At 44.6% G+C, this 61,015-nt stretch overlaps 2 protein-coding genes and 1 long non-coding RNA gene across 4 annotated transcripts; 1 reads left to right on the plus strand and 2 right to left on the minus strand.

The window, feature by feature from the left end:
* The first annotated feature begins 4,000 nt into the window (after nucleotides 1–4,000).
* Nucleotides 4,001–12,145, plus strand: C1QTNF8 (C1q and TNF related 8). Its single transcript, XM_072349395.1, has 3 exons — nucleotides 4,001–4,279; nucleotides 10,265–10,502; nucleotides 11,133–12,145. Exons 2-3 carry the CDS (start codon nucleotides 10,274–10,276, stop codon nucleotides 11,678–11,680), a joined length of 777 nt encoding a protein of 258 aa, XP_072205496.1. The 5' UTR covers nucleotides 4,001–4,279; nucleotides 10,265–10,273; the 3' UTR covers nucleotides 11,681–12,145.
* LOC140258757 (uncharacterized) lies at nucleotides 8,640–17,597 on the minus strand. The gene is made up of 4 exons (XR_011905290.1): nucleotides 17,530–17,597; nucleotides 14,150–14,365; nucleotides 11,462–11,554; nucleotides 8,640–9,597 (listed from the first exon to the last, which is right to left on the minus strand). It is a non-coding gene; the product is annotated as an uncharacterized lncRNA (long non-coding RNA).
* An 18,761-nt stretch (nucleotides 17,598–36,358) lies between these two features.
* SSTR5 (somatostatin receptor 5) lies at nucleotides 36,359–44,567 on the minus strand. Of its 2 annotated transcripts, none has more exons than XM_072349163.1 (2): nucleotides 44,306–44,567; nucleotides 36,359–38,370 (listed from the first exon to the last, which is right to left on the minus strand). In XM_072349163.1, exon 2 carries the CDS (start codon nucleotides 38,304–38,306, stop codon nucleotides 37,194–37,196), a length of 1,113 nt encoding a protein of 370 aa, XP_072205264.1. In that variant the 5' UTR covers nucleotides 38,307–38,370; nucleotides 44,306–44,567; the 3' UTR covers nucleotides 36,359–37,193. The 2 variants fall into 2 exon arrangements, with proteins under 2 accessions (XP_072205264.1, XP_072205265.1); XM_072349164.1 differs by lacking the exon at nucleotides 44,306–44,567 and adding an exon at nucleotides 43,949–44,265.
* Nucleotides 44,568–61,015: the final 16,448 nt, after the last annotated feature.

Genomic DNA, 61,015 nt, shown 5'->3' on the forward strand with positions numbered 1-61,015 from the left:
GTCTAAAATGGATATTTGCCCTAAGTCCTGTCTGAGAGGTCATTCGGCCAAACAAAGCTGCTCTTTATGCAACAGGAAGGCAGACACAAGGGAAGATGGATATGTTATTTATGACCACTGCAAAGTTCCATTTCTATTTAACAAAGGCTTAACTCAAAATTGAGATTCAAATCTTTCAGGATTTCCTCACTCAGACTTCAGAACAGGGCCTGAAGCACCTACAAGCCTGACAGCTTGCAGATGAGCTTTAATGATCAATGTCGCAGCTTGGAGCTGCTGTAGTGAATTTTAAGTGCTGCTTGGATATGCAGCAGCTTCCCAACAAGGCCTGGTTCATGGTGACCAGGCCTCGTTAGGCTGCACCTCGTTAGCACTGAGCTTGGACAGTGCATTGCAGACCTGCTTCCAGACTTGCACTATCAGCCTTGCTTAGCATCACTTTCATTTGTTAATTAAAAGGCTGTGAGTGGTGTTTGGCTGAAGTCTGTGTACCAGAACTGAGCAAACTCAAACCAAGGCCAGCAGTGATGTCTGTGGGTTCCTTCCGTGTTGGCTGGCCTGGTTGTCCTCCATTAGCTCTTCATTAGAGACCATCAGCAGTGCTGGTGCTCGGGCAACCTCGTGTAAGGCTAATTAACCAGCATGCCTCCAGCTTCCCATTGGCAAACATTGCCCTGCATGAGCAGGGAAAGCCTCCCATGTCCCCCAGACACCTTATCTAATTGTAATTTCTTCTCATGCACAAAGCTTTCAGTTCTTCTCAGGCTTTGGCTGGAAATATTTTCTCCCTCTTGTGAAATCACTGCTTTCAGGTTATTCAGCAACTCGTTCTTAAGCAGTCCCCAATTATCATCCACACGCTGATGTTTAAATTCCAATTTACTCATAATTATTTTTGGCTTTATGCAATTGGCCGCTTAAAAGCACCACGCAGTCATGCACACATATATATATACTTTATCCTATTAAATCCCATTGTCGGCTGGGGATTACTATTTTAGAGGCTCTGTGAACTCCTTCCTGGCTGACATGGCAGCGCACACGGAGCTGCTCTTCACTTTTTCCACTTGCTGCTGGAGTTCAGCACAGTGGAGGCATTAATCCCAGCCCCACACACAGCCTGCTGCTCCCCCTGTGCAATGCTGAACACGTTTCGGGAGTGCCAGAGGGCTGTTGTGTTCCAGCATCACCCCCCAGGCAGAATGCCGGGAGGAATCTGAGTTTAATATTTAATGTTTCCATAGGAATCAGCTGTGTTTCTGCCATGTGATGCAGACGTTGTCATGGCACAGAGCCCCAGCCTTGGGAGGGAGGAGAGAAAGCAAACAGACGTCCCTCTCACCAAGTTCAGTGCTATGGAAAAATCCATATGAAACATGCCTTCTTATTTAGGGAGCTGGAGACAAGTCAAGAACTTGAGCCATTGTATAGAAAGATTAAAAACAAATATGCCTTCACTTGCAGCACATCAAGCACACCTGCTAGGGCATCTCCAGCACTCAGATGGTACCTGGAACAAAGGTTCTCAGTGCGTGTCCCGAACACGCAAACAAAGTCAAAAGTCAAACAAAGTAATTAGAAAGAAAAATTGATCTGCTATAGGCCAGACCCATTTTGGCATGGCAGTGCTGCAAAGAAAAGCATGGCTTTGCCAGCCAACCCTTTGTGACCCTTCCATTCTCCATGGGTATGTGTATTACCTAGCTGAGTGTGGTTGAATCTCTTACTGCCATGCTTTCTAGCAAGGTGCAGGCAGATGAATCGGTGAGCCTTGACCTTCACACTGACTTTCTTAGTAAATTGCTGCAAAACTGGTTAGTACTTTCTTCTTCGCTCCCTGCATGGACAAAAGCCAAGCTTTATAAATCATGTGTGTAAACAGAAATATCCTCCTTCCTTGAATACGATTACTATTTAGAAAGAGGAGGCTGTTGTTACACGAGGCAGAGAACCTGTTTAATCTGGAGAGACTGGCTCTGATGCCAGACGCCGTTCCCATAACAGTTTATGTCTGTTCCCAAGTTTCAGAGTGAAAATTAAAATATCTCCTATAAACTGGTTTTGTACAGTTTTTGCCCAGCTAAGGTCATTTTCAGAGCTTCTAACACTCTTTCTGTTAGGTGACATCTAGGAGCTATTTTCGTACGCATGCAAATAAGCCATGTGGTGCCTCTACAATGACACAGTATGTAAATGTAGAATATTTGTTTCTGCAGCCCAGATGATCTTGTGGGACCAAGCAAGAAGGAAGCAGTCAGCAACAGCCCCCAGAAGTGGGGCTGCAGGGGTTGCTTCAAGGAGAGCCAACACAGCCAAGTGGAACACCAAGCTCCTTCCAAGGTTAATTTCAAGCTCTGTTTCTTTAAGAAAAATAGGGAAAATCAACCTCTGTGCTACAGTTACCAATTCACCATGAGGAAAAGATATATATATATAAAAGCAAGCTTTTGGTTGGCATATGTGAGACAAAGTTATTTCTTTTCTTAGAGGTGCTTTAAGGTCCCTCCAAAAAAATGAGTAAGAGTTTTCTTTTCCTGGCTGCTTTTGAAAGGCTGCAACCACATGCTCCCCTCTGCGTGACCATTCCCCATTGGCTTGTGCTGGGCACAGCCTGCTCCTGCAGGGAGGGGATGGCAATAGGGATGGAGATGATGGCAACAGGGAGAAGGATGAGGCTGAGGACAGGGATGGAGATGAGGAAGTGAACGAGGACAGGGATGGGATGGAGGTGGGAATGAGTAGGGAGAAGGACAAGAGCAGGAAGTGCTCCAGGAAGCCTGGAGGAGCCCCGAGCTGGAGGTGACTCATGAGAGCTGGACACTGCTTGGGTTCACATTGGGACAGCAGCAAACCTCAGTGTTTCACTGATGAAGCCTTTGAACACAGCACTGGTCTGTAAGTCTTCCCTGTGGTACAGCATCAGCACTCTCTCCCCAGCAACCTTTGGTCCTCCTCACTGTCCCCCTGGTTGCAGATTTGTGAATTAATAGAAAACTAGCGCTGCAGTCTGTTTTAATCACCTGTTAGTTTCCTCTACCACTGCTGATATGAAAACATCCCTGGCTTAAGTCAGCTGTAAACAATTTGCATTCTCCATTACATAACCCAGATCCACCCTACATCTTTAAATGCTATCATTGCCTTTAAAAAGAAAATAAAAATCTGCAATGATGTCCAAAACCCCTTTTCCAGCATGATGTCTGTTTCCCTGCCTCTGACCACAGCTCTGAGCAATTGGGGACAGGCAATGTGCCAAAAAGAAGCATAACCTGGTCAAGGTATGGGATAAAGCCCTCATGGTGAGGGGTCCAAGCATTGTAGTCTGGCCAGGACTGCAGGGGAGAGGTATTTAAAGCACTGAGCTGTGACCTGAAGTGGAGAAGTGTGCTGAGAGAAGACAAAATACACCTTTTCTCTCCCAGTGTTCTCAGAGCGATCAAAGATGCTGCTTTTCTTCTGAAGCTTTACTGCTGGAATGATGGCGGAGCTTGCATTATTTTGTGCACTCACATCTTTTTTTCTGGCTTTAAATAAAGCCACAAATGTGCTCTAGCTTTCCTTCCTTTCTCATTCCTAGGATGCTGGCACTCACTGCATCCCAGCACGGGTGGTTTGGCATCAGGGTTTATCCCCCAGACCTTTAAGGCAGGGAGAGAAACCAGCATCCTTTTGCACTGGGAAGGTGCTGCTGCCGCATATCACCTTCCTGAGGTGGTCCCTAAATCTACCTCTCTGGAAAAGAGCTGCACAGATGCCTGAGCTTTCACTGTGTATTTTTCTTCCTCCTTTCTCCTGCCCAAAATGATGCTGAAATCTCCCAAAGAAAAATTATTTCCATGTGATCCCAGCACTTTCTCCTTTGGCTGGAACACTGAATGTGGTTTTGGGTCTGTGGTTTTGGGTTTGTTTTATTTTTTCCCCTTATTCACAATTTTCTTTTGGTTTTCATTTCCATCATTGTGTGAGGCATCGTGCGAGCAGACAGACAGACTGGCTGAGCGTTGTAGGGAAACCGTAGCAGGACAAAAGCACAGAAACTCAGCACAAGTTGATGCAAGCAAAGAACCAAGGAAAAAAAAAAAAAAATAGCTTTTGCAAACAACCGAGCTGCTGGATTTCATAAGGAGCAGAACGAACTTTCAGTGTTTCATTTGGACTCCAGCTAGGAAGCTGCAGCAGCTGCCGAGGACTGAAGAAACTGACTGAACGGCAGCTTTCATATTATGCATCCTGCTAAGCAACAGCAAGGAAAGTAAGAGACAGGGTTCTGAGTCACAAGGTAAGTTAAATGGGTCTGAATATGTTGGGAGAAAAATACTATTGCTATGGGGAACAAAACGTTCCCACCCTGCAGAAGCAGGTTGTGTGGGTGAGTCATAGCAAGAGGTGGTCTCTGCCCACACTGCCTCCTCTCTTTTGCTCCACCACAGCAGGAGAAAGAAGCACGAGGCCAGGTTACTGCTGCACCGGCTGTAGTTTGTTTCTGCTAGTGCTGCTTGCTTCCTCACCCACCCTCAGCTGCAGCAGCACTGCCCGGTCTGGTTGTGCTCAGGATGGGGCTGCAGCCTGGGCAGGATGGAGCAGAACCATGCCCAGGAATGTGCCTTTCAGATATGATAGGTGAAGGAGCCTTGATGCCATTCACCTCACCAGTGCTCTTTGCTCAGTGGGAGAATCTGCCCTGCAAATGATTTCAGTGCAAGAGGGCTGGTGCGGCAGCAGCAAGGGCTGAATCACTGTCTGGGCTTGTATTGGGAAGGGCGTTTGTTTTGGAGCCAGAAAAAGTCCTTTTGCTGCCTCTTTGTGATGGGTGATAGCCGACTGTAGTTTGGTACCGTGTGAAGACACTGGTGCCCATGTATACCCATCCATTTCCACACAGAAACACCTTCTTCCCTTAGGGCACTTGCAGAGCACCTACATTAAATCCATGGAATTCCCTGGGCCTGGGTGTGTGCAGCAACAGGAGAGGGGCTTTACTTGGGATCCTCACCTCTTTCTATGTGTGTGGCAACATGGTCACCCCGCAGGATGCTGCTGCACATCAGTGTGAGTGATGGTGTTCCTGTGGGCATCACAGCTAGAACAGCTCCTCCTGGGCAGGGACATCAGAGACTTCATCCACATGCCAAAGTTCATCCAAAAATAAAACTACCCAGAAAATCTACAAACTCTAACCAAACATCCCAGTGGCCACTACAAACTGCAGATGCAGATAGCATTCCTGGGCCTCTCAGCCAGATCCTGCCTGTGACTCCATTGAGCCAGCTCCCAGGGCTCAAGCTGTCCCCAGCATTGCTCCCAACCCCTCTTCACCCCAGCGCAATGTATAAACACTGCAGGCAAGAGGGCGTTAACAAGGTCATCTGCAAACCACTGCTGACAGTGGAAACTTTTAAACCATGCTGCTCTTTGGGATCCAAATATCCTCATCTGCAAGACTTCAAGTCGCCCCATGGCTGCACACAGGCTGCTAATGTCCAGCTTGAGACGGCCATCTCTGCAGCATCACGTTGGAGCAGAACCACCCCGTGCTCAGCACTGATGCTCCGCTGCAGTTTTGGACTCGTGAAGAAAATTTAGATCCTCCTGGGGGGAAAGGAAAAAAAAGAATCTCAAACAAATTGTTTCCAAGAGGAAGTTCCAGCATCCAGACAGGAGCGGCCTCAGCACTGCTTCATTTCCTGCTGCTGACAATGCGAGGCAGGCTGGAGCAGCAAGGAGCTCGGGGTGTGCAAGGAGACAAAAGGTAAAAAAAAAAAGAAGAAAAGCAGAAGCTGAATAACTTCTGCCTCTGGAATGGTGCCAAGGTCTGAAGCTGACACATCCATGTGTTTTCCATCCCTGCGGCGCAAGTAGGGTTTTAATCTTAACCGACCTCATGGGTTTTTGGCTTGGATTTATCACAAATGAAAATGGGCAGCGGCTGGCATTGTCCCATGTACAGTGAATTCAGAGCAAAGATGGTCATAGATTGCTTTTCCAAGTGAAGCCGTAGCAATAACAGGAAGTAAAACGTTAGCAAAAATTTAAAGTGCTGCTCCAGGATCCAGGAATGATTTCTGCCTCATGAACTCTTGCTGCTGCAGTGTATGAGCTCAGCACAGTGATGGCTGGGATTTAATCTCCGAGCACCCCTGTAAGGTAAGGACATAATGTACCCACACTTGTGCCATTGAAAACAGTGCTCTGCAGTGGGTTAATGCGGATCTGTACCACTAGCCTGTGATAGAATAAGCCTGATATATCCCATAGGAGCTGCTTGCAGAGCTCATGGTGACCCATCATGGTTTGGACTCTGCTGACCCCACGTTGCTAATACAGGGGAGATCCCTTTGGCTCAGAACCCAGACTTTGTTTCCTTTTATTTTTTCCCACGTTCAGAGCAAGTAAGCTATTTTTGCAGATATAATGGGATTTTTTTGTCCTTGCTGTTGCCCAGGTGTGATGCTTTAGATGGAAGTGTTAAAATTCTTCAGGAATACAGCGTCATTAAAAAAGCTTTGCATGAGCAAATGCATCTCATACATAAGCTACTACTTTGAGCTGTGAGATTAAACTCAATCATGAACCGAGAAATCAATCAAGGTGCTCTCAGTGCCAAGCAAATGTATTTAAATAAGAAGTTGCACGCAGGTAGAAATTATCACCTCGTTTAACTCCCAGAATAGAAACAAATGGTTTTTGTCCTTCCCTCACAAACATTTGTGGCATCCCTAAAGCTCTGCATGGAAGGGATTTGCTTTTCTAAGCTGGTAGACACCAGGAATGACAGGTGTTGTGGGAAAACCAGCAGTTTTAAGGCACAAATAGAATGCCTGTTGGGTTATATGGTGTGTTGTAAACTGATCTGTCCACTCAGTGGGGAGACTCTGGAGCATTTGGAGGAGACTGAGATCATTTATCTTAGCATTATGTACTGCACCTGAACCAGCTGGATGCCCGGCCTCACAATGAGCTCCCTGCTCCCAAGGCATTCTGCAGGAAGCACCAGAAACAACCAAAGAGTTCGTGTTTTTCTGAATGTCACAACACGATTTGCATTGGAAATGTTTCAAACTCATTTATCCATCAACTGCTTCAATATGAACTCAAGCTCAATGAAGAGCCAAAGAAGCTGAACTGGAGAAATCTTTTTGAGAAAGGAAGGGCTGAGAACCTCCTTATGTGTCCAGATGAAACATTTATGGACTCTAAAGTTTCCAAAGCCAGCAGAAGAGTTTTCCCTGGAGCAGAACAGTGCTGAGCTCTTTGCTCACTGCCTTCTGAAGGGGATAAGTGTCAAATCCACCACTGACACATTTGACAAAATGAAGTCAAAATAATTATCCTTAGGGGGTGAAAAAATTACAATAGCTAAAAACAGCAGCTCACATTTCCTCATAGATCTCAAGCACTGAGCTCTATCTTCCCTTTTTATCTTTTCTTTATGGCATCAGGTTTGATTTCCCTACCACCATGAGAATTGTGTTTGCTTCTCCTCTAAAATTTGGCCCAAATAATCTTCTTTTTTTTCTTCAGACTGACATGAAAATCATTATAGTTTATTTCCTTTCCTGCTGCACACTTCATTCCTCTGGTTTAAAGTTGGATGCCTTTCAACCTGAACCCCATACAACTGGATTCTTCATTCTTTCAACCTTCCCACACTCCCCCCCTCCTTCCACTTTGTTCGTGTTTTACTCCTTCACTCCTCTCTTGACTGTAATAAGCAAACTGTAAAAACTGAAACTCTGTTTATCTGCATACATCAATAAAGCTTCAACTGATCAGCTATTTTGCAACCAAATACGTGTTTCTGTATTCAGCAGGGAGGACGGTGACACATACATGCACACACAAAAAAAATTAGCTTGGCCCCAAATGCACATCTGACACCATTTCCAGAAGATTGAGCTGCTTGGGAATGTGAAATCATGAAGGAAAATGTGTGTGAAGCTCTGGGTGTCAGTTCAGGATGCCCTGAATTGACTGGATTTGTGCCTGCTTGGCTCTATTTTCTGAATGCAATTTCCTCGCCAATAACTTGAGTAATTGTTCTTCATGAATCACGCAAATGGCCACGATTTCCTCAATGGGTGCTTGGATTATAGTAATGTAAAAGGTGTAAAACCTGAACACTGATTTTTCACTCCAACTTCTCTTCCTTAAACCATGTCTGAAAATAGGAACTTCATCTTAAGGAGAATAATGGCCTATAGAAACGTAGAAGTGATTCCTTCATATTTATGAAGCCTCTGCGTACCACCCATTATGAATGCTCCTCTTAATGAATGCTCTTTCTCCTTCATGAAGGTATTATGAGCAATTATGTCCTCCACTTTTAATGCTCAGCTAATGTAATCAAATGCCTCAAATGCCTTAGACTTTATCCCCAGATTATTGACTACCTACAGTCCTAAGAACTAAATAGCTTTTAGTCATACAGAAGATATGTTGGCCCCAGTTGTCTGGGTCTCTGAGTGAATATGCGGTCTTCCTTAGACCATTACATATAATATATGCACAAGCTTTAATCACTGCAAAGAAGACCCCAAAAACATTCCTCAGACCCCAAACCTTCTCTCGTAGTGCAAGCTTTTTTATTCTAGTCACGTACAGGCTGCTTATTTATGATATGTTATCCATTTAAGCTCGCATTACATTTCTAGTCCTGGTTGGCAGCACAAAGATGGCTTAAAGACTGAATGAAAATTAAAAAGGACTTAATGAAAATGAGAATTCAGGCCCCGAACGCTGATACAAAAGAGCATTAATCCCTCAGACTTGTACCTAGAATAAGGTACAATTACAAATAGAAAGATCATTTCAAGTTATGACAGGTTTGATGAAAGAACTTCCACTGATGTCAGAAGCAAAGTTATTATATTGCTGCTAATAAGTATTCATCTAGTTTCCAGGGAGCTGGATTACACCAAGTAATAAAAGGTGTGAATGACAGCTCTTTCGGGGCAGGTTAGAACTGAAAGAAAACATCTCCCTGCAATGACTGTACAACCCAATTTCCTTGCCCCAAACTAATCATTTTTTTTCCTGTATTTTCTTGACTACTCCATGGTGTGCCCAGTGAAGCCTTTGTGTAACTCATGGGTAGATGCCTTCTCTCCCTCAGCAAAATGCTCATTGTTCCATTTCTGAAAGCAAGGATTTCTAGGTATTACCATCCCCACCTATTCCAGGAATTAGAACTGGTAGAAGAGGAGCTCTACGAGCTGTTCCCAGCCTGAGGTCACTGAGAGTCCATCTCACTAATTGGACTTTGGATAAGGTCCAAAAAAGGCATCATTCCAAAACCTGTCTGAGATACCACTGCAGTGAGCAGAATGATGCTAATTATGCATGGTATGAGGAGCCATTCGCCTTCCACCGGCTCCATTCCCTCCATAGATGGAGGGTAGAGGGGAGTTCAAAGAAAAACTTGCTCACCAGTCACCACCAGAAACTTCTTTTTGCCTGTTCATTTCATCCAGTATTCAGGGCCTTTGGGGCTTGCCAGTATCAGCTGAAAATGCAGATGTTCTCAAGCATCTCTTTGTGCAGAACAAACCCCAGTTTGGTCCATGCCTGCTGCAGCTATTTGGCTCTGTGTTCTGCCCACTGGAAAATAAAAATAGGCAATGTCCAGAGGAACTATGTTAAGAAAAGCAAATGGACATAGTCAAAGCCACAAACCGCTTGGCTGGGTCATGTCAGAAAGATTACCAGCAAAAGGTTAGGAAACCATCTAAAAAGAGAAACGCTTTTACTTTTTAAGTCCATTTTTCCACCATCACTTTTCTCAAAAAAATAAAATAAAAATCAGATAAATATTTCTATGAAGTTTCATTTTCTGCATCCGATTTTTCATTTTTCAGGACAGCAAAACGAGAAGTGGTTATTAAATAACACTTTTCACCCAGCACCTTTTGCAAGGGCAATTCCAACCCCAGCCAGGCAGTACCAGCAGCTTGAGCAGTGCTTGCTGCACCTTTAAGGACCTCAGCCTTCACTTCTAATCTCAAAATGTGTTTTTTTCTTTCCTGCTTTTATGCATTGTCTCTTGAAAGACATTTCAACCATAAGTAATGCAGGATGAGGATTGCCTTTTCCATTGCTTGTAAACAGTATGCTGTGGGGAACCCTTCCTACCTGGAGTCTCCTAGTGCCACTACAAGATAAGCTAATAATTAATCAGAAAAGCACCTTGCGGCAACATTAGCAGATGGCCCATCAGTGGCTCTGATCCGAATCATCATGTTAATTGTTTGTTCTTTGCCTGCTCCAGCTGGCTTGGATGAAGATGAGCTCCGTGTTCCTGCTGCTGCTCCTGGTGTCCATCCCCAGCTCCATGGCAGAGCAGGACCTGCCAAGGCGGGAGCCACGGCGCCTGTCATGTGTGCGGTGCTGCGGGCCCTCAGAGCAGCCTGTCTCCATCATCTCCTCAAGGTACACAAGGATGAGCAGTGATCCCGCTGCCTCGGTACCCAAAGTGCAGCCAACCATAGACATCACCATCCTCAAAGGTGGGTAGAGGTGGTCGTGGTCATAACATCCTTCCTCCATCTTGTTTGCACATCGTCATCTGGCAGGTTTTGCTCTTTCCTACACTGAGAAACTCATCTGATTTATTTACCCAGGGAGTGACATGGAACAGGCTGTGTGTGCACAGCGGCAAGAGGCTCTAACCCATCAGAAGACGGAATCACTGAGAGCTCAAGTTATATCATAATAAAAAACAAATACAACAGTTATCCGAAAATTATTCCTCAGAATAAGAAATAAAGAACAAGTGGAAAGCCTCACTTGCTTTTCCCATTTGATATACTTTGTCTTACAAAGTAAGACATTAATAATTAAGCATACAATATAGGAGATATGTCAGGGAGTGCTATGAGTAGAGACATGCAGACCAGACAAAGCCTGCTCATGGACCAAATCAGACTTAAGCCAAATCTTTAGCCAATTCTTTTTTCTTGCCCTGAGCTGTGCATTCAGCTGGATCCGTGTAAGTGATCTGGTCAGGTAATGGAGTTTCACTACTTCACTATTCTGTGCATCAGCACTGTGAATTCCATAAGACCAAGCTTTCACCTGGCATGAGAATAAAGAGGGTGATGGTGCCTGACATCTTCCGTTTTCTTTTATGTTTGCAGGTGAGAAGGGAGAAATGGGAGAGAAAGGGCACCCTGGAGCAGCTGGGAAGGAAGGAGAGAGAGGGCTACGTGGTTTCAATGGACGGAAGGGCCAGAAAGGCCAGCCTGGCCCCCAAGGTCACTCATGCAAGCAGCTCTATGCTGCCTTCTCAGTGGGTCGCAGAAAGCCCTTGCATAGCTCAGACTATTTCCAGCAAGTCATTTTCGACACCGAGTTTGTGAACCTCTACAAGCACTTCAACATGTTCTCAGGGAAGTTCTTCTGCTACGTGCCAGGAATCTACTACTTCAGCCTCAATGTCCACACTTGGAACTTCAAGGAGACCTACCTGCACCTGATGAAGAACGAGGAGGAGATGGTCATCCTCTATGCCCAACCCAGTGACCGGAGCATCATGCAGAGCCAGAGCCTGATGCTGGACCTGCAGGAAGGAGATGAGGTTTGGGTGAGGATGTTCAAACGGGAGCGAGAAAATGCCATCTATAGTGAGGAGTCTGATGTTTACATCATCTTCAACGGCCATTTAATCAAGCCAGCTGTAGAGTAGCTGTTCCTCAGCTTCAGGCTCAGAGCTTTGGTAGGGGTTTCTCTGTGATGCATTAGTGTCCTCCCTTTTAGAAACGCACATCAAGCTCTGCTTGGAAGGACTGCAGCAGGCAGCCTCCTGGTGGCCTTGTGTCCATGCAAGGGACACCTGAGAATGGAGGTGATGGGGCTTCAAGGTGCTGCAAACTATGACCACAAAAGGCTTTATCCCTTAGCATGCCCAGAAAACCAGGAGGGAAAAAAGGTGCTTCGCTACCAGCAGTGATATTATAGGGAATTTGGTTTCACATCAAAATGGAGAGGTGCATGCAGCAGTAAGAAACCTCATTCCTTGCCCATCCCCTCCTGTTTGTACCTTGAGCCATTTGTATGAAGGATACATGAAGACAAATTGCTTCACTGCTGTGCCTCACCTACCCACACCTGTTCAAAAAAGTAGCTGAAATAAACAGATTGCTTTGAATGCACTAGCTTTGTTTCTTTCCATATGCTTTTCACAGCACAAGGCTAAAAGCACCAACTGAGCACTCGGTTCTACATCAGCACCTCAGGTGGCACTTCCACTTAAGCACCAAAGGACTCCAGAAACTAGACAGAAACCTTTGATTCTCCTTTGCTGGTCAGAAGGTGCTCTCAGATGAGTATCAGGATGCAGAAATTCAATAAATACCAAATCTTCCTGAGGTCTCAATTTTAGCAAAGATGGGAATGTTTAAGTAGCGGATCTGCAAGTCAACGCACGATGAAAAATGGTTTATCAGCCTTGAAAGATCACATCTGCTCCCACTTCCAGCACAGCCTGCTGAAACCCTCAGCAGGAAAAGTGGGAAAGTTGTTGAGCTTTAAAATCCCTCCCAAGGGTGTCTCACGCAGACCCCCCATGCCCTGCTGTCAGACATCCCAGCTGCCACCAACAGCCTTTCCTTTCTTTTCTTCCTCCCCCCACTCCTTCTAAAAAAGCTTCCTAATCAGCAGCTTCCATTAGGGTGATGGTAAAAGCCCTAATGGCTGCATTGCTTGTTTGCAGCACGCCACTTAGTGCTGAGAGCACTGACAGAGAGGTGCCAGCCCCAAGCAAGCACACGTGCTTGCAGAAGCCTTCCTACTGCACTCACTGAAGGCATTTGCTTTTTCCCCCCCAATCATTACCACCTTCTCCCCCTTTGTCCCTCCCTCCTGCACCACTCCCCACCTCGACGTTGCAGCTGCAGAAAGCCACAACCTGCAGTGGAGCTGGAATTATCCACTGGGGCTGTCTAACATCCCCTGCATAGTGAGTGGCTCTGCACACCTCCAGCTCACCCCATCCACTGTTTGCTGCACTGACTTTAATTAAGAGGAAAAAAAAAAAAATATATATATATATATATGATCCAGCCTTCTTAAAATGTCACAACCAACTGGAGTTATTGACAGCACCTAATCTGGCACTGGGAAAAACACCCTTGGATCACGCTTATGTTCAATGCACACTAACTGGGGAAAAGTTGCTTTCTACCAGGAAGGAAGCAAAAAAATCTATATATCTGTACACGTGTCTCTCCATAACACTTAACAGAAGCCCTGATAGGATACATTCAAAACGCTCTTGGCTGATATGCCAGCACCATAGGCAGGCAAGTCATTAAAGCCACATTGGTTGCTGGTGCGGAATAGCCTTGCAAATAATGAAAAAAGTTATTGGTTTGCACACATTATTCAAATTAGTCATTCTTATTATTGCTGAACTTACGGCCTGAGCCGTCAAGATCTTGGGAGGAAACAAAACAAAGGAAATACCTGAAGAAAAAAGAGAGAGATGTAGAAAAGCATCCCTACGCCACATTCGGAATACATCCCTCCATTTTTCAACTTCAAGGGCTGGGACAAGCATCCCCATTTAGAGCAGCTTAATGAGCCAAATCCAAAGCACAAATATTTTAGAGCTGCTCATCAGCATACAGGCAGCCTGCCAGGGCCTCTTTGTTGGAATGGAATTTAAATCCTTCCAGCAATCCACGACAATTTGACAAAAAAGCTTTTTCAGTTCTCATTTGAAAGAGGGGGGGGGGGAGGAAATAAGAGTTAAGTGCTCAAAACCAAATGATAAAGAAATGGGGCAATTTCTGTTTTATCTTTAATTTGCCTTAAATTTCACACTTGGAAATAACCATCAGGAATCGGTCAGGCTTTCTGTTTGTCTTTTCTTCTGAGAGCAATAAACACAATAAGAAATGACAAAACTGCCTCAGCCACCATCATACAACTCAGGTGTGCTTTACTCAAAGCTCCAGCTCTTGTCCCCCCCAGAGATCTTATGGAAGGTGTAGCCTGCATGGCTTCAGCAGAGTGAACTACAGAAGGCCTGGACATGGAGCTGAAAGAGCAGAACCAGAGTCTTCTGCAGCAGCAGATAATGGGCCAGATCAGCTACTCACAGAAATCTCCTTTTCCTGATATGGGAAGATGAAAACAGAAAATGACGACATACCTTTCCTCTTGTTTTCTGACCTCAAAGCTGTCCTGTGTTTGCACCTCTTAGCCCAGTCCTTGGTAACAGCAAGGAGATAAACTCATGTAACATCATCCTCTCCTTCATGTCCTCAGCATCAGAGCCCCAGAGCAGCACCTCACACGGAGGAGCACGCTGGGTCAGCATCTCTCCTTCTACTGAGAAGGTGATGAATGGGGAGAGCAAGCGAATGACCTGGGGATGGAACAAGATTTATGGTCAGCATTAGGAACAAACCCTTCAAGGAGACACAAAGTCTGCAGGTGGCAGCTGCTGCAGGGAAGACAAGTGCTCTATCCCAGGATCTGCTGGAAACGATAAGAGCAGCTCAGCCTCAGGACGATGGAACAAACCAGATTGCTGCTCAGTGTCTCTTTAACCTTCCTCTTCTACAGATTGAAGTTTCAGCATTTCAGCCTGATGAAACTCCAAAAAAGCCATAGAAAGTAATTCCTACTAAAAAACCCCGCAGGCAGAAGCTCCAGCTGCAATTCCCAGTGTCCCAAAACCCACACAGAGGAAATCCTGCAATGCAGCTCAGTAAGTCCTGGGGCTCTATCTGCCCCATTGAGTTTATCTGGTGACTTCTAAACAGACTCATTCTTTTCCCTTTGTTACATGATCGCAGCAAATGAAGCATCATGTTTGTAGGATTTGTGCAGAGCCCTTTCTCAGCTATGCAATTACTCTATGGTTTGCTTTAGGTACAAATCTCTGCAAGCATAAAGCAGGAAAGGATCCTCACACTCACAGGCATGGCATTGGAGTTCTGAGTGCACGCATGTCTCACCTATTCCCTGTGATGGGCTGCACCAGTGCAGAGTGTGATGGTGACACCAGGGCTCTGCTTGGTCCTGCTGCTCTCCCATGGACCCTCCAGGAACCCTTTGCTCTTTAAGGAATAAGGTGCCTTCTGGTGCAGTCTCCAAATAACCCTCAGAAATACTCTCTAGAAGGAACTATTGAAGAGTTCATAGTCCTGGCTATGATAAACAACTGGTATCTGACTAAATAGCTTACAGTGCTATTAGCACTCATTACACCTGGCAGAGCCAGTGGCTGGGCTAGAGCTTGGTGCTCTCAATGCCAAATGGCAGCAAAGAAACTAAAAGCTCTGTGTAATTCCAGTTTTCTCTCCTATTTATTCCTATTATGCATGCTCTGCTTCTGGTTAGATCCTGCTGTTCTGTGGTGTTCTCATCTAAGTTGATTAAACTTCTAAAGCAGTTCATTGACTCTGAGTCTATTTTAGCGAGCTGCAAAGCAGACATCATCTTATTTAAGATACCTCTTCTTATTTCTGCCTCCTGTTTGTCAATGAATAGAGCAGCAAGTAGAAATTAGGTTTTTCACATTCCTGTAGGCTCAGCAGCAGGTATGAATTTGTGATGCAAGGAGCAGGAAAAACAGGTGAGAGAAGAGCCTGGGAGGGCTGACTCAGTGCCCTGAGCTCACTGCTGAAGCAGTTTCACTCCTGCCAAGCCCCTGCATGGGCAGGGCTCATTTCTGGTGCTCCCACAGTGAGTTTGTGCTGTCCTGCAGAGAGGATGTGCTGCTCCTGTTGCTGCTCCCTGCTGTACAGCAAGTCTCTGAGCTGCACTTTGGGTCTGGAGCCTTTGCTCTGTGCTGAAGCCTTTCAACTTTGCTCTTTGAAGGTAGCCCAGCTCTTTAGTCTGATTTCAGCCTGCGGCAATAAGCCGTTCCCCAGTAACTGAGTGATCACAGCTCTCTCTTGCCTCAGCAAAGGCTGAACTGGTGTATCAGGCTTCTTCCAGCCAAGCAAGAGCAGAAAATCCCTATTCTGCTGACTTGGTTCAGATGCAAGTTCCTCTGAACTCCAGCTCAGTGCCTGCGTTTTCTCCTGTAAGTATTCAGGATGGGATCTGGCAACATTTCCAAGCTGCACCTCTGGTTGGACTGCTGTTTTTAGCCTGTTACAAAGCCTGACCCAGCACTGAGCAGCTTACCATGAGGGTTCTGCATGCTCAATAGTTCAGACTACTCGCCTCATCTCTTTTGCCAACAGTCTTAAAAACCGAAGATCAAATGCAAATTAAAACTTGAACTCCTCTTCTTGAGTACATCTGGGGATGTGAGAGGAGACCTGGAGCAGCTGTGAGCTGTGGGTGTTCAACGCTGCTGCTACGTGAGGCTCAAACCTCAGCACATCACCCACTCCTGCAGACAAGTACTGCCTTACTACAGTGCTCCTTGTCACAGCACTGCTGCCAGCTGTCCCCTGCCAGCCTGAATACCACCCTGTTGTTCTCCTTGCAGCCTTGTTTGGGGAGAGGAGAATTTCGGGTGAGTTTGCATCTCACCTGGCTTTCTAGAAAGATCCCTTTCTATCAGGGTAAGAACAAAAGGAAGCTCTGCCTTCGGCAAGCGGGTTTCTTCCTCTCTATAACTTTTTGTTTTACAACAGGAACAGCCAGATAACATCGACGCAGATAAGGCAACCAGGCAACAAATAAAGCTAATGGGTTGTGTTTAGATGAGTTGAATGGAACTTAATGATTTTACTAAGAACCTATTCACTTACAAAGATTTAAAGTAACAGATAAAATGCAGCGGATAAAAGATGAAAGTGTTAAAACAAATAGAAACCACTTAGCCAGGGAGCAATAGGGAGCTAAAAGGCTGAGCCTTTGGCTTGCACATGCTCCGCAGCCCTCGGTCCCTACCTCGCCCTTCATCCCGGTTGGTAGGACTGAGGACTCTCATCCTGCCCCTATGGGGTGCTCCCTGCTATCTGCACACCACACCTGTTCCTGCCAAGAACCGGTGATGCCTTTCCTCACTTGCACACCCGTTTTCCTCTTGTTTTAGTTTTCAGCAGCAAAGCTCCAAGCAGCAGCATCTGGAAGCTGTGAACCTGTGTTGTTTCTTTCTCTGGTGGTTCACAGTAGCTGTTTTTATGGTGCTTTTTTTGTTGTTGTTTTCATTTTTGCTTTACTATTATTATTCTTCACATATTTCTTGTCTTGCAAAGTCTTCAATTAGAAACCCACCAGTAAAAGAGTCTCCTCTTAAACTCCACCCTATATGGCTACGATGGGACAGGAGCCATCTTCTTGCAGGCCGGGCTTGAAGGCAGTTTTCATAGAATCACAGAACGATTTGAGTTGGAAAGGACCTCTGAATGTTGTGTGGTCCCACTCCCTCCACTGAGCAGGGACACCCACAACTCCATCAGTACTCAGAGCCCCATCCAGCCTGACCATGTGTGTGTACAGGGTTGGGGTACCACCACTGCTATGAGCACCCTACACCATTCCTTACTGTCCTTAGCATAAACACCATCATCACTGGAAAGACTGGTGCAGAGAGGATGGTATTACAAAAGGAAAGGTGCTCACCTGCCTCTGAAGACCTAGGCTCACAGTGAAGACTCCACAAAGGAAGGATCTCCAGCCAGAAATTCTTCCCCAGTGGTAATCAGCCCTTAAATGGTGTCTAGGAGAAGTGCAGCCAGGCTTCACCCCCTCCCGTCATGCAGCTGAATTGCCTTCACCTGTGCTCCCAGGGCTGACGGGTCCTTTCCTCAGGTGATCAATCAGTGGTTCAGGCCATGACTCAACAGTTCCCATACAAACACCTTTAGCACTTTTCCTTACATCTTACAGTGAATACCTCCTCACTTTTTGTCCTTTGTCCTATCACAACAAAACTCCTCGTAAGGAGGTGTTCCATCCCTGTGCCATTCTCCAGTAGGGTCACATCTCTCCTGCACTAAGCACTGCACGTTTGGACACAGTGCTTCAGGTGAGATCTCACAGAGCAGAGGGGCAGTTCTGACCTTGCATCTGCCAAAGCAGGGATGTGGGCAGAGCTTTTTTCCCTTATTGAGGCTCTTTTTCCTCTCTCTGACATCAGAGGAAGTTTTCTCACTGGCAGCTGCACTTCATGTGCCAGCCAAAAGCTACTGCAGACAATCTGGGCACCCCAATGATTGCTGCCATCCGTTGGGCATGACAGCCTAATGCTGTTTGCAACTCCTTTCTTCCAGGGAGAATTACATTAAAGCCAGCTCGCACAAATTGCTTCCTTCCTCCATCAGGGTGAAACAAGCACCTCTGTGTCAGCTCACAGGCCATCCTGATGGCTGCAGACCTTTTCCTACTTTTGATATTGAAAGGTCCTGGAAGGAGTAAAACTTCTGTTGCAGGAAACAGAATGCCACATTATTTGGGCTAATTTTGCTAATGCAAAATGTCAGAACTTTGTGGTAGATGAGCAGCTGCTGGGGGTGTCCAGAGGACTATATACCCCTGTTTGTGAGAAGGGAAGAACGCAAATCAATTACAACAAGGCTTTTCTCCCTTCTGATTTCCTGTCTGTGCTTCTTGTCCTTTTCCAAGGCAGAATTCTGACTGTCCCACTGATTGAAAAGACAGCTGTATACTGAGGTGTGAACTGCACCCTGCAGTACGGATGTTGGCCAGTGGGTCCAGGCAGGCACGAGCAGCCAGGCTCAGGTCTGCCTGGTTTTGGGATTGGCCACTCCTGTTTGAGGTCCCTGATCTCACTGATGAGGATTTCTCTAAAACTGAAATGGCCCAACCAGAAATCCCCATCGTTTGTGATTCCAGCCCTGGCTAAAAGCAGGGAGGGAAGAGCTTGAAAGAACTGGGAAAAATGAGAATGCCAGCACTCTTAAACTCAACTTAAAAGCTTTGAAAGTGCAGAATTGTGAGTAGACAGAGAGCCTGGCCCTGAAGCCTGCTCCTTCTGTCAGAAGTACTCCTCAGATCACACACTGATGGCAGCCATATACCAGGGTGGGGAACCGAGTTGTCAGCAGCGGAACAGAATGCTGCTGTGTTGATGCCTGCTGTTACAAGATCCAAAGAACTGCTGGGGTAGGTGGCATGGATGTCAGCTCCTCCTTGTTCTCCTGCCATGCAGATGTGCAGTGCTTTCTGTGCCAGTTTGGCAGCAGGGCTGCATGCCTTGGCTTTATTATATGTTGCAGAGAGCCTTGTGTGCTCTCCTGGGAATGGAAGTACATGGCTGGGAGGAGCATGCAATGCAGGAAATATAGAAAGAAATCCTGCCAGGCACGCTGATTTGGGATGCTAGATTAACCACATTGAGTCATAGAGGCTCCTTGCACAACCTCAGCTCTTGCAGTGGCTGTGTCTTCAGTTGCTCTCCATTATGCTGAGGCTTGAAGCAGCCCTGAGCAGCTAATGCACTAAGTTAGCTCATTAGGAAATGGCAGAGTTCAATGCGATCAGGACCCACAGGAGTAGTGGATCAGAGCTGAGAAAGGACATTTATGCACACAGGGTATTGGCAATGACTCCTGGCCAGCCATGCTCTTGCGTTTGTGATGGCTGAATGGCTCACACTGGTTGTGGCTCCATTTAATATAATCCTCAGTCATTCCCCCAGCGTACAGCCCTGGGATCAGAATGAAGCAAAATCAAGCAGACAGAGCATGCACTGCACTTAGCAACTTGATGGGTGTAGAGCCAGCACTGCCTGCACTGAGTCAGCCCCAGTCTGTTCCTGGAGACGATTCAAATTCCATGTCCTGGGGATTTCAGATGTTTAGTGACAGGTCTCCTAATGGTTTGCACATTAGCAAATGTTTGGTCATCAGAGCCTCTGGAGAGGCTGTGCTCCGCATGCTGTGCTCAGCATCTCCCAGTGCTGGGGTGTTCCGTTTTGGATGACTCTGAAGTGGAGCAAATAGCCTTTATTTGGTATATTAACCCTGTCTAATTGAGTCTCCCTGCTCATTAAGGATAGCAGTTATAATTTATCAGCCATAAAACTGCTAACCACATTTGCTTAATTACTGGCAATGTCATTGGTTAGGGGCTTTGGGGATGAAAGCAGTGGGTGTTGTGAGCTCTGCAAGCCAAGAAGCCCCTTCTGACCGAAGCTCCAGGCAGAGCATTCAGCATCACACAGCCCCCAGTGCCTTCTGTTCATGCAAAGAGCTTTGGGTTCTCAGCACACACTGATTTCAGGTTGGAGCATCTCAGGACAGGGGGACAGATAAGATCCAGATGGCTTGCCCCCAACATCTGCAAAGCCCTGGGTGTTTGCTGGGACCTGTTTGCTTGAGGCAGAAGCTGTTATCTCAGTGCTTTGGGCTGTTGCTCTCTTGTGTAGCTGCAAAAGCAGTGGTGAGTCTCTGGGTGGCTGCACTGACTCATCTCAGGGCCTCTCACTGCTAAACCAACCTAAAGAGAAGTACTGGAAGCTTTTTGTTATTGGGCAATATTGGTCAGAAGGCAGACTGCTTGCAAGTCATGTCTTAGGTTTTCAACATGCAAAAAGAGCCCTAGCACTCCATATAAAATCCCCCAAATGCTTTCAGTCTCACAGTACCCACTGACACTGGATAAAGTATGGTTTCCAAGTGATGGATGAGTTGCATGCGATCCCACCGTTATTGAGGCTGATCTCTCTCTCTGCATGGGATGTGTTCAGATCCCAGGGAAGTGTCTGTGTTACCTTATCCCCATCTCCTGAGCTACAGCTTCAGCTCGTGGCTGAGTGTTTTTGTGCTGCCATTCGTAACTGAATTAAATATAATGCCACTTTGTGTGCAAAGTGCCTTGTGCATAGCAAGTCCTAATGCAAGGAACTACTCAAAGTAGGCGCTTAGAGAACCACAGGTGTGATAGGACGTCACAACTGCAGAGCAAAGCGGAGCTTTATGAGCCTTGAGCTCCAGGAAGAGTTACTTTCAGGTTTCTTGAACTCACTGTGATCATTACTCACTGCAAATGACACTTGACAAGTTGTCAAGTGCCACAAACCTGTGTTTTCATTACCCTGTGAAATTTGATTTGACTGGAAAAGTACCGGTGGGAGTCCATGTGTGCAGCCTCTTGTACTCCTCACCTTAATGCCTCTGCCAACGAGTACTCAGCAGTAGCAGAGCTCGCACTGTGGGACTGTTAGCAGTGAGACCTGCGGAGCAGCTGAACTGGAGATGTTATTCCACCCAAAACGGTGCCTTTGACCCAAAAGAGGCTACACTGATTTGATGGTGAATATACCCCAGACATCAATACACCCCAAAGCTCAAATCTGATCATCCACAGTGTGAACATTCACAACCTGCACCCCTCCTTCCAGCTCAGTTCCAGTGGGCACAAAGCAGATCCTTGCAAAGCTGCCTTGACTCTGATTGAGTGCTGCAGCATCAAGGCGTGCTCTGCTCTGTCTCTGCCAGACTGAATTCAGACATCTCAGCTATGCATCATGGTTCCCTTTTATGACTTCTCATGATCTTCTCAGTCCTAAAGTCCGAGCGCTGCGTGGTCAAAAGTCTTGAGAATCCTGTGTTTTTTCCATTGTGATGTGCTGAATGTGCAGCGCTTTGAAGTCTTTCAGCTTTTTAATCAGATGATTAAGATCGGGCTCAGCTTTCAGGTTGCTGCTCTTAAGCGTTGTGGAAGGAGGTGGTTTGTAAAGGGGAAGAGAAACAACTTGGTGGATGGGCTTTTCATACCTTCCATTTTCCACGCTCTCTTTTTGTGCTTTCTGGAAATTGCAAATGCTCTTTGCTAAGTGCATCTCTGACAATGGTGGCTCCTGCTCACTGAATGATACGGAGGTGTTTTAATATCCGATGGGGAAATTTCTCGAGTGATTCACAAAGGAGGAAATCCACCCCCAGGGCAGCAACCAGCACCAGGTCCTCCTTTGTGAGACTGAAGTTGTTCACAGCCCTTGTTCTGGCCTTTTGCATGGCAGAGGATTTCACTTAGATGAACTGCCTGGAATGATCTGAGATTAGATTAGTGCTGGTTTACCTGATGTCTCTCATGTTGTCCTCTGACTTTGCAGAGCCTGGTCAAGGATCCCAGATGGGAGAAGAAAGGGGAAGGCAGGGGAGGGCAGGTGCTACCCAATACATGTACTGATAAATGAGTCCATTGGATAGCACAGAACTGCCCTCCAAACGTTGCTTGTATAGCGCAGCTCAGCCACACGTATCTAGCACAGCCACTCCAGGTCTGAAATGCAATGCATTGCAAACTCCCTCACTGTATTTGGAAAAAAAACAAATACAGTTTGGTGACATGAATTCATTCTATGTAAATGACACTGATTGCTGTCTGGAGCTATCAGACACATGCATACCAGCAAACAGAATGCATTCGAGGCTGAGATGGGCGGCCCACTGGACCTCTGTCTGTCACCTGGCATATGGGATTGGATTCACACATGTGGCTGTGGAAAGCAAGCGCAGCCTGTGGTGTGAGGCTTCGCAGTGGTGCAAACAGCAAAGCAGAACGCTCACATTAATTCTGAGAGCCACACAATGAGTTCCTTCTGCCCATGGGAGCGGCTGTCATCACATCCCATCAGAAGCAGCAATTCTGGTGACACGGCAGGGCTCTGCTGTGCTTGCTGCTTTTGTTCTGTTTGTTCAAGCCTCAGTTTTGCAGAGGAGCAGTTGGCGTGTGACATGCAAACCCTCTCCCATTGAGCAGAGCTGCTGCAGCCCCGAGGTGTCAGCAATGGCCATGACTCATCTGCGTCAATCCGGGACCGGCAGAGAGCCCACGCAGTGTGTCGTGTTATAGATGTTAGTGAGTCTGTTTCTGTTGATCCTGCTTATTTTCTGGGGGCAGTTCGTTCATAGGCTGGGCAACACGGCCAGCACAGCCTGAAAGGTGTGCTCTGAGGATGGCCTCGGGTTCCTAAAGCCTCAAACCTTCTACACGGAGTTTCCAAGATCCCTTCATCTCCCAGTGCTGTCTGTGCTCTCCAGGCACACAGTTAACTCCCAACACAGGGAGACAACATGCCATTTTATTTCAAATTTAAAGAAGCAGGAGGATGTAATTCTGGGAAAAGCCAGGTGGGGCACAATTCATTGGAGTCCTCAGGAAGGAAAATGTGTTTTCTTCGGATAATCCAAACAGAGACTTGGTGAGATTTGCCCCCTTTGTCCCAGGTTAGATATTAGGAGAAATTTCTTCTCAGAAAGAGCAGACAGTGGCACTGCTGCCCAGGGAGGTGGGGGGAATCACCGGCCCTGGGGATGTTCCAGAATTGTGGAGAGGTGGCACTGAGAGACATGGTCAGCAGGCAGAGTAGAATGGGCTGGAAATGAACTCAGGGATCTGAGAGGGATCTTCCAGCCTTAATAATTCTATGGAGAATTGGGAGGGAAAACCCAGTATCTCCCACTGCCATTTCAGGACACGAAAGCCTGCAGCAAGCACGCTGGACCAGCAGTAACTCCCATCTAAATGCTGTTCTCTTGCATTAGGAATATAAAACCCAGACTCACTTTCTGCACCTGCAATCACTTGGCAGCAGGAAGAGCCTCACTAAAGTTAAAGAGAAATTCTTGTACCTTGTGGTAATTCCCAGACCATGGCTGTGCTTTAGATCTGGGACTGTGCTGTGCATACAGCTCCAGCACCAGGGCTGTGAAGGTAAATTCAGATGCAAACTTACCTGCTGGCCTCACATCACATAACCTCACATCTCCTCAGGACAGGACTGTATGTCCTCTGTGCACCCATTTATTTTACGGTCTGTTACTTTTCCATTAGCTGTTCTGGATAGATAACTAAAGCACTACAGCAGCATAGTAGGTTCACTCTGGCAAATGGAGAGTGGGCTAAAGGAGTAGGGCACTTCTGATGTTTAGGATATCTCATCGCTCGAGGTCAGAAACCTGGCTTAAAAGCTCAAGATGTAGGTAGTAAGAGAGCAAGTAGGGAAAGGTTTCACCTTTAATGACTTTTCAGGGAAAGATGAAGAGATACAGAGGATTAAGTGTTACGAGATTATGTAGGAAAGAGAGAGAGAGAACACAGAAACCCCAGAACATCACCTATCTCATAGCAACAAGGCTGGATTGAGATGGTTGTTAAAAAAACAAAACACCCAAAAAATAGTCCAGAGATAAATACGGTGTGAAAACAAAGTTCACGCTGAGGTGATCAGCTGAGACCATTCAGGTAAATGAGTGAGGAGAGCTGGGTAAGCAGTCCTGGGAGCAAGGCACAATGGTCTGAAATGAGCAACTTCTACTTCCCTTCTCATTGCACCAAGGAGAAGCTTCTAGGAGAAGCTAGAGATGATGCTGCATGTGTCAAGGCTGTGCCAATACCAAGCTGATGCAGAGGCCACTTGTTGCTCACTGGTTGTTGGCCAACCCCACATTTTGGGCCACTGTAACAGCATGAGCCTCAGTGACACGCTTGCTACCTTGAGCACCCAGCTCCTGCTTGTTCTGGTATTTGTTCTGCAAATGCCACTTGTACATACAATCCATGACTTTTCCCCTCACTCATAGCTGCTTTTATTGGAAGAAAAAGTGATGTTTAAAAAAGATGCTCCTTCACCCTGTCTATTGCGTGCTTTCCTTATGTATGCATGGTCCAGCAAAAGCCTTTTTATACCCAGCTGTTGAAAACCTGCTTATAGAGTGACCTGTATGACAGCCAATGAATATTCATAACTGGGGACTTAAACCAGGGTGGCAACAAGAAAATACAGTTCGCCACATTGTAAAGGTCAAACAGAAACACAGGACAAGGATTCCTTCACCTTCACAGGCACCTGAATATATGTTTCAAGCAGAGCAGAAGGAAAGCTAACATTTGTTGTGCTTTAATAGAATGAAGAGCTGGCCAAGAAAGGCGTATTTAAAGCTGAATAGTTTTAATTTGATGAATTGTCTGTCGAGGTATTAAAAATGTCAGTCAGTCCCTCAGGCTTAGCGACTAGATTTGCAGCATGTCAAAAAAGCCCTGCATGTTGGGAGCATCACTTCTGTCTCTTGCTTTCTGAGAACAGCTGGCTGGGAGGACAGATTTTCATCTGAATTTGTCAGTCTTTGTCAAAGCACGACATGTTTTGATGAAATGCATTCAGAGGTGCTCTCAGCTTGCCTGGCTGCTCAGAAGCCCATTGCCAGGATGCAGGGGAAGCCCATGTGTCCATGAGAATGGTATGTAGGTGGGACTTGGAGAAAGAGTAAGTAGAGCTTTTAGAAAACACAGCTCAGTCCTGGGAAAAGTTTTGGGATTAGAAGAGGATCTCATGGGGCTGCAGCTGCACAGCACTGAGGAAGATGAAAATGAAGAAGAGCTGTGGAGAAATGCAAGGAGAAGAGCAGCTCCTGGAAAGTAAAGCCTGGGCTTGAGAAAGAGCAGCCAGGCTTACACCAAGCTGCACTGACTGGGCCATGCTGAAGAAGCAATGCCTTCGGACACCAACAAGGCTGAATTAGGGCTAGATTCTCACTGGGGTGGGAAGCAGACCCTATGTGTGCTCTCAGCTGCAGTTGAATATTATTCTTCCTTCTCAGACCCCAGCTGGAGACAGGCATTTGTTACACAACAAAATTCCCCAGACAGTTGTTTGTTGGAAAGGTCATTTGGCTGTCTTATCTGAAAATTGATGCATTGAAAGCTTTCCTAAATTTGCTCATTAAATATGATGCATTGCTACATTATCAACAAAAATGTTGGCAGGCAGGCTTCTCGCCAGAACATCTATTTTCCAGCAACCATGGTCCCAATTCTGGTTCAGAGGTAGCAGGAACAGAAGAGGGGCTGGTCTAGCTCCTATTCAAAACCAGGACCCCAAGTCACACCAACTTGTTCTTGTAGAACATGATGTGACCCCATGGCTGCAGTTGCTGCTGTGGCAATCCTGCCTGAGTGGCAGGGTCAGACCCACTGATCCCTGCTAGAGAAGAGTTGCAATAGGAAAAAGCTGAGGTGAGACAGATTTGAAGATAAGAATAAGAGCCACAGGAAGGCTCCAAACTCATTTAGGTTGGAAAAGATTTATAAGATCATCAAATCCAACTGTCCACCCATCTCCACCCTAAGGTTGCTGTGACCTGGCTCTTGTCTTTGCTGAAGCTCACCCCATTGGTCTCAGCTCATTCATCCTATCCAGACCCATCCATAGGGCCTCCCTGCTCTCAGGCAGATCAACACTTCCTCTCAGGTAGGGATGTGATGAGCACTCCAACCCACACATGGTGCCTGGCAGTCTTGCCTTCTCTTCTTAGAGACATTTAGTGGCCACATGATGCTCTGTATACACATCAGGCAATTTGACAACAGGCATTTTAGTTACCACCACCCTCCCAGGAGGATTGCTGAGCTGCAGGCAGACTTCCTGGCTCTTCCCATCCTCTCCTGCCAGGATGCAACAGCCAAAAAGCAGTGCTGCCATAGGTATCCCATCCCTCACCTCTCTGCCTGCCATTGCCATTTGTCAAACAGCATGAGAGTCGGAAGCAGCGTGGAAACTCTTTGCACTGAGATTTTCAATTAGAGAACACAAAAGCCTGTTTAATAAACTCTTAGAGGCTTGTTAGCTGAGACATAATTAAGATTAATGTTGACTTGGGACCAGAGGAAACAGGGCTGAAAGTGAATCAAAGGCAAGCAGACAGTTTCCAGCATTAGGATAATGCAGGAACAGGTTTCCTCCTTGCAATTTTGGGTGGTATCTGGTGCAGACTTGACCTGAGCAATGCTGTGCTGAAAGGAACCATGCCTCTAAATCCCACCACAGCTTTGTGTGCTCCAAACTCTGACAGCAGCAGGTTTGGAACAAAGCCGAGCACTTCAGGTGAGCAGCAAGTTGCTTGTTGGCTGACTGATTTCTGGTGCTTCCCTGCTTGTATTAGGCTGTGATTGCCATAGAAAGGATGGCCAAATAAAGAACCCTGGCACATAAGCACAACCACAACTTCAGCACTCCCTGCTCTGCCACCGGTTCTCTTTCCTTCTGACACAAGTTTTCTTGGCCAGTTCCACATATGATCCAATTTTACAGAGGAAGGAGAAAAAAAAAAAACAACATTTGCTCTCCTAATGCAAAGCCAGGTCCTCATTCTTTCCCATGCATCTTCATTTATTAAAGACCTTTTTCCCTTCCAAAGCATAAGATGTTCCTGGCTGATTTCACAAATCAAGACAGGGTAAGTGGGTGGTAAAATCCACTTTACATGCTGGTGCCAGCAGATCAGCCCCAGCACTCCCTCTGAGCAGTGTGCCCAGGCATCATCTGGCCAGCATTTAGATTTCTACAGGCATTTATTTCTTCAGTTTAACATTCTACCATGTTGCCCTTCCCCAGAAGAGGATACAGAAAATCCTTTGCAGAACTTTGACTCCTCTGGATGGTGAAATTCTGTATTTAGTCTTTGTCAGTGTTAAACAGAAGAGGAAAATCTTCACTGCCACCGTATTTTGCCTTCAGCTGCCCAGTGGGACTCGGTTGCCCAAAACCAGCACCTGGATCTCTTCTAGATGACCTTGAGCCTGTGGTGTAATCCAGCTGAGTGCAGCTCCTGTGCCTCCTGAGCTGTCTATAGCTTCACTGCTGGGTACATACACCCAAAACCATCCCCAAAGTCGGGAGTTTTCAGCTCACATCTGGAAGTTTCTAGAGACACCCAGAACTGCCTCCATCAGCCAAGTGCTCACAGCTGCAGCACCAGCTCAGGAGGATTGCCTTCCCTGCCCCAGATCTGGTGCACAGTCATTGCAAATACCCACTCCTGACAAAGATCAGAGAAACAATGTAGGGACAAGGGAGCCTGAGCAAGAGCAGCGCAGATGAAGTGTAGGATATCAATAGCAGAGCAAACAATGGTAGCAGCAGCAACTAGAGAAAAAGAAGAAACCAACAGGAGAACTTCTACCTATCGAACAGAAAAATATGTAATCACAAAACAGCACAAGAGAGAGGAAGAAATTAGGTCTGGAGTACTGGAAGCACTGCAGAAGGAGTGGATAATGGGCAAAGGCAGGCATGTACCAAAGATGGAGTAAGAGGAACACAACCCAAAACGACAGCTGAATTGCACCCCATGAGTCAGATCCTGAAGTCCACAACTGTCCTGTTGAGGAGGTGGGAGCTGTTAAAGCACCAAAACCTCCATTGAAAACAGTCTTCTTGCTGCTGAGCTGTAAGGCAGAGGGCTTTTGTCATTTTTGTTTTGTTACCTGGAAGCTAAAGACATGTCTCATCATAAACTATGCACATACAGAACGGTGATGACAGAAAGCTGCTGATGTTAAACACAAGCTCAGTGGGGACAGAGAAAGAAGCAGATGAAAAACCTGAAATGCAGACAAGCTGCAGGAGCCCTCAGAACTGCCTGTCCTGCTGCCTTTCCCTGTCTCTCATTTACATCTTTTTCAGATGAAGACCAAGTGCTTTTTTCATGTTTGGTCAGCACATAAGCATACCAGCACCACTCTGCCCTCCTGGGATGCCCTGCTTCTTCCACCACTGCTGTTTAGGGCACACAGGTGAAGTATGTGCAACTCTAAGCAAGAAGTAGTACTGTTCTGGGTGCCTGCATACTAGAGCAATATGCATACTTAGTAATAGCTGGCTTATCTCCAATATCAGTGAAAATAAATAAATAAATCAATAGTTACATCAATATACACCAAAAAGGTTGAATAGCTGCCATGGGCCTGCTAGACTGGATTTACATGGATAGATTAGTGTGACAGCAAATTTAGGCTTTAGACCATGGTGATATAATGCCAGACCAGTCTGCAGCTTTTCCCATAACACTTCCATCCGTGTTCCATCAAGTTACCTCTGTGGGCTGAGGTCTAATAGGATGGCCACATCCTTATTGACCCTACATGTTCTGGATGGATGTGGCACCCACGTTAGTACCATACCAACTTCACTCCCTGTCACAAAAAAAGTCAATGTTATTCTAAAATCCCTGCAACTGACTCCCCTTTAATGACCTTAAGGCCAATTCTCCTTTCAGTCCCTTCTTGAAAGTCCAAGACAGTCTTCCTGCTGCTCTCGATTTGCATGGATGTAACCTGAGGACAGAGCTCAATTCACCATGCTCTGACTACTTTGATCATTCAGCCAAACCTCAGGGCATGATCAAAACAGAGAGAAAACAAGAAAACATTCAGAAACTTGCTCCAAAAAAGCAAACAAAAAGGGGCCAGGGAAGAGAGTGACTATCTATCACCATTACTGCATCACGCAAGAGCTGTGATAGGACTGATTTATCAATTGCTGAACAGCGTGAGTAACACACAAGAAAAAAAACTATGCAAAAGCCACCATCCAGTCTATCTGAGCCCAAATGGGTGTTTCAATATGAAAGCTTTGCTAACTGGTCTGATTCGGACTAAAACAGTTCAGGGAGGCTCATTTGTGCTCCTACAGCAGCAGAGAGCCAGATCATCCTGCTGGCAGCCAGGGGTGGGAGATAAGCTGGAATGGATGCTGTGGGACCAAGCTCCCCATGGATGGCCTTCTCCTTCTGCTGCATGTGGCAGCTGTGCTTAGTGCAGGCAGATCCTTCACGTGCACATATGTTGCCACTCAGAAGTGAATCAGGTTGGATCCCAGGAGCAATCTCAGGAGTTGGCAAACACAGTTAGTATCTCAGTGGGACCACTTCCATCAGGTTTTCAGACAGATGATGGATTTCATGATTAATAACATGCCCCTTCTCATCATCCTTCAGAGCATAAATTTCACTCTCAATGAACTGAAAGGCTGAACACAACAACGGTCACACATAAATGCTTTTTGGGCTGAACAGGGACATTTCATTGCTGGGGTTCAGCTTGAAACATTGACAGTGGACAAGGAGAAATATGTTCTGTTTTGTTCTGTCACTGTTGGAGAGAAGAAGAATTAATAAACCATTTCTGTCAGTTTGGAAGCTTGCTTTGGCAGATAATGCTACAGCCTGGCTGATTGCTTACCTGGCTGCCCCAGGCTTGAATTTTTAGAGACACCTCCCATGCCTGAGCTTATAGGAGGTGTCCTAAACCTCGTCATCCAATGTGAATAATAGTTAGATTGGGTCAAAGTCCTCTTTATTTGTTATCTGACTGGAAAATAGTTCATGGGGAAAGAAGAAAATGTATAAATCCATGTTCTATTCCAGCACTGAGTTGGATCTGAATATGCATCCTGCTTGGTTTCAGCAACTGAGAATATCTGCAAATACCTTCTTTTCATCCCAAAAAATCCTATTCCATTCACCTGTCATTCCATACGACCCCGCTCTTTGACAGGGAACATGATGGGAAGCACAGCAATGACACAAGAGTAGCAAAGCCCTAGGCTGCAGCAAGCATTTACAAATATAACAGAAATAAAGAGGGGAAAAAAAAGCTGCTTACCTTTAGAAGGCCTTAGATATGCAAGGATCTCCAGAAAGATATTCACACCTCCACTGCCAACCCTTAAGTAAGGTCTGGGAAAGGGTGGATCCTGGCTGAATCCCTTCTGGTTACTCCGATGCATTGCACACACCTGAGCTCCCCTGGGTTGGCCCTGCCTTCCTACCAGGTGCTCAATAACTGTTTCAAGCTGTGATTTAGCATTTCTGCTACAGCATCCCTTTACTTGGCAATCTTCTTTGTCCTTCACTGAGTTACCATTCGTCTTTTGCCCTTTAAACCAACTCATAATTACGTCCTTAATGATTTAATTCCTTCAAGGGTTGGCCTAGTTGCAGGTAGCATTTGTTTGCTGTCACTGCTCTGCTAAAGGAAAGAGGACTGTCACTGGTTATGCCCAGTGCCTTCAGCACTCACCACAGATGCCTGAAGGCATAGAACCAGGTACCGGTGATGCCTCTGGTGGTAGATAGATTGCTTCAGCTTTACAGCATCAGCTGTTTGAAATCTGCAGCTTTGTGACATCTGAAGAGTCATGATCATCTGCCAATTTCTATTTTGCTGACTCAACTCAGTGCCACATTTGGGGCCAGTTTGCAGCTGGTGGATCCATCTCACTGAAGTGCCCTTGGCTGGGGCCAACCAGAGCTCTGCTCCTCATTCTCTGTAGACCAGAAGAGTTGACTATGTTCAGTCTGGTCACAGACAGCCAGTGACACCCCAAGGACTGCTGGGTGACCACAGTTGTTCTTCACTGTTCAAAGGGCAGAAGACACAGTCTGCCTAAAACCCTACTCTGTCTCTGCTCAGTCTGTTTAGCCAGAGATTTGCTCTACTGTGAATTAGAATCATGCCTCATTTTGAATGTGTATAAAGAGAATTTGGCAAAAACAGTTCCCTGCCTGTTTTATGTTATTTTAGCAAGAGACAACTTATTTCTCCGCTTTGTAATCCTTTCTGTACTTATGCAGCGCAGTCATTTGTTTGCCAGTCATTAGCAACAAGCAGAGAATAAAATCAGTCAATACTGTTTAGATAAGACACAGCTGATTATAAAGCACTAGCGGAATACTTCTGCTGGTTGTGCTTTGACTTTAGTCATCAGCACAACCTGGCAGACACTGTGTATATAACTCACCCACAGAAGGCCCTGGACACTGTGATCATGCTGGTCAGAGTTGTCTTACTCCAACAGTTTGGATAGTAGCAAATCTCCAAATAGTAAGAATTGCATGGATGCTGGATGCAAACCCTCTTATAAAATCAGACCGAGGACCTACCTATAGTGGTGGCTTGCAGGAAGGGGGAAAAATGATTCATTTTCCATGTAAGTGTTACTTAAGACACATAGGCAGAGCTTGCAGGTGTGCAGAGCACGTCACCCCACCACGGGCAGCACAGCAGCACCCACAGCATGGAGATGGGGGGAAACTGCAGACAGGGCAGGGTGGGGATCAGACATGGCAGCAGGCAGATAAGGTATATCACAGTGAGCCTGGCTGGCCGCAGGAACACCAACATGGTTTTGCTCCAATTTCAGCATTCAGGATGTCAAAGTTCCTGTTTCGTGCTGTGCACTGGAATGTTCCTTCAAGTGCTTTAGAGATGAGATTTCCCAAGGCCTCATCCAGATGTCTCTTATGTCACAGTGTACAAATCACCTGCATTTTCCCCAGAAATGAGCATATTATTTCTAGCCCACACCACACACAAATACATCACCTCTAAATGCTGACAAAAGTTATCTGGCTCGTGCCAGATTGTTTAATCGTTACTGTAGCCATCAAGCATCGCCCACATCTGCTATCTGTGACACTGAGTACTTGTCCTGGTCCCAGGGGGTGTTGCTTGGCATGGCTTGTTGTCAGCCACAAACCCAATGAATGCTGTGTTAATGCAGCAGGTGGGTGATTACTCAACCTTCCTCACCCCAAGAGTGCCATACAGAAACCCAATTTCCTTCCAAAGTGGTCCCTCTTGAAGAAGGTAATGATAAGAATGATTTTGGTGCCCACAGCCAGCTGCTCATTTTTTGGAGATACATTGTTGGTGAGAGCCACCTGATTGCCCATTGAGCACAGCTTTTACCAGAATAGCCTTGCTTGGATAAGAGGAAAGAGAGCTATGTCAAAGAGACATAAAATCAATGCAGCAAAACTTTTCATTTTCAAAAATAAAAATATAAAAAAAATACTATTCCTGCGTGACTTTGATAAAATAGATGTAAGCTTCCAAAAAACAGATGCACACTTCTTGATGTAAAAGCCCCTTGTGGTGGGACTTAGAAATATTCCAACTGTGCAGGACAGTGGGAGAGTGGGACTGAGGGGCACGGTCAGCAGGCATGGTGGGATGAGTTGGAGCTGGACTTGGTGATCTGAGAGGGCTTTTCCAACCTATCAGAAGAAGTGTTGGGTTACTTTTCAGGTGGAAAACATTGGAGATGACATTGGAAAAGGCTGTAAGTTTAAAAGCAGGAGCTGAACCAAAATGTCTGGAGCCATAAGCTACCGCAAAAGCTCAAGCCCACCCTTTCTTCACAGAGTGCATAACAAGACAGAGTCATCCCCTCCTCATTGCTTCTGATGTTTCTGTGGGAATATATTGCATTAAATTAATGTTGTTTGCAAAACAAGTATTTCTGCTGAAGTGCACATTTATTCATTTGCGGGACCGTGACCGTTTCTCTGCTTAGTAAATAAAATTAGTTTTGATTCTTTTTAAATTGGAAAACAAATCGATCATTACCCTAATGGAAAGGCTCTTTCAATCTCACGAGTAAATGCTGCACGCATTTACAAAATGCATTCTTCACTTTTTTTATGGTAGATTAATAGAATCCCAGCCTTACTGCCCCACTCTGAGTCGAGAGAAGAACTAGAAAGAAATTCAGACACCTCCGAGTTTTTCCACATTCTGATGCCATCCTTGCATGGAGTTAATCTTCAGTGCTTCACCAAGGTGTGTTTCCTTTGAAACCAATGACAAGAGGATCACTGGCTTCATGAGCAGAGACATCATGCTTCCCAGCGTCCTTAATGACTTTCTGTTCATCACTTGTGTTCAGAACATAAATGGGTCACTGAAGACTCCGAGGTGATTAGCAAGGTCCAGCTCTTCATCGTGCCCTGCAAATCTGCCATCGTACTGAAATCAAGGCTGATTTGCTTCACTTTGGCTCAGCCTGGAAGTGAGTGAGCTCTGGGTCAGTCTGAACGTGCTGATGGACCCAGAAAAGATGTGAGCAATTTTGGGGTTTGTTTTGCTCAGTGTATAAATTACTTATTTTGTCCAGAGTGGCTCTACACCTATGAGGACAGACTCTTTAGCATAACCCTGAAAAACACTGTCAATATTGTAGTCACTGCACAGTGACTCCACGCAATACATGCTGAACTGACTTGGAATCAGTGAAAAGAACAGGGAAATTTTGCTGGGTACACAAAGTGCTTATAGTTTGCACTAAAACTCTTCCTCTGTGGTAAAAGATGATACTTTTGTTAGCACTATATTAATGTTTATAAAGCATCTTGGCATGAATCGCTGTTGACTTTTCTTTCCAGCATGTTATAAAATCATCATGGAAAGAAAAACAGAGCATCCCTAATGCACCAGATTATTGTTACACTTCTATCACCTGATACGGCACAGTATTAATGTGATGGAGCAATAAAACTCTACATCTTCATTTATCGCACCTCTTTAGCTCTCTCCCGTGATCAAAGAGGTTTGAAATGAATGTTAGCTTTTCCCTGAGGGGTGAGTAAGAAGCTACCCAGAAATCTTTGATATTTCTACACTGCCAATTTTTGCTCAAGTGTTGGTCTTGTGAGTATTCTTCAGTTCTTCCGTGCTCTTACCTAATCTGCTGAGGAGTTTTTTATTTTCTTTGGTTTTCAAGTTTCTTCTACCATCCACTTGTTGTTATAATGCTTAATCTCTAGGTGCATGATTCATCCCAGTAATAGGTTTTTATTTTTAAAGTAGCACTCACATAAACCCTCGGTTTGAAAGATGTTCAAAAGAGGTGTCCGATCCTTGGAGGAAATGCATTTGAGAATCATGTCATACAGTCAGTAGATGTTGGAAGGAACCTCTGGGGATCACTGAGTCCAAACACCCTGAAGCAGATGCTCCAGAGCAGATTGCATAGGAAAGCATCTAAAAGGGTTTTGAATATCTCCAGGGAGGGAAACCCCCTCTCCTCTCTGTGTGGTTTGTCTCAGGGCTCTGTCACTCTCACAGTCTTTCCTCACGTTCATGTGGAACTTGCTCCAATTTGTGCCCAGTGCCCCTTGTCCTCACACCAGGTGACACCAAACACAGCCTGGCCTCATCCTCTGGACCCTCATCTACATTGGCCTTCTTGGCCACCACTGCTGACTCATGGCCAACTGCTGGTCAACTGTTGATGAACTGCTGATTAATAAAGACATCCAGGTTCTTCTCTGCAGAGCTCCTTTCCAGCAGCTTCACATGTAATCTGAATGGATTCCCTGCTGCTTTCTCTGACCACTCCCCTACATCACAATGGTGTCTTGCTTCTTCCATAGCAAATATTAATACAGCCTACGGCTGATGAGAGCCACCAGCCTTGCTCGCCTTTACTGCTATGATGAGCACTCCTTTCTTCACCCTGTTCCTTTTCCCCATGCTCAAGAGCTCAGCTGCTCCAGAGGCTTGTGATGGACAAGGGATGGCATGGATGTACCCTGCAAACTGTGCTTCTACAGAGTGAGCTACTGATGTTGTGCACGCAAGCACGTGAAAGCATCAGTTATTACCGCTGCATGCAAACTGATCTGTGAACTAAAATGGGTTTTCTAATTCTGTCACTGGAGAAGAACTTCTGGCTAATCAACTGGAGGCAGATGGAGTTGGCAAAGATGACATGAAGGCCTGCGCTAATTACTCCATGTGTCTCAAGAACTGATAAGACAGTTGATTTATACCTTGAACAGCCTGATAATTCCAGAAATAATAGATTTTGCTTGACTTAATTAATCAATGTATGCCTGGTTGTGCTGTAGTTTTGAATTAGAGTTCGTGGTATAGTGCAGGTACACGGAAGTTGGGCTACAGCCCGCTGCTGCAAGAAGCTCAAATGCTCCTTTGCTGAGGCACAGCAGGCTCTGCATTTACCCCACAGCTGTCTCTCATAGCATCCAGCAAGTTCTCATGCTTAGGGAACACAAGCGTGGCTGAGAGTGACAGCATGAAGGAAATGCTGCATATGCAGCCAACAGCACTAAGTAGGAGTGAGAACTTAGGAATCAGCGAATCCTACAAGCATGTGCCTGGTGTGCTCAGTCCTTGCCCCAGATTCTGCAGTAATCTCAACACGAGGGTTCTCTCTCCATTCTCACTCATCTGTCACCTCTGAGGGCTGTTTCCTTGTCAGTTTCATGCTCATGTCAGTTTCCATGTCAGTTTCATGGAGTTTTTATGAATAACCTGCTTTATTTGTACACTATCAGGCTGATATTTCCTGCTGCTGCTGGGGCCCAGCCACGTCCCCTAGAGATGTTAAAGGCCACCAAAGGTTGGAAGAAATAGCTGGGATGCCCTCTCCTTTCCTCTCACTGCCTTGCATTCTATTACATACAAATGAATTTCCTTGCAGAACTGTTTGACCTGCGTGGGTGACAGCAGTGGTAGAAAGCAATTTCTGGAGAGATTAAATAGCTTCTGCCTACATTAAAACAAACCTGTAATTTGCTTTCATCCTTTGGCTGTAGAAGATCCCTCACTTAACTGCGCAAGTGTTTCAGGTCAGCCATGAGACAGGAGTCAGATCTGCACACTGCTCCTTGTTCCCCATCCTGCTGTATGGTCTCACATCAGTCACTTGATCTCTGTTTATCTGTTGAGCTCTCAAGCACCATAAGACACAGTGACTTTGGTGTCTGAGCAAGACAGAGGTTCCCATACTGAACCCAACTAAACTCTACTGTGTCCATGATGAGGTAAGTCTTGGCTGTACCTCTTTGTTTGTATTGTCAGGTGTTTGAGGAAGCTACAAAATAGAAAGTCGAAAAGGGGTTGAACTTGTTTTAATTTCTGAAAATACAGCTGAAATTCACGTCCATACTTACATTCAGAACCAATAAATATACACAACAGCTTGCCAGCACTTCACAATCATTTTGACTTACATAATGATAAAGTGGTTACATTACATTTTATATGCAGTTTGGTTTAGAATGTGAAAGTATTACAAACATGTTGAATCCTTTCAACATTTTTCTCCTACTCTTTTTTTTTAAATATATAATTATTATTCTTTCTTACTATTTGAAAGACTCCCAAATACTTTTGAGATTTATATGGATTAATAACAGTAAAACAATGCAAATGGACTACACAGCACTCTAAAACAATGGATTTTACATAATTTCATGATCAGTGCTGTGACCTTTTCTGTGTGGAACTTCTGTTGAGAAATAGTGCCATTTCTTTGAAGAGACCCCTATGAAGGCTTTCAAAGGTATTTTCACAGGAATTATTTGAGATGTTTTCTGTTTCCAGCTGACCCCAGCCATGAGCTCAGCTTACCAAAGTGGTTAGAACACATTTTGTGTTGTTTTGGATTACTGGAGGAGGACAAAGCTGGCAGTGGGTACCAGTAGATTGGTTCTCTAGAGTACAGGAAGCAGTAACATACATCTGACTGCCTTAGTTAAAACACCACAAGAACTTCACACAGCTCAGTATAACCCAGAGCACTTTTAGCTGTGAAAGGGAAGGGAGTGAAAAGAAGACTCTGTACATTCATTGAAGCCAATGGGCCTCCAGATTTTAGTTGTGGTTTCATCCTTCCCTTAAGTCTCAAGTTTTCCAGGTCTACAAGTGCTTGGCAGTCTCACACCATGCCCTCACACCTTGCTAGTCTGCATGTGTCCATTGTATTCAATATTCCTCTGGGTTAACATTGATTCCTGCAAGCGACTGCTGTTCTCTTGCCTGTGTTCAATGGGGTCACCATCCTCTACGCCATTGCCCTTTTGGAGGCAAAGGACTTTCTGAAAACTCTGCTTGAAGTTGTCGGAAAGAAATCCATAAAGAATAGGGTTGGCACAGCTGTTCGCATAGGATAGGACCACCACGAAGAAATACACCCCCACCAGCACAGGGTCTTCTGGCAGTATAAATATCAAATTGACAATGTTCATCATGTAAAATGGGAGCCAGCAGAACACAAAGACAACCACAATGATCACCACCATCCTGGTCACTTTCCTCTCCGATCTCCTGCGCCTTGTAGACCCAACACGAATCCCTGAAGATTTGACTTTAATCACAATCAGCAAGTAGCACAGACAGATCACCAATAAAGGACCGAAGAACCCAAGGACTGATGTATAGATGATGAACGCTGCCGACCAGATGTTGACAGGCTCTGGCCAGTTCATGTTGCAGGTGTGAAAGTCTTCCTGCACATCCGAAAAGATGAAGACTGGAAGCACCACCAGGAATGAGAACGTCCAGACAGTCATACTGATGAGTTTGGCCACCCTGGGACGTCTCCACTTGGTTGATTTAATGGGATGAACTACTGCCAGGTAGCGGTCCATGCTCATCACAGTCAAACAGAAAATACTTGTGAATTGGTTAATACCATCTACAGTCATAACCAGCCTGCACAGAAAGGAGCCAAAAGGCCAGTAGGAGATGGCATTCTGTGTGGCCAGGAAGGGCAGGCCCAACATGAAGAGTACATCAGCAATAGCCAAATTCAAGATGTAAATGTTGGTGACAGTCTTCATCTTGGCATAACGCAAAACCACATAAATGACCAATGTGTTGCCACTAAGTCCAACTGCACATACCAGGATGTAAAAGATGGGAATCAGGACTTTGTGGATATATTTGAATGGAAGCTGCTCTGAGAGTGTCCCATTCTCTGTTGTATTTGTCAGCAGCGAGGAGTTCAAATCACTGGAACTTGAGTCCATGTTAAATGTGTTGGAAAAGTATAAAGGATCCATAACTGTTACTCCCCAGTTCTTCTTTTGAGGCTAAGAGAGATTAAACTTCATGGACATCTTGTTCCTAAAAACATGAAGGGGAAAAAAAAAAAAAGGAAAAAGAAAGGAGGGAAGAGAAAGAAAAAGTGAATTCAAAGATTCATCATTTAGTTTCCTAACTGTCGTCAGAATTCTGTTTGAATTATACATTCAGCGCATAGGATAAGAGCAAAGCCTGGACAAAGGAATCTCATAATGAGAGCCCAAGCGATCACACACTGTTGATGGTTTCTGTTTAATTCTAAGGAGCTGCATGCAGTATCACAGCAAGCATCCCACTGGGAAATTCAAGAGAGAGGAGAGAGCGTGATGGCCATCACAATTTACAATCAGACATAGCAGCTTTCCTTCAGTAAACTGGGACAAAAACATACAAACCCAAAACCATCCCTCCCCTCTTAGTTTTCTGTCTACAGTCTGATACAAAAAACGACTTAGAAAGTAATTTTAGTCCATGCAGTGAGTTCATAAGGCGATTTGAAAGCACCACCCCAGCTCTAGCATCAAAAGCTTTAAAGTCCTTGGTGTGCTCCTCCTATTGCTTTAGCTGAGGTGCCTGGAGAGGTTCAGGAGCCAACAGCCCCCCATCTCAGTCCTGCACAGCTCCCGGGGTTTCACAACCCAGAGCCAAAGATAGTTCCTGGCTTTTTTTGCATCTGAAGCACCGCTGCAATATTTCACAGGTCTCCCTGTTTACATAGAAACAGTCTCAGTTGATACATTCAAATGCCACTTGCTGCCTGTCAGAGCCAATTGAAAGCCTCCAGAGCACACGGCAGCTGTGTAGGTGGGGAGACAAAACCCTGCATAACAACTGACAAAACCCTATAAATATATATATATAAATAAGTATCAGTGAATGCCCAAATAGAAGGCACCACATCTGGGAACTCTTTTCCACCAGGTCAGGCCATGCACACACACAAATGCTCTCCGAAGGAAAAGAAAAACTATTTCTTTCCCATCTCTCAAGATTTTGCTTTCGTTAGTGTTCCTGAATCACCTCTCACCCAAAAACGTGCTTTTTTAACCTCAGAAACTCCTTTCTTCTACATAAAATCCAAAATCTGGTGGGCAGCCTCTGAAGCAAGGAGAGCTGAGCTGGTTTGATGAAGGCAGATGCTTTCTGTCAGACAGCCTGAAAAGGCTTGAAATTTTCTCAAGTTTTGTTTCTCTGGCATGCTTGATTCACAAGGATATTTATTAATTCTTTGTCTGAGCACGGTCTAAGTAGAGGTTTATAAACCTTTCTGCTGTAAAAGGGTCAAAGGTTCTTGCAATAAAGGAGAAGCATAAAAGATGCGACAGTGGTATAAAATGCAAAACGCAGCCCAAGTTCTCTCCCAGGTTTGGGCAGCACACAGAGGTTATGGTGCTCAAAGAGGATGTGCCCAGTAACTTCTGCTCCCATTTGCCTGATGGTTGGGTGTCCATAATAATCCAGGGGCCTGAATCTATCTCAAAGATTAAGCCAGAAACACCCAGCCCACATTGCGCCCATGCTTTCAAGGAAAAGCAATATTCAGCATCACATAAGACTTTTGCAAGTTTATCTCTAAGAGGAAATCAAACACCTCCATGGGCTGGTTACTGTGCTTTCTCATTGGGTGAGAAGGAAAGTCCCTCCAGCTACCAGTAGTGATCATAAATATGCTGTTCTGATTTGGAAACGTGCAGATGGGGAGTAGGTGTTTCACATGCAACTCTGTGGCTGGGAGGAGATGTACCAGAGAAATCAGAAATCCAGGGTGGCAGGGACAGTAAAGCTGAGAGCTGCCAAAGTGCAAACAAATGCTGGCTTGGAGATGGAGATGAGAAACAGGGAGGGAATCTATGGGTTCTGAATAAGCTGCCATGGTATCTGGGATCTTGATGCTGTAGCTGTAGACACCGCAACTTCCACCACATTTAGCGTTCAAGTTTTAAGGGAGGCAGCAAGGAAGAGGAGTTCCTTTGTGTGGATGCCCTCAAATTCCTACTCGCCCTGAAGACAACCTACTGAACAACATCCCTGCTGCCAAGAGCCTCAGGCTCTTCCAACTGCTGGCAGCTCTGATCACCCAAAGGATCTTCTGGAGAGATGGACCTTTGTACATCTTCCACAGATGCATCAGCCCTTCCAGCCTCCTTCAGCAGCATCTGGGATGGTCTCCCTATCTCTTTGGTGTCTGGGGGTTCTGCTCTTCATTTACTGTGAACATTAACTTAGCCAATTATACCCTGATGCCATCCATCATAGCCACTGATATCCTGGGATTCATTAGAGCACGACAACAACAACAGCACAGGTGAATTTCCCCCTGCCTGATAGCTTTCCCCTCAACAGCATAATTTTGTCTCAACTGAATTGCCACTACAGCAGTTAATGACCACGAACCTCAACAAAAGATGACTAAATGTAATTAGGAGATGCTGAATGATATCCTGTTTGGGTATTCTTTATTAATGGATTAATAAAAAAACACCTCGAGGGGACAACTTCTCACCCAGATTTTTTTCCCTTTAGTGTTTGATCTCCAAGACGCACTACCTGAAGACTTCACAGAATCACCAAGTAGATTCATAAATAGGTTTCATAAATGATGTGCTTTTTGCTTAAAATATACGAACCTAAGAGGAGAACAGAGCTAAGAACGCAGATCCAGAGTAAACACTGATATAGTTCTGTTTCTACAGAGCAGTACCCTGAAAATAGCCAGGTATCCACTTCAGCTGAACAAGTCTGACTGTCTGTGTCCATATCCAGAAAAAGTGAGAGAGAAGAAATAGCAGAGGTGCTATGGCACAGACCATGCTATCTGGAAGAGAAAAAAAGGTATCTGACTTTGTGAAAACCTCTCTGCTCTAAACAAATATGCTTTTGCCAGGCACAAGAGCAGGTCTCCATCTAATAGCATCCAGCATCCTACTAGTGACTGGAGTATCATCATAACACGATGAAGAACAAACCTGGACGTCCAAGTAGATCAAGGTTGAAATTCCTCCTGGCTGCGGTTTCAATAGCAAAGCAAAATAATGCTATGAGGTGCGTGGCATCTAAGTCGGAGCTGAGTACAGCCAGGATCGAGAAGGAATTACACAAAGAAATCTAATTTGGTGAGTCAAGATTTGATCTTGCTGCCTGTTTACCACTGGAATCATAACTCTCTCTTATTCGGCATCAAACATAATTGCTGTGAAGATAATTACAACAACAGAAAGGCAGGCGACTGCTTTCAGATTCAGAATAACCAACAGCAATAAACGGAATAGTAACTCAGACAGATCTGCTTTTAAAACAGATGGCCCTGGTAGTAATTAGAAGAAACACAATTGGGTAAGTGTCTAAGAAGTATCTATCCAAGAAGTATCTGATAAGTCGTGTCTTGCCCAGTCCCATAGACTTGGCTGCCTCATGTTAATTGAGCTACTTGGTATAACAAAGAGGGAAAAAACCTCTACTGCTCTTTAGTACTCTGCCCTTTGGGGGATGAATGTTCATCATCCACTTCCTCAGATGTGCTCCATGCAGTCCAAGGCTCCACGCTTGCAGGGGGTGGAGCAGGCAGAGCCCAACAGTGAGTTGTAGGTGCACTGATGGGGGGGAGGCAGTGGTGGACACAGATCCCATTACCCAGGGAGCAGGTTGGGAAGGGATACAGCACCGTGCCATTCTTACAGCTACAATAGCTGCAGCTGCACAAAGCCAGCATCTCTAAAACAGCTTCTCAATCTCATCATTTCATACACAATACTATTGGGTTTCCCTATCTCCCCCCACTGGATTCCACTGCGTTCAGTTCAGACAGGAACATTTTCCTTGTTAGTCCTCTTGTTTGATATTTCTTAGGTGTCTATTTCACTCTGGGAAAAAAACAAACCCAAAAAACCCCTAACCCCAGGATGATTGATTTTTCTCTATAGAAGATATCAAAACAACTTTCTTACACTAAATTGGTTTTCTGTTTTGACTAGCTGTGTAAGCATTAAGCAGAGATAAACTGAAGTCAAAATTGAATAATGTCTTGCCACTTCTAGCTCTATCAGTTTCTCTAGGAACTGTATTTTCAAGTCAGCAGCACTTTACTGCTCTCCTCAGCCCAGCATTTCCTGCAGCACTCTGTGGTTAGCCTACCTGATAACTTGATCCTATTTTCAGTTTGCAAATGGCCCATAAGGCAATTTTGCTTTTGCTAAATACTTTTTCTTCCCTGAAAAAAACACAAATTTCAGGCTCTGTTATACTCGGAGATTACTCACTTTTAGCTGAGGGGGGTCCTGTCACAGGAACAGCTGTGAAGTCACATGCTGCTGATGTGGCTTCTGGAGCAGTTATTTAAGCAACTGGAGCCAGAGGAACACCTCCATGTTCACACTTGGGCAGGTGTGTTTGGGGCTGCACTCCCACTGCTGCTCAAATCCCAGTGCAAACAGGGATTTTTACCAAAATATTTTTCTTCTCTGCAATCTATTGAAACTAAGCTGATATCAGAATCAAAGGCAGTTCAGGTAAGGAGCAATTAAGACTCTACCTGCTCCCGGGCTGAGAGAGAGTTGGAAAGAGCAGAGATACCGTCAGCACAGGGACTGCCTCTGGGAGGGGAGCCCTGGGAGCACCTGTGTCTCAAGCAGGTGCAGCAGTCCCCCCTGTGCCCCCTCCTGAGTTTGACATCCCTGTTTCTATGCACCCCATGCCAGCAGTGCAGTTCTGCCCCAGCCACCAAGCCCTGGCCACAGATTACCCCAGAATCTGAAGTTTCCAACACGGGCACCAACATGCTGATTCCCACACCCTAATTACTGGTATGACCTGCATGCATCCTCACTGCCCAGTATCACTAAAAGCCTCGGGTTTATCTTTACAAGTATGCAAGGTCAAAACACCTGAACTGGGGTGCTCTCTCCCTGCTCTTCAGTGCAAAGGTCTGGGCACAGTAAGAACAAGCTCTGCCTGTGACTGTAGATGCTGAGAGCTGCTGTCAGATACCAAGGCATTGGGACACAGCGTTGCTCCCAACTCTGACTGATGATGACTCCCAGGACTCCGCTCTGACCTTGACTGTCAGCCTCTCGGTGACCATCCCGGAGCACTCCCGACCCCCTGCTAGTCTCTGTTTTATCATTAAGGAGCATCACACACTCAGCAATAGCTCCCCACAGCTTTCTATGCCCCATCCAGCATTGTGCCGGGCTAAGAACACTCAGGGCTATGCAGCTTTTTGGGTCACAGCAGGGTTCAAGCAGCTCCAAGCAGGTCGTGTGTCGGGCTGTCTCTGTGCATCCCGACCGCTGGTGCCTTTCAAGCAGCCGCTTCAAAGCGCCTCTAAAGGTTGTCCTGCTTCAAACACCGCATCTCCCCATCCCTCCAACCGGGATGGGGCCACTCCGCTCTCCAACAGCGAAAGCCTCGTGCAGAGGGCAGACTCGGGATGGCTGCTTGCTTCGGAGGAGCTGTAAATGAGACCGAGCGCTCCGGTTCTTCCTTCATTCCAGAGAAGCCTAAAAAGCGAGGTGCGCTTTGCAAAGCCCCCTCCTGTCCTGGCCCCATCCCTCCCTGCCTCTCCCATTCCTTTTGGTTCCCCCAACCGCGTTCGCTGCCCCTCTTCTCCCCCGATACCGATTACCTGCAGCTGCAGGGAGTGCTGTCTGCCGCTCCGCTCCCCCCGGAGCTGCCGCGCTGCTCCGGTTGCAGCCGCTCGGGCCGCTCCCCGCGCCGGGAGCGCACCCCGAGCTCCGCCGCTCCCCCCCCCGGCGGCGGGCGGGGACGGCAGCCGCTCCCCCGGGGAGGAGAGACGGGGCTCCCAGCCGGGGCTGGAGGGAGGGAGGGAGGGAACTGAGTGGCGGCAGGGGAGGGTGGTACAGCCCGAGAGGAGGCAGCCTGAGGCCACCTCCGCTGCAGAAAGTTGGGCTGGAGGTGGGGAGCCGTCGGGATGCTCCGCGCTCTCCCCGCATACCCGTACCTCCTTCCCGAGCTCCTTTACCTTGCTGTATATCCCCCGTTGCTCCATCCCCCGACCCCCAAGAGGCTGCAGCCCCACGGCATGGGTGAGGGCTCTGCTCTTTACGGGGGGAGCTGGGAGGGGCTGGCAGCACCCACGCCGTGCCGGCAGTGAAGGGACATCGAAGGAGAGCTGCATTTCCTTCCCCGGTTTAGTTTTCTCCCAGCTCTGAGAAGGGCTTTTAAAGACTCCCGCAGGCTCATTTGGTACGAGCCCCCTCCCAGAGTGCCGGGCTCTCTCAGCTGTTCCCCCGAGCACCTGACCGTGCTTGCTCCTTGCAAGGCAATGAGACAGGACCGTAGCGCTCGTCACCTTTGTTTTAAACGCCTGTCCCTGAGCGCGGAGCTTGGGGCAGACTGAGCGACAGGATCGCGGCCAGCACCCTGCAGGAGCTGCAATCCTTTGTGTGTGGGGGGGTTGGAGTCTCATTCCGCCAGCTAGCAAAAAGATACGGGGTTCGCTATGCAGGCTGTCAGGCTAAACTTGGTGCTTGCTTTACTCCCTCCCAAACTCCCACTGACTTGAATGGAGCTCCACTGAGATATTTTGCTCTTTGAATGCAACAAGTGAAATCGAGTTGTATTCCACCCTGTGCTCTCCCTTCACTGTTACACACATGAACACCCATAGCGGTGCCACCCAGAGCTCAGCCTGTCCCCATGTACACGTTATGGGGTCAAAGCAGCAGCTGTGCTACCTGCAAACCCTGGGCTCCCAGCCCTGCCAACCACTCCTGCTGTTATCAGCATGCACGGGACGTTGCGCTTCATAATAATGTATATGATCTTAATCCACTGCTGAGGCTTTTCAATTAGAGATCTGTGATTGAGTCAGATGTGTGAATGCAGAAAAGAGAGGAGAAAGCTGCTTTTGGCATGTCACTTTCTAATTCAATCTGCTGATGTATTTATGGTCATGTATTGCTAAATTGAACTAAGACTCCAGTCTGCTCTTGCCATGACAATGGGGAGAATCATCTGATAAAAATAGACTTGGGATGATAAACAGAAGAGGAGAGGAGATTTTGATTACCTTCTTTGAAAATGTGCCAAGCAAAATGCGATACAATAGCCCCACTGTGAATATCAGCTTGAATCAAAATAGGGCTAATTTAATGAATTTCCCTCATATATTTTATTAGCATTTTATTAGCATTTGTGACATAAAAAAAAAAAGAGTTGCTGAGAAAACATGAAAGTCACCAACTTTCCCTGATGAAAACTGCCTTTGCACCTCACCAGACGTATTCCTAGCAGGATCTGTGCTGTGGCAGAGACAGCATTTCCAAAAGCTCTCAAGGCTTATGGAGTTCTTTACCCACCTTTAGACAATGGCAGCACTGTATTTCTGGGCTGAATGAAGGGAGCACAAAGGCTATCTGTGAACACTACCTGTTGCCATGCTTTTAGTGGCTGATGGCCCTGATCAGAGACCAAAGTTCAGCAATGCCAGACCTATAAACATGGGAAGAAAAATAGCTCCTGGCACAAAAATGTGGATGCACGGAGGAGTGGGCTGCCCCAGCTGAAAATCAAATCACATTATTGTCTTTTTTTTCCCCCCTTCTCTTTCTGCAAATATGCCTCCCAAATGGCCATAATTTGGATACAAGCCTATTGATTTAGCCATTCCTTGTCGCATACCAAAGTTCAGTGTCATAACGCGATCCCTCAACACTTCTTTTCCAACTGTGATCTTGAGTGATGATGAGACTGCTGACAAATGGTTGTACTACATTTTAAAACGATGTCTACGTGTAACACGAAGGGAAGTGACAGCTCCAAGGGAGCTGCAGGGACAGGTTGCATGGGAAGCTCCTCCTGCGCCTTTGGAACAGGCTTGTCAAAATTCAGCTGAAGCAGAAAAAAAAATGAGTTGTGATCAATATTTTTAGAAGGAAGAACTGCTGGAGAGCTCGTGTCAGCAGCCGCTCCCATTGAACCTGGCAGTGAGGAACAGAGACTGATTGCTGGCGAGGGAAAAATTATCTGTGCATAAGACATCCCAGCATTAGACTTGGGTCCAGAACTGAACTAGATGGAGGTGTTGAAGCAGAAGCCTTAGGGCTGGATTTCTTCTGGTTGGAAGAACCGTGGCAGTGCAATAGCAATGTCTTCCAAATTCGGAGAACAGAGTAAGTGAGAAGGAGCAGAATGTGTTTTACTCCCAGTTCATTTATGGAGACATTGCACTAAAACTGATGGAGTGCTAAGGATCTGCCCCGTGGTAAAGAGACAAGTATGTTCTTGGCTAAGTGGCCCATTGGGTTGTTCCTCATCGATTCCTCATCCCCACAAGACTCCCCAAAACATGGAACAGTGGGGATGTGCAACACCAGGAGTTGTGGGGGATGAAGCTGTGGCACTTGAGTCTCAATTAGTCTCAGCTGGGAGGCTAAGATGTATTTTTCTCTGAGGATTCTAAGATGTTTTAAAATATAATATTCTTATTTTCTTAGTATTGTCAGTTTTGAGGAAAAGGAGGTACATGAGGCTTGGAAGAAGACCCTCAAGCCTGTGGGATGAGAATGGTTGCTCTTTGAGTTTTCAAACCCAGCTGAGATACGGGCTATAGTTTAGTCATGAGCTATTCATGTTACCATAGAAATAGATGGATCCATTTTCTGCCATTTGCTGTTCAGTTCAGACTACACTGTCTGCAGAAACCCATCCATCACCTCTCCAACCTGAGGCCACAGCCATGGGGTTGAGTTTCCAATCTCTTCTTCTCTCAGCAACTCCGCATGCAGCAGAGATTTGTCTTTCTTCTGGTGATTGGTTTGCATTCAGCTTAAACACTTTAAAGCTCACAGAAAACGTGCTTCATCTCGGCTTCTGACTGGAAGACAGTTACTCCATTCAGTAACAGTCATGGTTTGGCTGGCTGAAGCTAAATGTTTTCACTTTGCCTGCAGAATATCCTCCAAAAAGCCAAGTAGTGGGAATCAGAGGGAGGTTGAGGTGTTTTCTCTTCTCTTTGTTGTTCTCCTTATGAGGAAGAAAAATCAATGGCTTTCAAATCAGTGCATTAAAAATCTCTCAAATGGGCTGTAATTACAGGCCCATCTGTTGCTGAATTTTTGAACTGCCTGTGGCAGAGATGCATGAAGATCTGCCTGGTTGGTCACTGCTGAGCAGCCCAGGATATCCCACACAGTGGCAATGCACCCATGGATGGTTCTGACTTTTGGAAGTACGCTTGGAGGAGAAAACCTGGGCCAAAGAGCTGAGCTTGCTTTTAACTCTCTCAATTGTTTTTTTTAAACCAACAATTACAATTAGTGAACCGTTTCTGTTTCTGTCCTGAATGGCAGTTATTTGAATCACTCTTTGCCAGTTTGCTGATGATGAGCTTCAATGGTGACCTTGTCTGAAGAGACCATGGTGTCATGTGTTGGTGTCACACTCAGTAATTCCCCACCACTCCTGTCCTTCCTCATGCTCCTGTCCTTTATGTAGCCCTCTCCAATGGCACAAGGGGTACTGAGAAGACGGGAAGAGCTCTGGAGCTCTGATTCTGGGTGAAATGAAGAAGAAAATGGCAAGATTTTCAGCTGCAAAGCAAATCCTTTCCAAAGAATTGCTGTGTTCCACTGAAACAGGAAAAATATTAGAGGTGACCAATGGTTGGAAGCAGAACATGTATTGGAAGATGTTTGTATGTGCCATTTTTTTCCTGTTTTAAACGAGTGTATTTCTCTGTATTGAGTTTGGCATTGTTTGCAGAGATTCACTCTGAAAGACTGTAATAAGACATGATTAAATGCATTTTCATTTAATTAACAGACCTGGTTTTCAGGGAGATGAGGTCCAAGCAGTTTATTTTCTTCAGAATGTGGCTTTCTCCCATTGACCTTATGATAGAACCACACAAAATACCTCAGGAGACCAGATCTCTCAGAACCAGACTGATTTACCCTGGATCTTGCTTATCTTCTAACATTATTAATTATTAGGAAGCATGTAACTCTTTCCAGGTATCTTCTAAGGAAAGTTCACTATATTTCTTCACAATTACCCTGCATAAATACCCTCCTCCCCTAGGCAAACCAGTGCTACTGAGGTGTTCAGAACTGAAATGGAGACTGGGCTTGTTCTGTCATTTACAGCAATTTGCTTTGTTGGGTGAGAAGTGGAGCTGATGAAATCAATAGGTCTCTTGTGACTTCGGTGGGTTGCACTGCTGTGATTGCCACTGGGGAGCAAAGCAACGAGGTGAGTAACTTAATGATTCATTGTTCATTTTGTAGTTATTAATGGGATCAACATCCGGCATCTCGAGGCTCCAAACATGTTTGGTTTTCTGCCAGATTCCTCATTATGCACAGGTAAACACAGGCAAATCATTTAATAGAACAGTCTTTATTAAATAAGGAGAGAAGTGTTATTAAATAGAAAGCTCCCGAGCTCTAATGACGAATATTTACAAGGCTGGAGAACTGCTGTAGCACTGAAAGCAGTAATAGCAACAATGTGGTAAAATCAGGCAGTTGGTAACTATTGGATGCTTCAGGTTTAGATCCAGAACTTGTTGCTCTCTCCAAGAAGTATGGGAAGGTGATCCTTTGGCCTCCAAATGTTCTCCAATGAAATCCTCATGGACTGTAGAAGCAACAAGATTCCCTAGTGTGTGATATAACCATAACCATAATATTTTCAGTAACCAAAATCATATTCTCTTAACAATAGAGCCAGAAAAACATGCGAGGTTTGGACTTTTGTTCTTGTTTCACTGGAGACCAGAAAGGTTTTCCCATACTCCAAACAGGTGTTATAGACATACCCGTATCTCAACCACTCATGCAGACTCTCATTCGGGGAATCCCTTATAGGGGGAGAAGGCTGTAAGTCCCAAGCCTTTAATAAAATCTGTAGTATAATACAATTCAGGCTGTTTTTTTTCCTGCATGTATCCTTTCTCATGGTCTCTGCTAGCACTTTTGCCATCTTCTCGTGGAAATGACATGGAGCTTTCTGTCCTGTTAAGAAATCAAGTCTACAGACAAATTCACTTCAATTTATTGCTTTGCTTTTAATGAGAAGCAGACACACACACACACACACACACACAAAGAAAGAAAAAAGAAATATTAAAAACACTTCCAATGCGCATGTGCCAATTTGTGGAACATAATAGCCTCATTATTAAATTCAACAGTCAAATTTGCTTCAGTGCTGAAGTGAGCCTGTCTCATTAGCAGGCTCTCTATTGCTAGTAAGTGTTTAGTTAATGGGCAGAATACATCTCCTTGGATTCCTCCTGGCACTTTGCATGCCTCGCCGTATGAAGAACAAACATTACACAGTTGTGTCTTTTGTTTTTTTCAATCAACGATAATGTCTTGTGCTTAAAATATTTCATTTCACCCTTTAAAAATGCCCTATCGATACTTATTCAATTCCTCTCCTCAGGGAGGCTCGTGCCCATTTTTCTGGCACAGTTTGTTCTGCGGAGCGTGGACTGTGAGCTGATAACAACGTTGGAAAAGCAGTGCTGATAGCTTTCCTCACACTGCAGAACAAACGCCGGCTGTATGCTGAATAACACACTGTGACAGTGACCAACAGGTTCCACTTCAGTGTTTGGAGTTTGTAGGAGACCACGAGTTTTGAGACCAACATTTAGAATGCATCTATTTGCTTTTTATTTACTTCTTCTCTAGTCAAAATATTTGCTTCTTGTTAAATTGCAAAGCGATATCGATTTCTGTTGAGGTTTTGTTTGGATGCTTGCAATGAAACCTCATTCCCACAGCTCTGGTTTCGCCTCTTTATTTTCTGCTTCAGGGAATTGCAAATGCTCTCATCTGAGAAACTTGGAGATAAAACTTGGTAAAAAGGAATACATTTGTTATTTCAGTGCCACTTTTCAAACTGTGACTCAGGCTGATCAACTTTCAATAGCATTTCTGGGGAGGAACAACTCACCTCCCAGAGTACTTCAAACACACGTGGATGTGTTACCTGTGATCTTCACTGTTTCTAATGCACGAGAGGGAAGGGCTTAATTTTGGTGTTCAGAATATTTCTGATTAGGCTGCAGCAAACTCCGAATATTTCTTTCCTCCCATGCTGATAACCGGCCTTGGCAGATGGATTCAAGTGTTTGGGAAACCAGTTGAGGGGAATTGAAAAACAAACTCAGTCATGGAAAACAGAACCTACACACACCAAAAGGTTTGATAGGCAGAGGACTGATCTTTAAGCGACTGATTATAATTTCCACTGAAATGTAGCAGATGGAGAAGTGCAATACATTTATTTTGCCAGGTTTGTGCCCGGTGTGAAGCATCCACCTCATCAGTTTTAGTAATCACTCCACTGAGTAACCAGGATTTGAAGTGATTACTAAAAACTGTTCTGTTAGTGAACTTTAGTGAGATCTCTTTAGAGGAAAATGTGCTTGGCTACATCATTTATCCTGCACAAAAATGGTAACAACCTGGAGCTTGTCCCTGGGACTCATGGGTCCAGCTGGTGGACAAGAGCAACAGGGCACATGCAATCAGGGAAGTGTTACTTGGAGCCGAGATGTGATCACGATGGGTTGATTGGACACTGTTTGCTGTGAACACACTGTCATTCTTTCATTTTATGACGATCTGCACCTGGTTCTTAGCCTGCCTTACCTTGTCATACAAGCCTTACAAGGCTTTGATTTCTATGGATTGAAAATGCTGTATACATGCCAAATATTATGATTAGTACAATGATTTTCACTGAAGAGAGCCTTAATAAAAACATGAAGAGCCATGACCTTAAAGCAAATTAGTTGGGCTTTGGTAATACAGATGTATATGCAGAGAGCTCTCAGCCTTCACCTCTGCCTGAATGCAAATATAACACTTATTATTTCCCTGACAATGAATGAACTAGCTGCTGTAAGGCTGCAACACATCCTGGCTCTTCCTTGGGTAATTAAATGTATTTTTAATTTGTGTTTGTTCAACGCAACATCTCAGGAACATGCTTGAAGGTTCAACCATTTGTAATACCTGATAACTTATACCATCACTTGTTTAGAGCGAGACCCAAAAGTGAGACTTCCAGCTCAGAGGTTGGGGGTAAAAGGAGTGCAGAGCAGGATGAAAGCTGCTCTTTGCATAGAAACCTGCAGGATTTACCCTCAAAACCACTTTTATTTTCAGGTATAGTGCTCTGTAACATAACAGATATTTCACACTGTGATACAATGGGCAGCACTGCCCTAGGGCTCAAGGGACAGCCTTAAACAAGCGTTAAATTGACTTTGTGGCAGACATGAGCATCTAGAGGAGGACATATCTTTCCTACGACGTCCTTTAAAGTTTATTAGTTTTATTTTGCTCTTTCTCTTCTTCAGCTTTGTACTAGTAAAGCATCCCCCTGGCTGCTATGCTAGAGAAGTAAAGTAGCTTTTCCCTTTAATAGAAAAGAATAGCTCTTGGCCAGTAGGACTTCTTGTCAGAGAGGTTTAATTTGTGGCTATAACATCTTCTATTAGACCATGGAGGTTCATAACTTACATAAGAAGATTGTTGTCTTCTCTGTGTTGTTCCCTTCTTATTATAGCATTCTACTGGAGGCTCCTTAGTTGGTAATTTTACCACTGCTTATCTTGGCATAGTTCTTAACAGATTTTTTCTTCCCTTCTCAGAACAAATGTCAAAAACAAGATGACAGATTTCCCAGCGAGATTCACATGCAGTCAAGGCAACAATTTCTTGTAAAATAGTGTTTTCTTTAAATAATTCTCTGTTTGCAACCTTCAATGGGGTATTTCATCAAGTGATGGTGGACTTATTATAGTAATTTTACTTACGTATTTTAGACAACATTCCCACTCTGCGCTGATAACGTCTGCTTCTTCTCAGGAACATGCAGTCATGATAAGCTTACTGAGCACTGCAACTTTTACCAACAACTGTTTTCCATCACTGTTTGGAAGTCAAGATATGAACAAGTCAGGATATTATTTCTGCATCCAGACTTTGCATGTATCTGCTTCTTACTCTTCATTTTCTGAAGCTGAGGACACAAAAAATGTAGAACTCTTTGTGGCTCTCAGCATGTCAGGATCCAAACATCTCAGTGCTATTTACACATCTGGCCAGGTATTCTCCTGGGAAAATATAGCATGGGGTACATTAATTCCTCTCTCCTAAGACACACAAGAATTTTGTGACTTATTACTGCTTTGACATTCTCCTTGGTCAGAAATTAGAGGAAGAACCCCTGATGGGGTTTTGTACATACAGAGGGAATGCTATTTAATTCTGGAATTACTTTAACTACAATGATTTTGTAAATACAGGCATTGGAATAGGAAAGAAGATGATTTGTTGTTGTTTGTTCCTGTTTGTCTCTCTGGTGTCTTTGGAAGTACATTTCATGACAACGAAACCTCACCATCAATCATTTTTTCCTCGGATTTTCAAACACAGAAAGAAAAAGTGCTCTGAAATACTTTTAATGTTTTTAGCTCTCCTAAATTCAAGAATAGAGTACTCTCCAAGCTTACATTTATTTTATCTGCTCCTTCTCTCTCCTTTGCTCTCAGGTATCATACTTCCAATCTGGGAATCTTTTCTCTCCACAACTGGAATGAGGTTACATCCAGAGCAACTGGTATTCGTGTTCCACCCAGAGTCCTCTGCATGCTACTGCGTCAGGGGAGCGAGTGGAGTTCTTGATGCTTATTGACTTCCTTCCTCTTGTTTCATATCAGATCTATCTTCCTCATTCCTCCGTTTTAATTATAGCTTGCATCCAAAGCATTTCTGCACTGCATCCACTAAGCTAGCAAACCAATTTATTCTAATGCTAACTCAATTTTCTTAATGTCAGGTTGAAGATAAACACACAAATTCATCCTGAGTTTCCAGCTTGCTGGATGACTGAAAGTGAATATCAGCTGATGGAAACAGGGATGCATTCACTTTCTCCACTTTCAGCCTGGACAAATGTTTGACAGCCACAATTATTACCTGTATCACTTCCCTTTCTGGCTTTTATTTGGTATATTGACAAGCTGGATTGGATTTGGAGAGGGAAGGGAGGCAAAGTGGAGCCATGAGAAGGAATCCATTTGATCGCCTGAGTCACCATCCTCTGCTGTTCTCAAAGCCCAGGTCGGAGTCGATAGCAAAGCAGAAGGAAAGTTCACACCAAAGGACTCAGATCCAGGGAATGTCAGATTTTTGAGAGTACAAAAGGCCATCATGGTTATTTGGACTGTAGCGACACAAAGCGAGGAGATACCCCAAACCACTCCAACCAGCCATCTCAACTTAAAGCTGCCTACTGCTGAAGAACTCACCTCCCCTTTGGCAGTTCAGTTCAGTGGACAAGGATCACCAGTCACACGAGCCTATGTGTTGCTCCTGTCCTGATCTTCAGCTTTCCACAGTTCTGAGTTTTCCACATCTGAGTTCGGTATTTGCAAAGCTTTGTACTAGGATGAATAAAATATTCGAGAACCACAAGCTATCTCTGTGCCACAGAAGAACAGACTGTGATATTCTATAGATATTCCAGTTATAACAGTTAATATTTAATTCATCCAGTGTAGTCAGTGGTATAAGAATACCCCATTGGTTATTTTTATAAGCACTCTGTCCATTCTAAATTTAAAAATCCCAAGCGTTCAATATTTTCCAATACTTCCACCTCATTGCCCCTTGTGATATCCTATTACATTATTTCATCTTAGTTCTTGTTCATTTGGGTCATTTTTTGCATCATTCATTTGCTATAAAAAGCATTTACCCCCAGATGTACTAGATTTCTGCAACACTTGCATGGGATCTATCTTTCTCTGGGAAGCTGACCTCAAAGATTAATAGCATAGGCTTCAAGAGTATGATAGGTATGAGTAAATGCTCCTCAGTATGAGTAAACGCTGAAGCATACATCAACTTCATGAATTTTGTAGGCCATTAGATTCCTTTCCATCAAGCTTAGTCAAGCTGTGCTTTATTTATCTTTGTTTATCTTTCCTTCTAAATGAATATCTTGAGACGCCAAGCCTCAATATTTGTGTTATGCATGTGAAAATGTACTCTTATTTCAAAAACAGAGCCCAACAAAAGCACCTTCTTATGAACATAGAAAGCCTTTAAGTCTGCTTTCTCAAACACTGCTATACACATCTGTAGGATTTATCAAGCCCTAATGAAGAATGCTGTCTCAATCCTGTGGCCAGCAGCCAGTTCTCAATACCTTAGATGTTAAATTAGATTACAGTGAGACTAATGCACCACAACATGCCTTATTAGGTGATTTATAGCCTTGGCTTGAGGGTCTCAATACGGGTATGTCTGCAAGGGGCACTTAGCATAGAGGTTTGTACTGAAGAGATTTTAGTCAAATCCCATTAAAGCTGGGGTGGATGTTCTTAGACAAAAGCATGGTGGGGTCTGTACAAGTGGAGAGGCAAGAGGGGGTGAACAATGGGTTGTAAAACCCCCGTGTCTTAACTCCTGTCTTCTGGTAATCCAACTCAATATTTTCTGTATATTTTCACAGAGACACAGCAGAAAAATAAACTCAGCACCAAATATCTCACTCTTGCTTGGGACAGGACTTCTGGCTGCAAAGATTTGTATAGCCTTGGTTAACTGTAGGGAACTGTGTTTGAATATAAAGATCTTTAATATCAGTACCTTTCTGCTAAAAGGAAAAGGCTGCCCTGCACCATTGCTCATCAGCTATTAGAGCTCTGCTGTATTCAAGGTGCAGGGGTGCTTTGTGGATGGTGTTGAGGAACAGTGGCAGAAGATAAGTGATGTCATCATCTGGATCACACCTCCATACATATTAGTTGTTTGCATCTAGATAGGAACACAAGTCCTGTGAGACTGGAAGGGAACATCATTTTTATTCCCCTGCTTTCAGAGTCAGTCTAGAGAGGTTCTGAGAAGATATACAGCACAAGTTGGAGACACTGAATAGTGAATTTAAGGCCCATGGTAAAGGCCAGAAGCTACAATATCAATTCAGTGTAAATGAGAACCATGAGGACAACACACACATATATACACATCATCTTAGATCCATTTACATTTCTACTACTGCATCTCAAAGTCCACACAGATATGCTCATCTACACCTCTCTGTGATCTTCCTAATTAATACGGTTACTCAGATGATAGTCTACTGCCAACAAAAGAATGACACTGTCTGAATGCTATAGCTCAGAAGGAATGCTAACACTGCTGGCATGGAGAGGTGGCTGGTAATGAAATGCTCACATGCCCCTGCTCTGTTAATAAAATATCACACCGGGTAGCACTGTGATATAATCAGTCACAGTATAATTACTCTGTATCTACATGCAAAAGCATCAAAAGGGTAAGGGAATGATATCCAACATGAGGCACCTCACACTGCTCCTCTCATCTGTCTTGCTGATAGTGTTGAAAAGGAAGATGAAACATATCTCATGTTCCTCCATTCAGCCACTGCATCTGTCATAATAAAATATGCTTTAAGAGGGATCGAGGCTCCAAACCCACAACTGTTACATGCACGCAGACCAAACCCAGCAGATAAAACTTTTCATCCTAAATAAACTGGAGATAATACAGACAGCCTCAGTAGTACTGAGGAGAACTGATTTGCTGGGAAACATGGGCAAAAGCCCCAAGCAGTTTTGCTCTGCAGGAGATCTCCATGCCTGAAACTTTTCTGCTCCCTCTGCCAACCACGTCAGTTGGTCTGATGAAAGATCTCCCTGCACAGTTTGCCTCGATTTGGCAGAATGAGGAATGATATAAAAAGAAGAACACTCTCTAGGTGACTAAAGGTTGCACCTGCCATTGTTAATGCCAGTCCAGGAGGCAATTTGGATGCGTTATGAACTAGATATGCCAACTGCAAACAGAAAAAGGGACAAAATGAGGACAATCAACACCCAATACACCAGACCTCTGGTGGTGGCCAATAACATAGCTCCCGTTCTGGGAATACTGCACTGCCAGCCAGTTTCTCTTCCATCAATTAGGCAGGTTGAAAAGAGAAACTCCAAAATGAAGATATCCCAGACTTTTTTTGCACATGTGCAACAACATCTGCTAGGTTATCTATCAGTCTCAGGAATATAAATGATATGAGCAGCATTAAATGTCTGCTGTGGAGCTCTGCATATTTGATAGACACTGTGAAACATAGAATGGGTTAGAAATGGATATGCATTTATATAACAAAGATTTTTATTTTTAAGTTCAGTAAAACTTGAGAAAAGTTCCAGCTTACACTCTCAAATGCAATCTATTTCCTCTGATGCAAAGCTTACAATAGCATTCACTTCACTTGTCTTCAGAAAAGAATTTCTTGGGCTCTAACCTTAAATCATGAGTAAATCAGATTGCTGAATGTCAGTTGAGCTGTTTGCGTGCACTTTCCCCAATCCAAAATCAACTTAGTTTAGTTCTCGCTGGCAAAGAGACAAACCAAGTTATATTCTCTCGCAGAATACTGTGATTTTGATAGCATTTAACTGAGAAGTTTCCCATTAGAAAAGAAAATTGTGAGTCAGCAGTGCTACGTTGTTTTGGAAAAGCAAACTCCATCTCAGTGTGAGAGCATTATATAATGTCTACATATAAATAGAGAGGATATAGTCTGTAAAAATTGAGGAACCTTATCTGAAATGGTAAGTCAAGTCTGAGTGCTGCTTTTCAAGAAAGATTTGAACTGATTGGTGAGAATCCAAGAGGGAGACAGATGGGAGTTCCAAAAACGAAAGCAAAGAATATCTAGAATTAAAATAAAAAATGAATGATTGAGGGAAGGCATAAGTGCAATCTTCAAATTGTATACAAGGTGGCTGGGCAAGAGTAGTCTTCAGGAAGAAAGAGAAGAAAAAACAATCGCGCCCATATCAATCTCACATTTCCTAAATCCTCAGTCACTTCCACATCAAGAGACAATGATGAGTCTCCAAAGGACACCACCAGACCACCAGGCCCCCATGATCTCTAACAGCTCTCCAACCATTTGTGCTTCCACTGCTCTTCATCCTCACCTTCCCAGATCTAAACCACCAACAGCTGCAGCATTGAATTTCACTCCCTCCAGATTAAGAGCAAGAATGATAGAGTCTTACCCTGACCCCCAATATGTGCTTTTGCCAATATTACTAAGAAACCATGGACCATTTTAACAATGTAGTTACATGCAGATCTTGGATATGTTTTACCGAAATCTTATCATAGGATTGCACAGGTTGAATTACACTGGTTAATGCAGAGGTCTCTTCTACAAGTCCATTCCTTTAAGATCATTTTTCAAAGTGCAAGAAGACCAGCTAAGTACAGGCAGTCCTACAGCGGTGCTCTATAAAAGAACAAATACATATTTTTTTTCATTCTACATGTTTTAAGACCATCTGAGCTCCTTGCATAAGGACAGTTTTGTTCAGTGAGTCATATGAAAGCTAAGAAAAGTTTTATTTCAAAGAAAGCAATGAAAGAACTGTACCTATCCCACCTGGTTCTTCTTGAACACTCACATCAAACTGTTCAGGATGTTTCTTGGTAAGAGCTAGTGAAGCCAAGAAAGCCTGTGATTGAGTGATGTTTCTTGAGTGCATGGCAGCTGACTCAAGAACCATATGCCTCATTCTGCTGCCACAATTGAAGCGAGGATGAGACATACTCCATCAAATTCAGACATTAACACAGAATTTTTTTCCTCTTATGATATGCAGAAGTGCTTAAACTCAGACCAAACTCATTCACACAAGGGGAAATTTTTAAATTTATGAGCTAAACATAGCAAGGTCAGCAAGTTTCCTATAGGCTGAAATGTGCTTTTGCACTTGGCTAGGAGAAATGCTGCAACACTTATTCTACTTTTAAATTTTTATGTCTTATTCTCATCAATATATATATATATATATATATAAAAGTAAAATAAAAGAAGAATTGAAGCATTATTTGTAGTATATGAGCATAGATTTGGTTGAAGTATTCCATCCTTATTTTCCCCATTCTTTATAACAGACTCCAAGAGCAGTGAATGAGCGCATCCCAGAATTTCACTGCTTACAAGAAAGGGATAAGCAGTTGCATTCCTATCAGCGATTTCAGAATATTCACAATATTGCTTATTGTACTCTTGAGTCCTTCCAAAGAAGCCGGTGACCTTTTTGATCCTGTTTGTATTTCTTCTAGCAGATCAGTCTCTCCCAAGTACATCTGAGATGCAATCTTATCATTTTGAGAAAAGTCACACTGGAGTTCACAGAGGGTAGTTAGAAAGAGGCCAGTGTACTCTGATAGTCCTATAATTCAAAAAGCCAAGTACTCTGGGTTCTCATGCCCTTGGATGTATACATACATCTCCTTTTGTTGTTTGCATAAATGAGTGCCTGAATGATACCGATAAGAGCTGGGGTATTGTTTTCTTTGCAAGGCAGAAACATTCAACAGATATATTGTAAGTGGCTCTGCAAATTTAAGATATCCACATCAAGCAGCATTTACTACTGCTGGGGATAAAAGCAAGAGTACAGAAGTCATTTGCAGTCCTGCTCTGTGTAAGGAAAATCATTCTGCAAAGCCAATTTACTCTCAAATGTTAATAGTTCACATTTAGCATTGTTCAAAGGGGAGCTTTCTTCTGAATTTGGCATGGGAATCCACAAATTGATGTTACTAAGAAAACCTTTCCCCTGCAGCAGCTGCTGAAAGATTAGGACACTCTTGACACTGATAACCATGGGAAGTAGGGGGCAACAAGTGATGACTGGAGCCACCTGATTTAAAACAGACGATGATTTGACTAGTTAAAGACCGTGAGGCTATTGGGAAGTTGTGGTCATGTTTAAACTATCCTAACAGAGTTGACTTTCAGTCTTCAGCCTTTGACATTCTTCTCTTATGTCTAGCTTGCACTGATGCTCTAGATCGCTCCTTGTAGGATAGAGCCTTTTTGTCCACTCATGCTCAGTGATGCTGAGAGAACAGAGTGCATAAACAAGTCTGTAAGCCCTTTTTAAAGTAAAGGTATAAAGGAGTTCATTAACCTGAATACGTCAAGTGGGAATCAAATCTTGTTTCTTCTGACCAGTGTAGGAGGGGGTGAAGCTATGTTCTGTCTGTTCTTCAACACACATCTCATCTACCTTTTCATAGGTATTTGGGTCCAAGATCTGCAGTTCTTCCTTATGTTCTTATCTAGTTACAGTAAATAATTGAGTCATCAGAACTGGCTTTAGGCTTGTTTTTTTTGCATTTCTTTTCATATTCTTCTCCACTTACCAGGATGAGTTTAGTGTGTTTATGCTCTAAGCTAAAAATATTATTATATTGTTAGAACATGAAAGCAAATGCTTATAGAAGGCCTGAACTTTAGCATCTTACTCAACACCGTGATTAGATGTCACTACCCTTATCTGTGTAAGTTTTAGAGTTTGAAGGAGAAAAATCAATCACATTCCAACTCTTCAAACAACATTCTTTAAATTTTTAGAATCACGGTGACCAAAGAACACCACCCGTGTGTGCTTTAGGGTCAAATAAGCTTCAGGAGAAAAATGCTATTTTGCTGAAAAGAATCTGAGCTCAAGCCGAATTTGAATAACAAAATAACAAGTTGTTTTTGCCAAAAGCAAACAAAAACAATAACAGGAAAACAACTACATGCCCTCCCTGCAAGCTCAAACAGAATGAAACCTGTGTTGTTTCCAAGCACAGATACGGTGAGCAGATTTTTGTAACAAGTATTCATTGTCTCACCTCCCAGCTGCTCTGACAATATGATTTTTAAAGCAAGAATTCCCTCATCTGCTTAGTGATGGGTTAAATATCCACTAGCTAATTTATATGTTTATCAGCACCTATAGGGGTGATCCAAAACCCGAAGGATTCACTGGGAGATGGGAGAGGTTTGCATTTTGTGTTTTAATGAGGAAATCAGAGTGCGTGGGCAACTCGTCTGCTCTCCATGGTGCTGCTCACCGCATATTGGGGCGGAGCGTAGTCGTGACTTGATTATAAACAATAAATAATCTCACCGAATTTTTCAGAGTGGAAGCTGATACCCCCAGGGTTTCTTCAGGAGCCTGGTTCTTAAAACCACAGAAGTGGAAACAGCCGATCTCTTGAGACATACTTAAGAGATAAATCATGCGACCCTCCCAGACTCTGGGAAATCCCTGCACTTGGCATTTCCATTTAATTCCCCTCAGCAGAAGTTATATATGAATATACCTACAAGCTGTGGTAATGCAAAATCTGTTCTTGCTCAAAATCCCTGTGTGTGCTGTGCTGGGGTTTGCAAAGGCTCTCAGAGCGTGTGAATGTCTAGGTCTGTGAGGTCTTCTGAAGCTTGCAGTGTGTCTGCCTCACTGAGGAAGAAATCCCAAGCCTTGGGAGATATTTTAAGCTCCTACTCAAGCAGTTTGCTAAATTCAAATCTCAGCTTCAAATGGAGAACCTAGTACTATTTTAAGCTAGTACAGTCATTCAGATTACTGTAAACAAGTGTGTGGGCATCTTCAAGAGAGAACAACAGGAGACTATGAAAACACTCTGTGATAAATGTTTTTCCCTCTCTGGATTTTTTAATTAATTTTGTGGCCAAAAGCACTTCAGATATTCTGGCTTGTGATAAGAACAGCAAATGATGGCATAGGTTTTGTTTCAAATTTGCTACCATTTGTGCAGTGCCCAAGGGGCAATTTTAAATTAACCACTCTTAGAGCAAC

The sequence above is a fragment of the Excalfactoria chinensis genome, chromosome 14, assembly GCF_039878825.1.
Source record: "Excalfactoria chinensis isolate bCotChi1 chromosome 14, bCotChi1.hap2, whole genome shotgun sequence".
NCBI lineage: Eukaryota > Metazoa > Chordata > Aves > Galliformes > Phasianidae > Excalfactoria > Excalfactoria chinensis.

Excerpts from the sequence above, each read along its gene's own strand:
- C1QTNF8 (XM_072349395.1), top strand. The coding sequence starts at position 10,274 with ATGAAGATGAGCTCCGTGTTCCTGCTGCTGCTCCTGGTGTCCATCCCC. Across the intron at positions 10,503-11,132 it reads AGACATCACCATCCTCAAAG|GTGAGAAGGGAGAAATGGGA; the intron begins GTGGGTAGAGGT and ends TTATGTTTGCAG.
- SSTR5 (XM_072349163.1), bottom strand. The coding sequence starts at position 38,306 with ATGGATCCTTTATACTTTTCCAACACATTTAACATGGACTCAAGTTCC.